The 52,774-nt window shown below is 41.8% G+C and overlaps 1 protein-coding gene across 2 annotated transcripts; it reads left to right on the top strand.

Annotated features, from left to right (window-relative positions):
- The first annotated feature begins 7,234 nt into the window (after positions 1-7,234).
- On the top strand, positions 7,235-42,647 carry efna4 (ephrin A4). 2 transcript variants are annotated; one of them, XM_080896715.1, is made up of 5 exons: positions 7,235-7,773; positions 27,613-27,911; positions 34,906-34,974; positions 40,143-40,169; positions 40,764-42,647. In XM_080896715.1, the coding sequence occupies exons 1-5, from the start codon at positions 7,649-7,651 to the stop codon at positions 40,844-40,846; spliced, it is 603 nt and encodes a 200-aa protein (XP_080752841.1). In that variant the 5' UTR covers positions 7,235-7,648; the 3' UTR covers positions 40,847-42,647. The 2 variants fall into 2 exon arrangements, with proteins under 2 accessions (XP_080752841.1, XP_080752842.1); XM_080896716.1 differs by lacking the exon at positions 40,143-40,169.
- The last annotated feature ends 10,127 nt before the right edge of the window (positions 42,648-52,774 follow it).

Here is a 52,774-nt window from a genome sequence, read left to right as displayed (position 1 = left end):
ATTTAAAGAGAAATGTCTTTTTGGCACTGAGGAGAATCGCTTGTTTCGCGATACCACAGCATCAACCGTGGGAGCTCCTAAAAGTGGAGTGCCTTGGCAGTAAATAGATCAAGACATAACCTTCACTCCATTTTTTGGCAGAGTATCAAACTGCATACACAAACAGCTATAGCCTCGTTCATCTCAAAGTTAATTTTGCTACAGAGAGTTCACTCAATCCATCTGAGATGAGCAGGAGGAGCGGGGAGGGAAAGAGTACAGTAGGGGACAGAAAGGGAGAGGATAAATTGTGGGGGTGTTGGGGGAAAGGATGACTGCTGGCACACAAAAAAGGGAGGAGAGGGAGGAAAAAAAGAACTGCAGCGAGTGAACTGGTGAACAGAGGGAACATAAGGACAGATGAATATGCAGAGCGACCCGTGTGTTTCCTCCTCGTGCTTCCATCTGACTTTACTAATCATCAGGGTTTGGTCAGATTACTCGTAAGTGTAATCAGTTACTGAATTACAATTAAATGATTTGGGGTTTTTTAGTTGTTATTAGCAATGAAAGACATCTTATGTGAATGCTTTAGGATCCAATCAAACATTTAAAAAGTTGCACCTCGTACTACAGAATAGATTTTTTCATGTTTTTTAAAGCTAATAAAATGTATTTTTGCAAATATAGCATTTACACTTGATCAAATCAAGTTATCCTTACAAAAACAATACTTGCACAAACTCTAGAAATGTTGAACTGTAGAAACATCTTTTTGTGACTCACGTTAAGCAAGAAGAGCACTTACTCAGAATGTTTATCTTCTACTTTATATGCAAAGAAAACTGTAAAAACTCCATTATCTATAAATCATATTTACATTAAAAAAAGAAGATTAGTCACCATCGCCTGTGGTGATTCTAAAGTCTGTTGGGGTCCTCGCTTTCCCAACTCTTACAGCAACCCTTCACAATTATATTATCAATAAATATTTTGACATTAACAAGAAAAATTATAAAATATAAACATGTTGAGATCTTAAAGTGCTGGTTGCGGACTGCGACTTGTACAAATGCTGTTATTATGTTCTCCGGGTCCAAGGATTAGCTGTCATTTGAATTGAGTGCAAAGAGAATCACGTGCTTGCAAAGTAAGAGTGCTGGGTGAAGTAGGGCCCCTTTAGAGAGATCATATATCTTCTACTGTTACCTCAAACACACATTGCTGCTGCTGCTGTAGCTTAAAGTTTGTCCGTCTGCCTCGTCTGGTGGCAGGCGGCACATCTGTCTCTTATGAAACCCGGCAAACTGACACTAGTGACTTACTTATTGAGTCATTGTGCAATAGCACAGATCAGATTTAAGACAGGAGCAAAAACGCAACATTTCGGGACCATTAAACTGCTTTGGTCTGTGGTTCCTGGTATTGTGCATACCGACTCGCTGTTAAGTGGTCACGACTAGCAGGAGCTCTTAAATGGAACAATACTGTAAATGCATTTGACACATCTAACTGTTTCTGTGTACACTGTATGCTGTGTGGACATCATCAGCGTAAATCATCTCTGTCAATGTGATTTTTTACATAAAGTATTTATTCAAACATTAGTCATGCTGCCTTGTATTGTTTTCTCTATTTGGACAGTACTGAAGAGAACCATACTGAAGCTTTATATCACTGTTGTCCTATGAAAAAAAACCATCAGTGCCTCCATTTCCTTAACCGCTTACACAATTCAGGGTTGCTGGAGAAGCACTGGACAACCCTAAACAGGTCGCCAGGCTATTGGAGGGCCAATTAAGATCGAAAAATCCACACTCATATTCACACCTGTGGTCAGTTTAGAACCACACATTAACCAAACAGGAGCTACTGTGAAAATTATACATCTCCAAAAAGCTTCTCATAAGTTCAGAAAACAGCCCTTTACAAGTTCACACCTTTTCCTGATCTTTTAACCACATTTCATGATCATGACAGAGGTTTGAAATGGCTTTTCTTTAGACCTGGCTGCCTACTCTTTGCAGACATCTGCAGTTTTGCATTCAGAACATAAGACCAGACTCTGAGTCTTTGAACAAAAAAAAGGGACAGAGAGACGGAGAGGAGAAGAAAAACCCGATAGGAAACAAAGAAACACAGATGGGACACTGTAAGGAGAAAGAAGAGGCACAATTGGATTGCTCAGAGCGTTGTATTCAGTGGGGGCCACTTATACAGTCAATAGTAATGGATAGCACATGCCATATCAGTACAATAAGAGACCTTGCCTCTTTATCTGCTTACATGTAGTACATGGCAACAACAATAGCCACAAGTGCTGCATTGAAAATCTATCTGACATACTCAGCTCTCATCTTTTCTTTACAAATAGCAACTATTTGTCACCAAAAAAGTTGAAGCAGCTCCCCAGGCAACAAAAGAGAAAAATGAAATCAAGGAATAGACACAGATGACTGTCAATACACAAGAGGGCAAGAAAAGAGTAAACGCAGAGAACGACAGGTGGAGTTGAAGAAAAAGAGGGGAGGCGATGGGGGCTTAAGGGGAAGTAAGAAAGTGTGGTAAAAAGCATTCAATAAACACGTCTCTATAGTAACCAAGATGTAATTTGCTTGGTGAGAGAAAGAGAACGATGGCGATTGAGGGAGAGTGATGGAGAGAGGGGAATAGAAAAGCATTTACCATCGCTGCTTGAGTCCAGAGCTGTAATTACGGAACTGAGACGCAGCGACAGACGGGGAGGAAAAGATTGGAGGTACACACAAGAAAAGAGCTGCGCACATAGTGCTTTTACAAAAGGATAAGGTGACAATGAAAGATACAAGTGATGACCCCATAAAATTGGCACTGTTGCAAATAAGTGTCGTAGGCGTGCAGAAGAAAGCCGGCGAAAAAAGCTGCTCTGGTAAGAACAAAACGACAAAGACAAATCAGAAGGAAAGTTGAGAAAATGATGTCTTTTGTAAGCACGTGTGGAGGGAGAGTGTTCCTATTCATTTGTTCACGGGTCACAATTATGCCTGGTCATTAAGCCAAAAAAACAAATTAGCCACTTGAATAATTAAGCAGAGATATAAAACTTGGTGCAGCCAACACAGAGAGAAATGCAGGGGTGGAAATGGGACAAAGAAGAAGATGTGGAGTAAAAGTGAGGAGAGGGAGGAGTGACAGGCAGAGACAAGCTATCTTATAGGGAAGAGCAGCCTTGAATGATGAGTGATAGACAGACCGAGATGTGCGTGAAACGTGCGGGCATATGGCTGATCAAAATAGTAAGAGACCAAAAATAGCAGCATTACAAAGTAGATGGAGAATGGGGCCAGTGTGTGTGTGTGTGTGTGTGTGTGTGTGTGTGTGTGTGTGTGTGTGTGTGTGTGTGTGTGTGAGTGAGACATAGAGAGACAGACAGTCTGTATGAGAGGAACATGGTCATACTGTGTGTGTGTGTGTGTCTGTGTGTGTGTGTCTGTGTCTGTGTGTCTGTGTGTGTGTGTCTGTGTGTATAGGGTAGTTGATTACAGCTCTGGTGAGCTTGGTGTCAGTCTGTATACGTAGAGATAACAGGATTAAGAGGCTACTGACACTACTGTACAAAAGCAATGGAGGGAGGAGAGGGAGTGATGCTAGGAGGGGAAGGGTTGCAAGAAAACTGGTGGGGGAAGAAATAAACGAAAAGGAACTTAAAGGGACGTTCCCATCAAATTCCTTTGCCATATGCCAATTGGAGAATTAGGGCTAGAGTTCAGTAGAATTTACAGTATATCCCGCTTCCAAGGAGTCTTGTAATTTTTTAAAAATGGTCTAAAGCAATACTTTTTCAGGCTTTCTGGAGGTCGTTCAAAGTTTTGGGCGGATTGTTTTGTTAAATCACTCAACACTGACGTACGAATGATTCTAGCATAAAAAAGTCACCTAACTCAAGGGATTAACCAGGGTTGTGTCGGCACATAAGAAACAACCTAGCAAAGAACCAATTTTAAACTGCATCTTAGGGGACTTTGTTATTGGCAGCCTGTCGTAAAAAGGTGTAATTTGTTCCAATTTCTTTTAGTTGAATCTATGAAAATTGTCAAATTAACACAATCTGACAGGCATAAATAGTGGCAAAAAGGTGGCATGCCTAAAAGGAAAAGAAAAACTATGAACAGAAAAGCCATATCTGAAAGTCATGTGCTTACAAAAATAGGGGGGGAAAACTGAAGTCTCAGTAATGGTCTCAGTGTAAGACGGGGTTTGTTAAGAAGCTTTTTATAAGGAAGGTAAACAGGAAGACAAGGCCAAACGACACAAGAACAGGACTGAAAATCAGTGGCAACAGGTCTGATGGAGTGATTAATCCATATTTGACGGTATAGGTTAAATCATCATCCATATGTACAGAGAAGGTCACCAGAGGTGATGGTTTGGGCCTCCATGTTCGGAAGATGATGGACTTCTGAACACAGAAAAGTACCATCAGCTTTTGACCCACCATGAATTACTATAGGGAAATAGTAATTGGTTGGTACTATTGGTACTAAAAGGAAACTTTTAGTACAGTACAATCATCTTTTTAAAAAAAAACCCTGACCCCCATCCCCCACACACACAATGGAGCACTATCAGTCATTGATTGGCCTCCTTAGAGCCCAGACCTCAAAATTATTGAAGCAGTTTGGGATCATTTTGCCAGAGAATAGAAATTAAATCAGCCAACATCCAAAGAAGAGCTTTGAATATCCTTAAATGAGCCTGGAAAACTTTTCCTGAAGACTACTTAAAGAAATTACGAGAAAACTTCCCTAAGTTTCAGGTTGTGCTGAGGTTTTCGAGTTTGTTTGTTTTTTTGCCTTATATGCTGTATTTGCATGCATGTTTGCACAAGCTTCAATAAATCACTCCTTTTCCTGTTATCCTAGCAAAATATCCAGAAATTTGTGGCTCCACACTTTTGCACAGTGCTATATAAAATTACAGACACGGGGGGCGAACAATCACAGATTTTTCCATATTAAGCACGTGTGGTCACTCAAGGGTTAATAAGAGTTATTAAAAGTCATGAAACATCAAACATGCTGTTTTTTTCCATCAAAACACCAAACAAATTAATATCCGTTGAAAGAGTAGTTTGTTTAAAAATAAACAGTGAATTCATTCTGGAAACTTGATTTGGCCTCAATAAGACTTTACCATCTTTCCCTTTGTTTTTCACCTAGTGTATCTATGAATGCATGTGAGGAAAAATGCTAATCACATCTAAATAAATTCTCCTAACACAAACAGCGCTGCAAACATGCACATAAACGATTAAAAATGACACTTACCCCAAACACTGGCAGAAATCTTTCACGCAAAAGGCCTTACTGAACTGGTTTTTAACAAACTTGAAACCTTCCTGCTGTACTGTATACAACTTTGTATAAACATACTGCAATATTATGATTTCCTGCTCAATGTTCAGTCAGTTTTGGTTATTTCCAGAGTTCCTTTAATGTTGTGTTGCTGGGATGTTCTTCCAGTTTTTAGCAGGGAGCGATAATTATACTCCAATCTGATCGGCACTGATTTGAGTGTAAATTGGGTTTAGGAATCTTAAGTAAATAAGAGTGTTATTTCAGCTACAGGGTTACCCGATATATGAAGAACTAGTGTATAACAGAGAATGTTTGCTGAAGTAAACTGTGCCAAGAGACAGGAAAAAATATATTTGGCCAGTAATGAGAAGATCAATGAAAGTGAAGATTGAGACAGATGATGGATAGAGACTGGGGTAAAAAGAAGTAAAGGATTTTGGTAAGAGTGCTGATAATGATGAATAGCAGACAGACAGAACATGAGACAAATATTAAATAGGAAAGAAGGGAGGAAGAAAAGCAAGATTTAAGGAAGACGAGGACACAAAGTTGTTGCCAGAAGTTCTTTTCCTGCCTGTTGAGTTACAAGAAGGATTAGTAGTAGCAGAATTAATCAGCTATGCAATCAACATGTCTCTTAAATTAGTGTATCATAACTCTCGATTTTAATTGGTGGTCCCATGAGGTAAATGAGACCATTTTTCTCTCCAGTCTAATCCAAGTAAAAGGAGGGAGTGGGCCAATTTATAGTGTGCAAAAGAAGAGTAAGCTGCAGGGCTCCTTAAACTCTTATGTTCAGAAGACATTCCCAAATTGAAAACTAGAAAGATTTTTTCAGAGAAAGAGTGGAAGAATAAAATGAATTTTCACAAAGTATTATTAACCTCTGGCACTATTGCAAAATTTGTGAGGAACTGTCTGGTCCTATAGATCAATCAAACAGAGAGAGAGAAAGAGAGAGAGAGACCCCCACAGAGTGAGTTACTCCTCTGTGGTCCACGTTTGCTGAGGGAGCGCTGGCTCACCAGGGACAAATTAGCCACACAGGAGCACTGAGGCATCATGGGAAATTAATGATCAGGACCTCCAGGAAGTGAGCTAATGAGTCCTAGTGCCACACACACACACACAGAGACAGACACACACATGGTAGAAGACACAGAAAGCAAGACAAGAAAAAAGGAACTAGCCAAATGTGCACACAGCTATCAATGTAACTTTGGATGAGTGATAGCACTGAACCAACAGCTGAGTTAGTGTGACCCACACACACACACACACACACACACATTTGGAAAATCAGATAATTAGAGAGGACCACCAGTGGCTTTCGCCCATGGAGGCGTTGTGATTACTGTCGCTACACCCTCCCCTGGGGTGTTTGACAACAACCAGAGAATTAATACTTATCACAGCATACACACACACACACACAAACACCATCCAGCCAAGAGTGGTTGAACTAAATGTAGCTCTTGCAGACACCAGTTACGGAGATGCTGTGGCTCCCTGCTGTTATCCTGTGTTGGGTACTTGAATGCACCACTTCACCATACAGTGTTGGCCTACTTGGGGCTGTACAATAAGGACTGAAAAGAAATTTCAGGAGAGGACAAAGGACGCTTTCTTTTTGTATCAGTCAGCTGCTTACCTTTGAGCAGACACCCAACAACAAAAGTGGTGTTTGCTGCTGAGTAATGAGACTGAATAAGTGAAACTATTCGGTCCACTAAGAAGAACCCAGGTTTTCCTGAAAAACTGGAACAGTGACAATCTGTCTCCCCACACCAGTGGGCGCACCTCCCAAGGATTTAACTTTGCGCTGCAGTACAATAACATGGCCACACCCTTGTTGAGTGATTGGCCTAAAGTTTCCCCGGCACCGCCCTCGGCCCAGCGCATCCGCCCTTCCAGCGTTCCGTAGCCTGTTGCTGCCAAACCATCTGACAGTTTAAATTTATATTCTGCCCTATTACTGTACTCGAATCCCCAAGCTTTAAAGTCAGTCTTTTTATTTTTAAGTCATTACAGTGACTAGAGCTCACTCTTAAACCACGATGCGCAGTGTGGAGACGCGCTCAGCAACGTTTCTCTGTGGTGGTGCACACCTTCTTTGCAGCCTGTAATTGTTAACTTTTTTTTGTGAGGGACATCACTTCACGTTGTTGCATCATGGGAAGCTGCAGCAGCAGTTGACGCTAAAGTGTGAGTTTGTTCATGAGTTGCTGAAGCTCCTGAAGAAAGTTGTTCGCGGAGCTCCTTTGCGTCGGGTCTCGTCACCTGATTTTGCGCACCACTCCCAGCCGGTGCAGAACCTTTCCGCAGCGGCCAGGATGGGCACCTTGCTGTGGACACTCGGAACTCCGCCTGCTTGGAAAGCTACGATTGTCTTCTTCAATATAATATCAGCTGTTGTGGCCAAAAGGCACACCGTGTTTTGGAACTCTACAAACACAAGGTGAGGAGGGGGAGTCTATGCGCGTAATGACGCTTCTCTTGGTACAAAACGAGAAGGCTGTTTTATTTTCATCACTAGTGACCAAATAAATGTTCACTGTTAAGGGGTCCAGATTTGGTTTAATCTACCAGTTTAGGTGAGAATAAACATAGCTGGTCTGAACTTGCACTTTCATGCCATTGCACAACATCTTTAATGATGCCTTGTGAATGACTCAGGCTTTAGTTGTTTAAAAGAATCTCAGCTATGTACCAGCTCACGTCAATGTTTACTTAAATGCAGTAGGGAGGGAAGCAGGTCAAACCTGCACCAAAAGCTATCAGGCTGTTTCCTTTAAATCAAGTAGTCTCAACTCTGTGAGTACAGTGGAACCCTCGGTCCACTTGAGAGAGACCTGAGTGATCTCACCTCCTTGCCGCAGCCAGTTATCTTTATCATATTGACCACACTCTAACCGTGGCTTTCACCTGTCTGCTGCTTCTTGGAGTTAGTGATTATGCTACTTATAGAAAGGCAGAAGTAAGGGTTTCTTCCTAAGTGTTTGTTCTGAATAGTGCCCTAGATAGCATTCTCAGGACACAGGTGTATATTAAAGTCTAAAGTGCTGCTGTGCATAAGCGAATATGTAGTCAGGTAAGGGGAAGCTGTGTGTGTGTAATGGGTTGATTGGGGCCATTAGCCAGGCAGAGTGTGGCTCACCTGCTGATCCAGGTGTTCCAGTGCTTGCTAATTGAAGGTTTGAGGTGGGAGACCTGCAGGGCCTGACGGGCTACTGCCCACCAGAACACATTCGCGACTCTCTTACACGTTTTTCTAGACTCTTGCTCTCTCAGAGGCCAGAGTCCCCAAACGCTCTTTCAGATGAACGACCTTTTTACTTAGCCGTTGGCCACAGAGATTGCTCTGTCAGTAACTGTTTTATCTTTATGATTTTACATTTGTAGATGCTCAAAATCTGACAGAAATGTGACTCCTGGGACTATTAATTTCCCCAAGAGCTCCTTTGTCTAGGGGGCAGGCTCTTGTAGTGGAGGTTATACCCGGTGTGTGCATGTGGGGGAAAACTCAGTCATGTAATTGGGATCTGACAGAAATGTGGTGGACAGAAACACTGAGGATTAGGAAGCACCTTCTTGTTCTCCAGAGATTCAGGGATGAATGGTCACAGCCTGTGGCATGGCCACACAGTCTGCTGCAACACCACGCAATCACAATGCCATCAGCATCACGGTGGAGAGTAACCCACTGTGGCAGAGAATCACTCTCATCAGCAACACCACCCAATCACAAAGCTATCAGTGGTGCCGTGATGCTGCACCAAGTCCAGAATCCCCTGGGTTTACCACAAGGATTTTCCTCTCCTCTCCTCTCCTCTCCTCTCCTCTCCTCTCCTCTCCTCTCCTCTCCTCTCCTCTCCTCTCTCTTCATTACCTCCCTTGTTACAGCCTTCTCCTTTCATCTTTTGTCTGCACTCCCTCACTCCTCCTTCTCCTCTTTATGTCTCACAACTCCCTCCAGCCCAGTGATGGATATTGGCTGTGTGATTAGTTGAGCTTCAGTCATTTTCCCATACCATATTTTCTATTAGCTGCCAGCCAACGAGCCAGCCAAGTTGTCCTGAGGCCTGTAAATGCAGCCAGGTGAGGGGAAGAGGAGCACAGGGACACGAGAGCCGTGATTTTGTTGGATCAACGTAGCAATAAGAGAGCCAAAGACTGCGTCTGACATTCTGAGCACAGACAGTCAGAAAATAACCACGATTGGCTTCCTGCTTTTTTTTTGTCCGCAGTGCTGCAACAGATTACAGTGTAACTGTTATTAATAACCGTGTAAAACCTCTTTTTTTTGACATTTTCAGCATAACTTTGTGTTATTTCATCCATTCCCATTCTACATTGCCTTGTTTAACATCTTTCAGCTCACTGTTGTGGCTGAGATTTAGTTTCAGTGCTTTGATTCTTGCTAAAATGGCTCTGGTAAGTCCATCATCTTTGGGCTACCTGGGCGACACAAAACCAGCAGCAGGTCAAAGATGGTGACCAGAGGTATACTAAGTAAGAGAAAAGCCTCGTTTTCTTTTGGAGTTGATGAAACGGGACTTAAAGAGAGTTAATCTTGGATCATCATTCTCCATGTTGCCAGACGCATGACTTGAGATACACACTAACATTCCTCTGTAAATGTTGTAAACATTATAGCTTTACAAGCTAAAAACAGTTCATAGTTTTGTGTAGAACTGGCTTTGCTTGATTTATTGGTAAAATATTGATAATAAATTTGACCCCATGCACCAACCTTCTTTGGAAATGTAAGAAATTGTATTTTGCACATTCATGAACTAACAATAAGTGATTGAGTGTATTCATGGCAACATTATTCCTGTCACATGTGAATCTGGGAAAGCATCTAAAGACTAGCTTAAAACAAATGCTTAAGCTGCTTATAACAACTGTAGCTGGTGGAAAAACGAACTCTTTTTAATATGAACGACAGGATCCCATCTCTGGCCTTCACCTTTCCCTACAACATCTAGATTTATAGTTTTAATGAAGCAAGGGCAGTGAAGTGGAGACTGTAGGGCTTCACTGCTCTGTTCTTTGCTGGCTAATATGCTTGTAACAAAGGCTCAATGAAACACTTTAACTGGCACACATTTAGCACCCCCTATATTGAAAAATGAAGCTCTGAAATGAAAGTGATAGACTGACTGCGGGGTCGGCGTTGAACATTGCAGAATCGGATACCCCTGCCTCTTTCTTTTGTGGGGCTCCAGTGGTTCGATCGCCCTCTTTTATGATTTTTTATGAACACGGTTTACGATCGCTCTCCATTTTATAACCGTGTCTCTCTCAGAGCAATAGTTCCTTATTAGAAGAGAAATTATTTTTTACTTCCTGGAGCAGTTAAAGGTTAGTATAATAATATAACCCCAGTGCTCAAAGCTTGAGTGTGTGTGTATTTGTGAGTGCTGACAGTTTACCTTAGCTCCCCCCTGAGCCACAAGCTCAGACTGGTTTATTGGTGTATTCAGCTTCTTCTTGTGTTCCACGGAGAGCTTTTAAACCTGTTGGGCCAAACACGTTGACCAGCCTATTTGCAGATACAGCTGTGTCTGCTTTTTGCGCTGCATGCATCCTCATAAATTCGCTCAGGAGCCGTCAGGAAGTTTACTCAAAGCATCAAAACTTTAGGGATTGAATTACACTTCTTGGGGGACAAGAAATGGCTTGAAAGATTGGGCTGCTCATACATCTGTAACGAGAATAAATGTCACCCATACCTGGAGCTTTAATCACCTACTCCATTTTCTGGTTCTTGGCACTCACTTGTACTATTGCTTTCCCTCCTATCTGCCCGGAGAGGATGAAAACTTGTTGCAACAGTTCCCCTGGATCACAGCTCAAGCTTCAGTCTCTGCGTGCCAGCTCCTTTGCTTTCTCCGCACCCCAATTTTTTTGTTTCCGAATTTGCGTAGAGGCAGACAAGCGTAGTTTTAATTGTAAATGACATTAACATTTAAAACCCGCGACAGAAACATCGTAACCAGTTTTCCTTACCTGCATCCTCACTTGCTCAGACTTGAACTCGCTCTGAAAGTTTGGACACAAACTTAATCTTTATAAAACATCAGACCAGACCCCTCTGAGCTCTCGCGCTCCCTCTCTTTTTTTTTCTTTCTTTCTTTCTCCCCCCGTCTCTCACCCGCTCACACAAAGACCTAGGGTGAGCTCTAAGCCAGTGAAGCATGTTTAAACGGGGCATGAGGTGATGAATATTTGTATTGGTTTTCTGTATCTTTATTGAAAGCTGCCCTCATAAGTCCTCCGTGTAATCTCTGCTCTGTTTATGCATCATTTCCGTCTGTGTGCACTTGTGAATGATCCAGTTTAAATACCAAAGTAAATCACATTCTGCATACCATAGCTGCACTCACGTACACACACACACGTAACTGATCTGTGGGATTGCACAAACAGACGCATGCAATATACAGTAAAATAAAAGCAGATAAGTTGTAATTGTGTCTTGTCAAGGATGATGATTGCACTTTTAGACTGATTTCTTTCTTCTCGTTATTTTATTCCTTCATCCAGCGATCTGTCTGCATCTATTACCCCTCTGTAGATTGGACATGCAAATGAATACGTTCCTCGGATTGCTTTCTCTTCTCTCTGTGTCTGTCTATGTACTAATCTCTATCTTCCCCTGGTAAATGATTAACATGGAGAACCTGGCTGAACTATAATCAACAAACCCACAGTGAGGTAATTACCACTTTATTCCCGGTCCTGCTAACAAAGCAGTCCCCCTCTCTCTCACTCACTCTCTCTCACACTCACACACACACACACACACACACACACACACACACACACACACACACACACACACACTCTCTCTTCCTCGTTCTCTGAATATCACTTCATGTCTCTTTCTCTTTCTCATCTGTCATAGCTGCATCAGTGTCTCTCTCCCTTCTCCGTGTCAGTGCCTATTGTCTGACTTCGCCGCTGCGCTGTGGTCTGTGCAGATATAGAACCGCCTTTGCGAGTGCAATTGTGTGCGTTATCTGTCTTTGTAAATGCGCTTTGTCTGTTTGTTTGTGGTATCGAGTCTATTATCTGGAGGTAAACTGTGGTTGAGTTAACTTCTGTGTACACTCGAGCTTCTTCATCTCTGTCAGAAAACAATGCAAGGCAGTGATTTTTAGTGATTTGAATGCCTGAGAATTGACGTTGGGTGTCGTCGTTGTTGTTGGTTGAAGTTCATTTCACTGGAACAATAGCTCTGTCAGAGGTGTGTGCGTGCCTGTGTGTGTGTCTGTGCGTGCAAGCTTGTGGCTCTTACTGGCTGGTTAGCGTAAAAGGGAAGTCTTTGTTTCCTTGAAGAGATGCAGTGTGATAAGTGTAAGTTCTGGAAAAACAAAACCCAGAAATGCACGAGGATACCCAGCCCCATTAAACCACTCAAGGCTTTGATTCATTTCTGATCTTGCACATAATTCATCTGGGTTGTTTTTCTTTTTTGGGGGGGGGTTGGAGGTGCTTTTGTCTCTTTTTTTTTTTTTTTTTTTTTTACTTTTCTCCAAACTTCCCTTCATCTCACAGCAAGTAGTGAAAATGGTTTAACAGGAAAAATCGTCTGTTCCGGTCAGCAGTATGTAGCTGTGGGAACATTTACCAACAGCCTCGCATCTAAATAGGTCATTGTTTTGTTTCCACTCGTTAGTTGATTTTAGGTGTGACTAAAGTGTTCGAGGAAAAAGGCGTAATATTGTCTGTGGATGCTTGGCTTTTTTTAAGGTGGGGCTTGCAAATAAGAGTATTGTGCAACTTTGAAATGCCACATGGCCTAACTATCTCCAGCAAGTCTTTCCAGAAATATTTAGAGGTATCTACCACACTGCTTCCCTCACCTTTCATGTGTACATCTGTGTGAAATCAGTAATCCTCTATTTCACTGTTTAGTGATATACCTTAGAATGAAACCAGCATAATCGTTGCACGACAAAACTAATCTTTGCATTTGAAGTGAACGCTGAGATACACATGCATAGGAAGACTCGAGCACACTGTGCTGAAAATGAGGTTTGGGGCCTAGCAGTGAGGATGTCTGTATTAAAATGGATCAGATAGTCACAGTGCAGCTTGGAGCAGTCGGAGCAGACATGGTGTACAAGCATGAAAGGACGGCCGCTCTCTCCTCCTGGTCAGGATATTTAGTCAATCGATACCAATTTAACACCCAGATATTATCGCCGGCTTCTTGCATTATCGCTAGACTGCATATGGACCCATCTCTTTCCCAATTTCTCTCCCCACGCTGCCCTGTTTCTCTGTGTACACACATACATCAATATTAGGTTGCATTAAGCTGTAATAAGTTGCATTGTGTGAATGTCTCCAAGTGGGGTGGAACAGCTGTGGAATGAAATGAGGTTCAGTGATGTCTGCAGCTCAGTTGGCACGGTGCAGCCCAGCTTTGGCACAAAATGGCTGCTGTGGCGCATGTGTGTGAAGAGGGTGGTTATGGTGGTAAAGGGCTGTTGGTGAGCACTGAGCAGGAGCGCATTCATTCATTCACGACACACAATGAGATGTCATTGTTGTAAGTGTCAGGCGAGCTGTGTAGTCCTTTGACGTACAAAACGCCAATTAAATTGGCACGCAAGAATTTGTAAACTGTGGGAAACGCCGTCACTCTGAGCTTGACCAAAACAAAGCAATCTGCTCGCTGTTTGGCCCATATGTGCATTTTCGAATATTTCATTCTCATTTTATTACGCGTGCAGGCAGAAACGCGTCCGCATGTACCTATAGCCTCTCGCTGTACTCTTTCTCTCGGCTCAGAGATCCTGCCAAGAGGCAACTTGGGAATTCCCGCTGACAGAAATTGAATTAGTATTGACCGAGGCAAAGCAAAAGGCTGTAGCTGGAATCAGGATTATTGTACCAGACAAGGTCCTCACTACCAGGAGGGCACTGAGACATGTTTGCCATCATATCTCTATATTCTTTAAGGATGCTTAAGTACATTCACTCCAGAAGTGTTTCTTGATAATTGCTTAGATGTTCACACAGAATCTCCAAGCCAGTTTCCTAGAAATTGCTCCTGCTTTTGTGTGTGAAAGCTGTGCTTTGTGCGTATTTCCGTGCAATGACTCACTTGTTTTGGTCACTAATTGAGAGTCACAGTCATCAGGTGCAGACAGGACAGCCATTTTTCTTGCAAAACTCTAACTTTTTGCCTTGTTAGCGGACAACTTTTGTGTTTTCATCATAAATCTGCGACTTCAGGAGTGCTTCTCTCATGTGTCACATAACCAGTAGAGGTCTATGGGCTTGATGTCTTTTTAAAAGTCTTAATATTCATGTGTTTGATTTTAACGCTGCAGTGTGTCACTGGATTAAAGTAAAGAGCCCCACAAATCTGTCTCAGGTTTAAATCCCCTCTTTCACGTGTCACAAAGTGTCTGCGAAGTGGTGCTTTTAAGCTACATTTATTACGATTTGGGGAAATATCATAAATGTGCTTGATGTAATAATAATAAGGCACTCTGGCGTTCTGTCGTGGGGGGTGTATAATGGAGGATTTAAAATAATTTTCTTTTATATAAAAATGAATTCTGTTACAGAATGTGTGAGGAAAATGCTTAAAAGCACAGAATAGCATAAATTCCCATATTCTGATTACGGGGAATGTTTTGTGCAAGCTGCTAACTCGCAGCTTTTTGATAAGTATTAGCAATTATGTATTCTGGTGGTGTGTATAAAGGATTTTTTTTTTTTTTTAAAGCTATAGGTGTGGCTGTGTACACTTTATCTACACACAACAAAGAAATCCTTAGATTTAAAAAGATATGTAAAGGGGTGTGAACATGTGTGTGTACTTATGGGGTGTATGTTTCATTTTTGCTCTCTTTTTATAGTTGTTACAGAAAAGTTTCGAGTAACACTTTCAGCTACACATACACAAGTATTCCTATTTCCTAAAGCCACTTTTTATCCCGTCCTTTGAGATTTCCAGATAGATCACATGACAAATGTTGTGCTGTGTTGATATTATGACTCTTCTGTATTATTTATTTATTTATTTTTAGGAGACTTTTCCATGGTGGAACAAAAACTAATATTATTTTGGTATTGCCTCCCAGAAGTGTGGTAGCACAGCATACTGTGCAGCGCTCCCCCCAGTGATGTAAAACACGTGCAGAAACATTTCGCTTCTGTTTCTCTTTGCGCTGCCACACACACCACAAATGAATATACACGCTGCCTTGCCTGCTTCATTTTTTTTTTTCGTCAGCCCCGAGAGATGGTAAAAACATTAGACCTGCAGTGGAGAAAAGTGAGGGATAGAGAGTGCGTTAAGGAGACGATGGTAGTGAAAGAGTCAACAGATTTCAACTCCCAAAACAGCTCAGGGAGGCCCCCAGGGATGGAGGGATGAGGAGAGAGGGAGAGAGGGAAGAAAGGATGTCAGCAGGTATTACTATCACTGTCACAAGAAGGCGTGAGGAGCAAACCCTCTCTCCACCCCTCCCTCCACACACACACACACACACACACACACACACACACACACACACACACACACACACACACACAGGGGCTTACTCACACACTCACCGTGACGCAGCCATGTATACAGGTGTCGTAGAGAGGCTCACACACGCTACCGTCACCCTGCCTGCATATACGCTCGCTCATGGATGCTCGGACTCTGGGGAGAAGCCACGTAGGGACCACGCTGCGTTTAGACCTGACGCTGCTTTCAGTTTGCGCTACAGTCTTTACCTGATTGCCACCGAGACATAATATAATAACACATGCTTATTAAAGAAATAAACACCAGCAATTCTTTGAGGACTTCACTAAGATGAAGATATGGTTTTTGTTCTGTTTTGTTTTGTTGTTTGTTTGTTTGTTTTTTGGGGGGGGGGGGGGCATGTGCGTGCATGCAGACAAGATTTGCTTTTGTTGTTGCAATAACCTGTACCACATGATTTTTTTTGGGGGGAGGGGGGGTGCAGTGATGCACAGCTTGATGCTTGTCTCCTGGTACTCTGACTGCTATTTTTCTCTCCCTTGTTCCTTTTTTCCACCTCTTTCCTCAACATTTTGTTCCAATGAGATCTTTTATTTATGAGTTCAAGGAAAAGTGGGCTTTATTTTTCAGAATTCCTTATTTGATCAACTCTGCTATGTAATTGTAGCTATATAATTGCCATCGGTTAACCCCCTACTGTGTTCACTTTTTAAATGTGCACAAGCACATATGTATCTCTTAATAATCTGTGTGTTATTAGTTTGGTATCTCGCCATGTTGTGTTACTGTGCATAGCGTGGGGGGGGAAATACTGTGAAAACCAGCTCAATTTTAGTTATGCTTTATCCGCCACTTAGTTTTTTAAGGGCTTAACTTGTGTTTTCTTTAATCCTTTAAGTAAACTTTTATTTTTTTGAATCGTTGATAGTCTAGGAGTATCGGGAATGGTGGTTGCGTTTTGTGCTGAATGGATGGAACTAGCTTTGTCCCAAATCTCCATAGTTGTGGCCTTGTAGCAGTAGAACTCATGAATCTCATTGCTCCCCTATTCAGCTGGAAATGGAGTTCTTGTGCACGGTGCGCTTCTCAAAACACTGTAGCAGATGCTGCGCGTTTATGATCGCAGAATTAATCTGTGCGTTCCCCTAAAATACACCCGGTGACAAATGCCTAGTCATAAAAGCCGCAAAATCACTCACTCGCTGCGTTTGTTTATTGCATTTATCGATGTGATGGATTTGCCTGCAGAATGGAAATTTGGTGAGGGCCTTGTTGTTCTTCATCAAAGGTTCATAATTAACACCTAAACAAGTGAGTTTTTGTAGTATTTGTCGCAGCGCGTGTCGCTTTGCTGTTAAGAAACAAAGAACACTCACCCACAGTCACACATACCATGCCTCCTGTGTGTTAATCTTGTAATTTTGGGTCATTCTGGTTCATTACTTAAAGTAGCGACCAGTCATCTTTAATCCCAAATTAATCAGTTAATCCCAGTCCAATGCCAGGCTGTTATTAGCACCACGTTAGCGTCTGCACCGCTTCTCTTGACCCTCACCATTTCCTTCCTTTCTGCTCCTAAATCCTCACCACCACCACCACCACCACCACCACCCCTCCTCTTATTGTGTCTGAACCTTTCATCAGTGTTGTGGAACACAACTGGCCCCTCTAAGAAATTCAGAGGCATCCGGCTTCAAGGCAGACTTTTAAATCAAGCTAAGTGTCAAGAGTATAAATTTTTATTTCACACTCTCGAGCTCATGTACTTGAGCTAAAAATGCTGTATATGCTCAATTTAATAAAACATATTCAACAGTCTTATCCAAACCCTAGCCGAAACCCCATGCAGACTTGGCAATAATGTAGTATTTTTGTTCTCGGCTCTTTTGATTGTATCGGGCTCTGTAAGTGTCCTACCCCTGGTGGGAATATGTGTTCATGAGTGTGAGGGGCAGGGTGGGGCAGGGTGGGTGGCTGTGCGTGACTAGAACAGGACAAAGCTGGCTGCCTTGAGGGGAAATAAAGGGGACCCTCCATACCCCCGACACACAGAGCGATATGAATCTTAACCGTTGTGACGGAAAAAGATGGAGAGGGAGAGAGAAGCGTGGATCGGCTGTGATGGTGGGAAGGGAGAGGGAAGGGGGCAGTTTAGACTCCTGGGATTCCAAAGCAGTGACCGTGAAAGTGCTTAGATAAACAGAGAGGGAGGGAGGGCAAAGTGGGTAAAACGAGGATGGAAGAAGCATTCGGAGGAAGAGGAATGGTGAAGAAGGTGTAGACACACTGACTGGTGAAGGAAATGAGACCTGCTTAAGATGGGGTGAAAGACAGAAGATGAGAGTGAAACCAAGAATAGAAGTTTCTAAATAAGTTCACCGGGAGACAGAGACTGAAAGGGACCAGCTCACTCTATTTACTCCTTAACTCGTATGCCTCTCCAATCCTTCTCTCTCCATCGTCTCCCTTCCTCTCCTTCCCTCTGTTTAAATTATTCAAGCCTGTTGGTTGTATTAGAGCAGGTTTCCTTGACATGTCTTAACTGTGTATGTATGTGTGTGTGTGCATGTGTGTGAGTGACAGACAGAAAGACAGCTCTAGGCCTCCAACTGGCCATTCCTAAGGTAACAACCACCAAATAATCAGACACTGGGAAAGTGAGAAGGAATGCACACCTGGGATAAATGGACTAGGCTGCCTATCCAGCATTGACCTTCTCATCATGGCGAGGGAGGGGAAAAAACAGAGTACACAAATGGGAAAGAGTGTCTACAGCATCAGAACTGTGACCTACTTAGTAAATGATGGATTCTTAAAGCCAAGTCTGATTTATTGGCTGAGTGTATGTGCTTTATGAGCGCCCTTTTCACTATATTGAGTGCATCTGAGCAAATGTGTGTCTATGGGGTGTCGCTTGCATGTCCTCCTTAACCCACTTACACAGGTGGGCTGAAAGACCCGGGGCTCATGTAAGTGTAGTTAAGTATAGTTAAATAATAGATGAGAGTGTAGAGGGTATACTACAAAGACTGAATGGAAGAGAAGAAGTCAGTAAAAAAAATTACAAAATATTGGTTTAACAATGTTCGTTTATGCAACATGAGAAATGGCACCAACAACAGACATCATCACAAAAAAAACCACATTCACTCCAAATACTGCTACAAAAATGGGTCACATTTGATTGAATGCCAATTTAGAGCATTTGAGTTTCATAAAAGTGGCACAGAAACAGAACCTTTCTATAAAATTTCAAAGCAGCCTTCACCTTCAGAGTTGTCAAATCCTCGTTTTATCATTCAAAGGACAGACAGAAACTCAGAATGTATGACAGCCTATGGATGCGGACAGTGACGATCCAACTATGGAGTCATTCTGACTATTGTTTCCATTTTAAACACATGTGTATAAAGCAGACTAACAGATACTTTTTCTTGTTTTTTTTTTAACTGTTAAGAAGCTTGCCAATGTGCCCTTTTACAATGCACCGTACAGTCTATTGGCATGGCAACACTGGCAACTCTGTATAACAAACCTTTTTATAGTCCATTTACTCAACTTTAGCATGACGGTTTCTGAATATAGATGGATCTGTCTGCTCTGGAACTGTGCAAATCCAAAGGGCCCAGCCAGCAATACATAAATATTAGACACATGATGTTGACACAGCAGATGAGCCCAGCTGCCACTTTGTAGCAATACGCTTTGATAGATATTATAAATAGTTTGAATCATTGGTCTTGGTGTCCACCCATCATAGTTGTCATTGTTCCCCACCTCTCGTCATATGTCATTCCTGTCAGCGTCTTGGCGGTGAGGTACTGTAGCTAGTTTATGTGTCTGAGCCTGGCACCTTTACAAATCAGCCCTGTATTTATTCTGCAGCTCCATTTAGACTGCAGAAACATGGAGAGCACTCATTACTCTGAGGTTTAGGCTGTCCGACCGAGAGATGCAGGAAAAGGACGGCTAGAACGACGGATGGATGGGTGGGGCGTTGGCTTGGAACCAGTCCCAGCTCCAGATTGGTGGTTGTCCTAGCAACGGCACGACTGACCTTATTTACCCCCCTTTGTACACCCCCTTTTCGTCCATGCACTCTGCTCTCGTCCCGTGCACATTTTTTTTTTTTTTTTAGCCGTGCGCGCGCACACTTTCACCATCACTCTTCTCTTCACGAGAGCTCAAACTCTTCGCCTTCTGCCTCTTTTCTCCCTTACACTAATCTTAAAAGTGTGGCCGCTACCGCTCAGGGAAGGTGAGAGAGTGGAGCCAGACTTTTAGCTGCTGCAGCGCTGGTGGGTATAGTGAGGCAACATTTCGCCATACACTGTTTCTGGCCAATTGGTGAAAATTAAAAAGAAAAAGGACCCATAGACTGCCAGACTGCACTCTTGGCCATTTATGCTGTAGACCGTAATTTCATACCTCAAAGGAAAAAAATCACTGGAAAGCTTATTTTTGGATCAGACTGGACCACACATGGCGAGTTGTGCCCGTGTATGAGAGAGGTCTGTCACAGAAGGGGATGATGGTTTCTGCAGACATCCTGCCATATCAAAATGGCTCCGATGAATTGGTTTCCATACTGATGGGTCCTCTGGGCCTGAATTGGGCAATTTTCTTCAGCTCTGCTGGCCATAGCTATGCATCCTGTTGTGCTGCTGAGTCTCATAGAACAGACACATATACACAAACTGAAGAGAACCTTTGCCGTAACAGGCAGAAAATAGACTCTGTCTTTACCTAAGGCTGAGAGTCCTTTAGGCCTGAAGCAGCAAGGCTGTGTGTTTGTGTATCTGTGTATTTTATCAGTGTCTGGGAATTGATAGCGAATGTGGTTCCATGAGGCAACCTGCTGATTCACACAGTTTGAATGAGAAGTGAAGAGGTATGAATACCCTGTGCCTTCTGGTCATTTAATAGAGCCTGGAGGGCAGGAAAGGTGCAACCAATCACTTCATCTAGTTTACTCACATATGCACACCCACAGCCATCATTATAAGCGCTTACATACTCATATTAAAGCACAATGCAGTGTATTTGAACATGTGGACACACATATCCTTTTGAGGACGGAGGTTTTTTGCCTGGGTGATGACACAGGAATTTCCTGGGAAATGTTGAGCAGTGGTGGAAAGCCACCTAGATCCTAATGCATATTAATGCAAAAGTGCTCAGAACTTGCATATGAAGATAAAACAGACAGAGACAGGAGGGGGAAAATGTAGCAGGAAAGTTCGCGCAGCACTCACATTTGGAGATTGGGAGTTTGTAGAAAAGCAAAAGGTCTGGTGGAGAGGAGAGCAACACTTCCTGCTGACCTTGAACAAAGCAGAGACACACAAATGCATACACACTTGTGTAGAGGCATACCAGACAGGAAAGGGTAGATAAGCACGGCAGCTTATTTCCCTTAAGTCTCTCTTTCCTCTCTGTGAGGAGTGGTTGATCAGTGTTTGGCCACAGTTTGATGACACTGAGAATCTAAAGAGGTGGGGTTTGCAGAGTGTTGAGGATGTGGGGTGGTAGGAGGGTTGTTTAAGGATTTCTGAGCCAGCTGGGCAGGCGGGGTCGTGGGGGGGGGGGGCCCAGATGGTCAGAGGTGGGGGGTGACATCCTTGTTTGTGTGCGTTGAGGGGAGTAAGCACCAGGTTAGACACAACATTGGTGTTTGGGCTCTGGACACAGTAAGGCTTTGTGTGAGCATGGAGGGGGGCACGGCTTTGGGAACGGGGGGTGGAGGGGCCCTCATTCTGTTTTCTTTTACGTTTATGTAAAGAGTAATCGACTGGGAGAAAGGGACATGGTGAACAGCAAGGTTAGAACCAAATTCTAACAAAAAGTATTGAGTATCAAAGTACTGCTCAATCTGCTTGAGTTTCTTCAAGAAGTTTCACCTCTCAGGCTTCTTCAGTTGTTACTGACTGGGAAGGACTCCCAGGCATCCTCCAAACCAGTTAGATAGAACTGAAGAAGTTCATTTTAGATATAACCTACCATGACCCAGCTGACTGAGAATCTCCACAATTTCCTTTTGAAAATAGGATAGCCTGTAGAGTAGGAGTTAACTGAAGCTTTGCAGACCTCAAGGAAAGACTCTTCAGTTATCTGGCTCATTCCCTTTTCTCTACTGTACTGTCTTTGGGCTCTCTTTGTCATGAAATCTCCCATACTTTCCATCAGTTGAGCTGCATTGCAGCTCGTCCTATAAAAGTCTTCCCAAAACAGACATATTAACTTGAAAAATGTATTGGTATTAGTTGTGCTCACTTTCAGTCATCTTTCATGTCTTCTGTAATCAAATCTGTCTCTAGTAGCAGTTAATTGTGATTCAGTGCCTGGTTGTTATCATTTGGTACCAAAACATATTGAAAAAAATCAGTTTGTAGAATGACATTTAGCAGCAATAACTTGAAGCAATAATTTTGGGCATGACTTTATCAGTCTCTCACATCATTGAGAAGGAATTTTGGTGTTTAGTTCTTCGAGGTTTTTGGGCATTTGTTCATACACAGATCTCTTAATGTCCCATCAAAGATTTTCAGTCAGGTTGAAGTCTTTAACTGGCTTTAATTAGGCCATTGCAGCACTTTTCTTTTCTTCTTCAGTCATTTTATTGTAGATTTGTTGCTGTGCTTCGGATTATCATCCTGTTACATGACCCAATTTCAGCCAAGATTTGGCTGTCAGACAGATGTGCTCACATTTGACTCTGGAACACTTCGGTATACATGATCATGAGTTCATGATTGACTCAAGAACAGTGAAGTGCCCTGGCCCTGTGCCTCAAAACAAGTCGAAATCACCCCTCCACCACCATGCTTCATAGTTGGTATGAGGTTGATGGTATGATGTGTTTGGGTTTCTGAGAGTTTTGGCTGAACATCTCTGCTTTGGTGTTGTCTCTCCAAAGCCTTCACATAAAGACCTAAGCTGTGTTGCCATGTGACATGTAGCTCTTTGCTTTTTGGGTTTTTCCTACAGTTTCTGTGGGCATTGCATGGGCTGACCTTGGGCTGATGGGACAACCACTCCTGACTAATGCTCAGTAAATCAGGATTAGCAGCACCTGGCTGCTACTTACTTTAATTCCGGTGGGGGCAAAATACAGGACTACATGCAGCAATGCAAAAATCATTTTTACATGACTGTATGTCTTTGTGAAGCCGATAGAAATTAGAAGTAGACTGTATGTAAAAGATGCATTTTCAAATTCCCGTTTTAACCCTTTAAAGTCTAAAACAATTGCCGGGAAACGTTATAAAAATGGAGTGCTTAGTGAACGTGTTGATGGAAAAAAAAAAACTAAATATATATATATATATTTTTTTTTTTTTTTGCAAAATAAAAATATACATAAATTTTAAAAAAAATCCATAAGTAGCCACACCCTAAATATTAGCTCAATTCATTGTTTTTGTTTGTTAGTTTGTTTTGTTTTTGACTGTTTTTGGTGACTTTGGTGGTTTAAGAAACACTGGAATTATTTTTCAGACTCAGAGGTTCAGTCCATCTTTTACATACAGTCTGTGGGTTGATTACATATTGGGTAGAGCTAATTGCAGAGCTGCTGTGGCTGGTGGGGCATTGGTAATATTTTTCCGTATTTCAGGTTTATGGGTGAGCATCTGACCACATGCTGTATGGCATGGCCATAAAGCAGCGGCTCGGGTTTGAGTCCGACCAATCCTTTGCCGCGTGTCTTCCCCTCTCTCTTTCCCCACTTTCCAGTCCACCTCCACTGCCACTATCCAATTAAGGCAAAAGCCCAAACAAATTTCAGTATATTTCAGCCTCTGCATCCTGCTAAGCAAGCTTGTCAGATAGCTCATTCGCTAATGAGTAAGTTTGCCTGAGAAACTTTGTATCATCGACTCCAGTGTCAAAACTGACTGCAAATTCTGTACTTAATGGAACAGTTTATGCTACAGCAGAGTACAGTTGCATTAAATTTTATGGTGCAATAAAGCCAATATGACTCCATGGGTTTCCATTCCCTTCAAGGTTATGAGTCGCAAGACAGTTTGTAGCTGGTCAAGAGTACAGTGTTTGTGTTAATGTTCATTAACAGTAACAATAATTAAAAACTATGACAGTCATTATGGTTGTATGTGAATATTGAAGTTGCGTTATTCATTTTGAGTAATGACTCACCTTGCACCCACTCATCTTTCATCATCAAGGTGATTTCCCACCCATCGTGCAATGCACAAAGAAAAGAAAAAGGAACAACACTTTAAAAGCGTATCTTTCTTGAAAGCACCAAAGATCTGTGTTACTACAGTATCCAACATGAAGACTGAAACTGTGTCACGCTATGCCTAGCCAAGGTAGGGTGACCATGGCGTGCTGTGCCTAGTCAGCGTAGTGCCCAGAGTTAACAGTCATCCTGCTGTGATTGGCCAAAGAAGGAGTGAAGCTAGACCAAGCCTTCTGGCCTCCTATTGTCACCTGAAGGAACCAATAAGCTTTTACTAAGGGCTTTGTTTATTTAACCTACTGTACTCTGACTGTATATATACATTTCCTGCATTCATTCGGCATGCACAGTACAGTGTAAGTATGTTATTAGCATTTTCATTATAGCAGAATATTTGTATCCCCGGTGTTTATGTGAAGTACTTTCGTTAAGTGCTCTAGTATATTCGAGATGCATAGCATGCAGCTGCTGTGCGTGATCAAGTATCCTTTCTGTATTCCTGAAGCTGTGTTGCAAGATTGTTGCTCCTTTAATTATTCTCTCATATTAAAGGATCAAAGGTCTCTGCCACAGTGAACTCCCTGCATTTCATTATTATCGCACACGCACACTTTTGCCTTTGTCTGCACACATTTACATGGACACATCCGCAGCATGTCAGCTATGTTCAGTCTTTCAATTCCGCATTTGATTTCCTGTGATTATAAAGGGATAAATGTTGGTCTTTTCAAGTTCTTCACTGAAGAACCCAGCATGTTATTTTTGATTCTGCTCCTCTGTGAGATTTTTCTTTATCAACCACAAGCTTGCACCAGTCCTGAGAAGGGTGTCATTGATAGCCCTGTGGCATGAGGGACAGAGCATGTTTTATTCTCCTGAAGTACTTTCATGTCCTGGTGCTTGTGAACATGTGTTTGTGTGTATTCCCGCCAACGTGTGCCAAAATGCAGTGAGTGTGTGTTCTGTGCCTTTTCCCTCTCCCTCTGGACCCAGCCAATCCTCTTTGTTGCTTCCATAGGTTTCTCCCACCGATAGGCTGCTTCAGCGCTCTGTTCTATGACACCCACAGCTCCACAGTGCTCCCATGATGCCCCTGTGCTGTCACCAGTCTGCTGCATGGCAGCTGGCAGGAGGGGAGGATGCTGAGTGTAATTAGGGCGTACCCAAGCCTACTAGGACCAGAGAGGGGGGGTGGAAGAGGCAAGAAAGAGGGCTGACAGTTTGACATCAGTACAGCACACCAACTCTGTAATTGCTGGCATACATATGGTGCAACCCAAGGTTGCAAGGTTGTGTGGGGTAGCGAGTGGGGTAATATGGGATAGAGAGAAGTCAAAAATAGGAGGGAGAATGCAGGCTGAAGAAATAGATGGAGGATGGGTTCACGTCATCCAGAGCGGAGAACAACAAGGGAGGAGATGGAGTAGAAGCAGGGAGTAAGGAAAAATGCGTAGTGGGCTTTTGGGTGGGGAAAACAGGACCTAAGGAATGCAGAAGAAGCTGGAGCTGAATGACATGTATAGCAGGGGGTGCAGCATGTTGACACAGCACACGTCTATTATTACATGCACATACACGCACACACCTGCACACACACTTCCACAGCTGGCGCACCTAAGCAAACATTTCTCTGCCCCAGAGGGGCTTTAAAAATCACCACGGGTAGTATGAAAAGTAAATGTAGTGTTGTGCTTGTGTGTATGTGCTTTTTTTGCGTTAGCGTTCTCTTAATTAGAAATTCAAGTGCTTTTCTATGGCTGTAATTAGAGCGCACAGGTAATAGAGCTGTCGCACATAACTGCGCACACAAACACACGTGCACAGAGGGGATATTGATCAGGGGAGAGTGTGTGTGCGCGTGTGTGTCCTGAGCGAGGGATCCTGATCGATGGTGTCCTGTCCTGTGGATAGATTGCCAATTCTGCACGGTCGCTATTGAGCAGGAAGCAGCTTTGGTGAGATTTGCCTCCAGGGTCTCACCTGCATCCCCAAGACACACACACACACACACACACACACACACACACAGTCACACATGCCTTTCTGCTTTTGTGGTCTCACACAGAAATACACACCTGCTGCACACGTGCTCAGCTTCAGAGTTAACACAACGCTCATTTCTATTCTACTTTTTGAGCTTTGGCCTCCTTCTCGCCGACACTCTTGTCATTTCTCCTCTCATTGCTCCATCCATCTTTGATACTCTCTGCAGATTTGTTGGACCGTCTCAGTCTCTTGCTTCCTGTCATTTCTATCCGTTTCATTTTGGCTTGCATCACTTCTGTCTCATCCTCCTCCTTCTCCACACTGATTTCTTCCTCTTATTTATTCTTTTGGTCTACTCTCTGTCCGCCTACTTAACTTCAGAGTACTCTGCCGTGCACCACCACCGCCATCCCCTCCCCATTCCACGCTCCTTTTCCCTCCCATGTTCCCCTTGACTGACTCCCAGCACTCCTTCCTCTCTCCTCCGCTCTGTCACCCCTCTATAAAGACTCCCACTGACGGACCTGAACCTTCTGCCCAAGCCACATTCTGCCCCTCATTCTTTGCTCCTGCACTCCATGCGAAGAGGAAACCAATTAAAGTCCGTCTCCTCTCTTCTTCCACTCCGTTGTTCTTCTCTCTGTGTGTCTGCACTCAGGCTCTCTGGGGTCACTAATTAAAACACTTTACTTTTCTCTTTACTCCACTTTTTGCACCTGTATGTCCAACTTCTTCCTTTGGCTTCTTTTTAAACATATTTTTGTTCCAGCTTTTCTTCATCCTGTCTCCAAAACTTTCTTTTCACCAACCTCCTGTCTGCCTGTGGGACTCGTCTCATGTCTCTTCATCACTCACAGGCCTTTCCTCCATTTGTCACACGTTTCCCTTCCTATTTCTTGTCTCCCTCTTTGTTCTTTCATGAAGTCTTATGATATCTTTATGTTAAGTTAACCTCTCTTGCTTTGTCTTACATCTTCTTCCCTTCTGACTTTATTCTCATTCTTTCATTCACATATTAGCTTGTACATGGGAAACTCTTTATACTGCGGGCTGACAGGAAGTCAGAATCCTCGCTCTGAAAGATCGCACATTATGCAGCTGCTCTGTCCTAATGATGCTGTCTTGTCCAGAGTTGTTGTTATGCCAAACTCCAGTCAGCCTTGACTGACATGGTTGTACATGCACATGCACATCCGCTTACGTTTGTACACACATCTATCTGTCTATCTGTGCTGTGCAGTGGGAGAGTGGAAAGGAGAGGGAGTCGAGTTTATTTTACGCTGAACTCCCCTCAGTGGTCTTAATTAGCATGTGAGGAATTTTTGCTCTCTCTAGCTGACACTCAGCATCGTCACTGGTCCAGAAGTGTAGCTGTAGCATTTGAATCCCACCAAATTCTTGTATTAAAAAAGATCAAAATGTTGTTTTATTGCCTGTCACAAGTGTTGGATGTGGATTTGGAAAATTGTGGAATTCCTGTCCTTTCTTTCGCTCTTTCTCTACGTGTCTGCAGTCTATCACTGCCTCCCCCCTCCTTCAGTCATGTATCAGTCTCTAATTGCTACATGCAGTATTAATGCCGTTGTCGTTCTTCCTTCCAGGTTAACAGCAGGTGATCTGTCTGTCCAGCTGAATTTCAACGATTACCTGGACATCCACTGCCCCCACTACCCCAACGAGGAGGCCGTGGGTCACGGGCAGCCGGAGACCCTTGCCCTCTACCTGGTGGGAGAAGAGTCGTTCCAAGGCTGTGTAGAGACCAGGGGGGCCATCAAGAGGTGGGAGTGTAACACCCCTTTTGCTCCATATGGACCAGTGCGCTTCTCAGAAAAGATCCAAAGGTTCACGCCCTTCTCACTGGGGTTTGAGTTTCTGCCAGGGAGACACTACTACTACAGCTGTGAGTAGATGATGTGTATGTTTTTGTGTGTTGGGAGAGGGTAAACCGATTTAGAGAGTCAAACATATCACAGCTTGAGCTCAGTGTTATATGAAATTTTCTGACATGCCTGATGTTTGATGATCAGTCATGTGACAGATATAACAAATAGATACACCGTTAGTTATTTAGCAGCCATACAAAAAATTCCTAACTTAATTGTCTGATTTTTAGAGATATCAAAAGTCAAACATGTCTTAATATGCAACAATTTTGAAGCTTATATGCAGACAAATCGGTCTGCAAGTTGTTGTTGTTATTTGTTGCTTTGATTCTTGTCAGTTTCCAGAAATATGAATAAATGGATACAAATTTTTCCATTATATCAGTGCCCTGAGATTTTTTGTCCAGCCAACAAACACCATCTGATTTTTAGTTTAGCATAAGAAGAATGTTGCTTTGAATCTGAAGTATTTAATATTAAATAAATGTTAAGTATTAATATGAGTTAAGCATCTAAAATCATTAGTATTAATCATTATTTTGTTTCTATCTAACTCCTAATGGCACATTTCGGGGCATTTCAGCACTACAGTTGGCATTTCAGAAGCATCGATATGGTATTGATATTAATTCCCAGCCTTTGTCACGTGATTATTTAAATAAGATCAATAGTATACGTTTTTGCTGCGCATAATCTGTCATCATTTTTATGATCGTGTTTAAGTGAAACAATGAATATTCGCTCCAGCTCCTTACACCCTAATAAAACAGCCCCAAAAGAAAAAGAAATCTAAATATTTAATGTTTCAGTTCATCAGTCTGTGCAAAGACACCTGTGCAGGAGATGATGTGGCGGCCAGAAAGCCTTATTTAAAGGATAAAAAGGTTTCACTGTTGCTTAAGCCAACGTGTTTTTTATGAGTGTCGGCAAACTGCAGCTTTCTGAATGCCATTAATGTTATCCATAAATTCATGCTGAATGACATTAATATGATGTTTTCATAAACCTGTAGGCTGTTGTACAATTTAAGTGATGGTTTCTCCGTGACATCCTCCTGCAATCCTCTCCCCTCACTCATTTATTTCAAACCACTGGAGGGAAAAAAAGGGAGGGAAAGATACAGAAGATGGCTTAGTGGCTGTAAAATCAGTTGCCTTTTTTTTTTTGCTTGCTTTTTTACAACTTCTGGTATAAGTCCAAGAGGAGGGAGGGCATGAAACGAAAGCAGAAAATGAAAGAGTCAAGCGAATGCATAGTACGGAAGGGTGACAACAAAGAGACAAAAAAGTGTAGGTGGAAGAAATCGAGATCAATACACGGTGACAGCGAGGGAGGAAAAAAAGGCAGGCAGAGAAGCAGACGGAGGTAGAGAAGCGTGGAAGAGTGACACGGGGAGAAAAAGAGCAAAAGATGGACACAGTCTCACAGTACGGGAAGGGTGGGGGGAGAAAGGGATGGGAGGATGGATGAGTGGAACCCAAATGGGAGAGAGAAAAGTGGGGAACAACAAAAGTGATGGATGGAAATGAAGGAAAAGAAAGAATCTTTACATAAATTACTGCTGCGGTCTGAGGGACAATGGAGCATTGTGAGGGTATGAGACACGCTCACGCACACTAACACACACACACAAACGTATGTATGTACGCACATGCACACTGGGCTATTGTGGTAGTTCATGCCAGTTCACAGAAAAGCAACAATAGGTCTTACCCCCTGGTTTGGGTCACATCGGGCTTTGGGCGATTGTGTGTGTTTTGTCCACATCAAAGATAAGGCGTAAAGTTGGTCCAAATGTCTGGCTCTGGGGTGTGTGCACTGAATGGGCCCGCAGCACCGGAGACTGCATAATGGCATTAGCCCGGGAGAACAGTACAATGGTATTAGAAACACTAATGGCATTAGTTGGCTGAGTCTGAGCCGGGCCCAGCTCATCTCTCCCACAGACTATGACAGTGACAACCCACTGCCTCCTGGTCTCTGCCCTACTGCTCACCCTGCTGACCAAGACCCATTGGGTCTCCATATCTAGATCCCCAAAAACAGGAAACACCTTTACATCCTCTGATAGTCAGCTCTTCCCAACAGTGGCCAGAGTAATGGTGACAAAGAGAGCTTAGAACAACAGATCTCACTGCTTTGACAACAATCACAAGAAATTTGAAAAATGCGGCAGATAAAGGAAAGCCGAGGAAACGAACAAAGGACTTGACATTTGGAGAGTCACCAGTAAATTATTACAAATAGGAAAACGCAGAAACAGTTAACAAAAGCTTTGAGTTGAAACATTATGAACTGATGGACATAATTCAGAGCCCAGTGTCATAAAATTGCAATGCATTTTTTTTCACCATTTAACAAAAAGACTGGAGCGTGTCACTTTTTCCACTATACAGGGCCCTCAAAAACCACAATGGAATCAAAACAGCGTTGCTAATAACAAGCACACTCATTCCTTTTACAGTTTTTACTGCTCTTTACTGGTGGCTCCCTTAATTCTTCGTGGCACATTTTCTTTTTTTTCTTTTTTTTTTTTTTTACTATTTAGATAATTTATTAATATAAGTCTTCCAAATATGTTTCAGCATGTAACTGCTGAGTTACAGGATTTGCTTCAAGAAGGAAATGTCACTTAGAGTGATGGAGAGTGACGCTTTTTTTCACCCAGTTTTCACCATCATACCAGCTTTATACTGGTCAGACACCAGAGAACAGTCATAGTGGTCATGTAATATCTGCTTTTATACTGTAGGTCAGGGGTGTCAAACACAAGACCTGGGGGCCAGAATTGGCCCAGCAAAGACCCTAATCGAGCCCACTGGACAGTTTTGGAAAATGTGAAAGATGGCATAGATTTGGATTTTTCATAGGTCTTTTTTTTTTTTTTTTTTTTTTTTTTTTTTTTTGGAAGTGACATCAGAAACAGCAGCATGTGACATCACGTGATGGCGGAGCTTCAGTTCATCCTTTGTCATCCTTTTTTTTTTTGTTTTTTTTTAATAGGACAGGGGGAAAGAATGAAAGAAAGAGGGGGAGAGGAAGAAAGAAAACCAAAGGGGAGAAGAGACGGTGAGAAGGGGGGGAAGAAAGAAAAAAAAAAAAAAAAAAAAAAAAAAACTCCTGGGTCACCTGTATGGAGAGAAAGAAAACAAAAAAAACAGGGGAGACAGCAAACAACAAAGAGCAACATAATAATAAAAAAAAAAAAAAGCACCATCACAATAAACTAGCTAGCAGTAGATATCAGTAGATACTAAATAATAAACGATATTGTGCAGCACGCAAGATAGACAGCGCACAGTGTGCTTTGAGGCAGCAGCCAAGAAAGCTGTAGTCCGCATCTGTGAATACCCATGTGTACACCTGTGTGCATACCTGTGTGGATCAGCATGCTTGCATTCCAAAGGTTTCTCCATGTAATGATCTGCTAGAGAGTGTGGGGAGCCACAGCCCTGTCCTCTATGGTATCAAGCAGGTATGGAGGAGATCAAAACTCCAGACATCCAGAGGCACCCAGAACACAAGAGACCAAGGAAGACCAACAGAGGGGCAGCCGCGCCACTGTCCCAGTAAGAGCTAAGGAGAGTCCCAGATGAGAGCTCATTCAGCAGCCGCGGAGCAGAAGCCAGGGGGAGTTGCAGTGACGCGCCCGTGAGCTCCGCCGGCAGCCAGCTGTGCCTGAGTGACCGAGCCCCAGGCCGAGAGGCCGGGGGCACCCCACCTCCAAAGTGGCCCGAGCGAGCCCCAATAAGCGGCCGCCAAGGAGTGAGCCGGTGTGTACCCGGACACCCACCCCCAGATACAAAGAACCACCAACGCACCGATACCTGAGGGAGTCCGCCACCGGCAGGGGAAGTGGTGGTGGGTGGAGATAGGCCTCCAAACCTTGGAGGGCCCGAGATGTCCCCAGAGAGGTGGCGTCTGATACCCAACCTGACATATAGACACAGACATACAGGCACACACAGACACAAACATCCATTCCCACCCTCATGCTCTCATATGTACTTCACACTCAACCGACGTGGAGACAGACATAAAGGGACGCTGTATACACGATCACACTCCCCAAGCGTACTCTACTAACCGGGTCTAGGTACCCTTGCCCCTGGAGGGGGGAACTGCACCCAGACCCAGGTGGTGTTACCCTTTTCCCTGCGGTGGGGAGAGGCAGGGCACATTTTCAACGAAGTGCTAGGAACGTTTTGGTTCATATTGACGTGATAGCGTCACACATGCTGCAGAGTTCTTGTCTCTGTGATGTGAATCTATCGTTCCACCACATCCGATGTTGCATTCAGATCTAGTGACCGTGGAGTTCATTTAAGTACACCAAACAGATTTTCATGTTCAAGAAACCAGGTTAAGATGATTTGTGCCTTATCCTGCTGTAGTCATAAAGGGATAGACATGGCCAGCAACAATGCTCAGGTAAGCTGTGGTGTTTTAAACAATGTTTGTACTTCCAAAAAAAATAAATAAATAAATAAATAAACAATGTTTGTAGTAAGGTGTCCAAAGTGTGCAAAGAAAATATCCCTCACCATTACACCACCGCTAGCTTGAACTGTTAATACAAGCAGGATGCTTTTATTTTTACACCACATTCTGACTCTAACATCTGAATGTTGCTGCAGAAAGTCCAGGCAACATTTTTCCAAGCTTCTGTTGTCCAGTTTTGGTGAACCCGAGTGAACTCACTTTCCTATTCTTAGCTGACAGGGCTGGCGCCCGCTGTGGTCTTCAGCTGTTGTAGCGCAGGTGCTTTAAGATTTTACATGGTTGTGCATTGCATAGCTTTCTTGTAACAAGTGAGTTAAGTTACTATTGACCTCTGACATCGCCTAGAGAACTGTTGCTCACTGGATGTTTTCAGTTTTTCTCTGTAAAAGTTAGAGATGGTTGTGTAGGAAAATCCAAGTAAAGCATCAGTTCCTGAAATACTCACACCAACCGGTCTAGCACCAACAACAACCATCCCATATGGAAAAGAAAAAGTAAAAACTTATAAAAGACTTGCATAAGATGTGGCCTACTTCATATAGTGAATCATATCAGGCTTACATGATTTACTCATGAAAGTGGCCACTTTCTCATTACTTTCATATATTGTCTTAGTAAGTATCCAAAACTTACAAGTTTCATTTATATAATTTTTCAAGGGATCTTATATCTGTTTTCACTCTTGTATGCTTTTCATACAAGTTTCACACAAAACAGATACAAACTTTATAAGATTTATATATATCGTTTCCATATGGGATGCTACGTTCAAAGTCACTTTAATCGCCTTCCACGTTCTGGGGGTCAGTAGAAGCAGGTTGTCTCAAGCATGTCTACGTGCTTAAATGTGTTGCACTGCTGTCATTTGATCAACACAAATAGCTGATTAGATATTTGCATTAACAACGAGTTGACCTTCTGTGCCTAACAAAGTGGCCAGTGGGTGTAGATGGTTGTCACTCCATTTATTCCTATGAAAGTTGCTAAAGTAGAAATTCCCACCAGCTTTCTGACTTTGTGAAATTCGTTTTATCTGGGAAAAAATGTACCAGTGTGTGACGAGTAGATGCTGCAATTTATTCATTCAGTTTGACCGTTTACATGTCTGAATGTAGATCTAGAGGGTCTGTTAATAAACTCTGGATCCTGCCAGCTAAAAGTAGAACTTTAGAAAACACATTTGATGAAAAAACTGAATTAACATTTTGTGTTGAATAATGATCATAGTGAATTGTTTTGAGACTGGGCTATGGAGTAATTAACAAACTAGATGATCTTTTTTAACCATTAACTTAACATTAAGTTGCTCAGTTCATTTGAACCTGTGTTGTGGCAGTGTAGCTATATTTAATCTCCCGATGTGCTAACATTGGTTAGTAGAAACGTTTTAATCTATTGTCATTTCTGAGTGCCCCTTAAGTAATAATGTTTTTGGGAAAGTGCCTTTTGTCTTAGACTTACAAGTGCATGTAAGACAGATTTTTTTAACCGACTTAGCTTTAAAGCATATTTGGGTAAACAGAGCTCTGGTTCTTTGGCGTAGCAGTGGTAGCACACCAGCTGCTATGACACGTTGAAGTGGCTACTCTGTGAAAAAGGCCCATTATGCTAGCACAATGGAGCATCATATTTTGTAAACCTTGTTTCATTTTCAGTATTATTTGTTTTTCTATGAACACAATAAAAAAAAAAGCTTTGAAAAGCTGGATAACTTGACATGTTTTAGAGAGGTGAAAGATGGGCGAACGAAGAGCGTGTTACATTTCTGTTAAAACCGCAAGGTTTGAACAAATTTTGGATTACTGCGCTTTCAAATTGCCCTTCTAGTTCCTGTTTGTGATGGAGCTGCTTCAGTCGTCATAAGCATAACCCAGTTCTGCAGCTCCACTGTCACTCTGTGCTGTACCACAGACTTCTCGGAGGACTTGCTGTGTCTTATCAGTCGAAAGTGTCGGTACAAAGTGAGACAAACTGTTGGTAATCGTACACTCGACTTGTGTGTTGGGCCTTGAATTTGTTGCGTTTTTATTCAAAGATAAAAAGCCTTTAACTGCAGTTTCCAGACACATTTGTTTTGCAAAAGCAGCGTTAGAGTGGCAGGTAATACCGCTGATGTTTGCCTGTGTTCCCATGTGAGCCATAATCTGAGTGGATCGAAAGTGTTGCGTTCTGTAATGGTTGCACTCTCGATTGTGTCGCATTGTTTTTTATTTAGTTGTGTAGATGAGTGTGATGAGTACACACAGGGAGTGTTTTTTGGGGGGGAGATGTCATGAGTTATTGATATGGTTAAAACAGAAAACCTAAATAAATAACCTTGCTGTTCCTTAAGCTTATAATATGAATTCACCAGCAGGAGCACAGGACTTCTCAAAGAGTACATTTCTGTTTTGGAAGAGTTTCATTCAGCAAGTGTTAATTACATTTTTTTTAATATTGGCTAACCGATTGTTGGATTTATTAAGTGTGAAGCTTAGTTACATTTTTTCTTTTCCTTGTTCTTTCCAGCTCTACCCACAGATGAAGGCCCTCCTCTGCCATGTATGAAGTTGCGCGTCACAGTGTGCTGTGCGCCCAGTGAGTACACTCCTCTTTTCATCTGTTGTTTCTTTCATGCTCACCCCCGCCCAAGTTTGTACACCAAGACACTCTTTTCTCTGCCTCTCACATCTCTGCTACATGGGCTGTATAGCATCATGTTTAGACTTCTGCTTATCCCCTCTAAAGTACCTTCTGCTTTCTTCTCTTTTCTCTTTTTTAAAAATTTGTGCCGTAATCATTGAAACCTAACGCATCTGTATGCTTCAAAATATTTATCTTTACCATATAAATGAGACAACATCTTCTAAAACACATTTTACCCCTCCCCTACTCTCTCCCTCGCTCTCTTTTTTTTAAAACTACCTTCCTCATTCTCTCTCAATCACTCTGTCCCCATCTGAAATTCCCAGAGTTGATCTAATCCAGAGCCCGCCTGGAGTAATGTTAGTCTTCCAGTCCAGTGAGCTGCCCATTCCGGTTGGGAATGTTGCCCAGTCACAGTGGGAATCCCTGTATAGTTGTCAGTGTGTGCGTGGGAGCCTTTCTATGTGTACTACCAAGTGCGCTTTTTTTTTGTTTTGGTGGGTTTCTGCATCTATGGGCCTTTGCGTGCATTCTTCTGGAGTTCAATTTGTACAAGTGTAAGTGTGTGTGTGTGTGTATACGCCCACATGCGTGTCTCAGACGCCCGTCCCAGTTCCCATCCCAGTGTTATCTGCAGGGGGTTTGTTGCGCTAACACGCACTTGTACTAAAGAAACTGGTGTCGTGGTTGTCTAATCAATCAGCACTGACTAAATTCATCAGTTTGGGAAAAAAAAGAGAAGACAATTAAAGTGGAATAAAAGGAGCTCCGGCCGTCTCCGAATGGTTCTCACCGTCCTGGTGATACGGGGAGTAATTTGCTGCGTTATTACCAGAATGAAGGCTGATGACTTTTTTTATATGCTAATTATCCTGCTGTCATTAATTAGAAATACCACAGATAGTTGTTCAGTGAGAAAATGCTAATGCAGTCTTGACCTTCTGACAGCTTTTCCCTGATCAGCCCGTCTGAGCCAAAAATAATCAAAATATTTGCAATCACCTGGATCGTGCATGCAGGGAGACATGAGTTTGACTTTACTGTAAGAATCTATTTACTTCATAGCAGAAAGACTTCCCCTTCAAAGATACACATATGTCAATGTACTGTTCCTTGTCTCATTTTTTCCCCTCTCAGCCTCTCATCCTATTTCTTAACCAAAACTAATCCCGACTAAATTTCAGGATCTCCGTCTCCTTGTCTTTGACTCCCCCCACTACTCCAACCTCCTGCTTTTTCTTTCTTCAGTCTTCTGTCATTCCTGAAGTGGCACTAATCCCCCCCTTCTCTCTGTCTCTTCAGCTCTCTCCTCCCTTCCTCATTTTTTATGATCTTTCGCTACTGGAGCAAAACTAATCTAGGCACCATCCATAGCAGTGTCTTACACGTCCTCCCCCCGACTCTCCCACCCCACCCCACCCCCCCAGACCCCGCCCCACTCCACCTCCCCTATCTTTCCCGTGTTCTCTCTATCTCTTTGTTGTATCTCCATATCTACAGTTATTCACCGACTCCCCGTCTTCCCGTTTCTCTTCTTCGCTCCATCTCTGTCACGCACACGCTGTGCGGCGAGTGCGTTGGGATGAGCATGCATGAGGCCGGCGAGATGGGAGCAAATTAGATGGATGAGAGAGGAGATGAAGGAGAGTTGTAGGATTTCTCTTTCTCTCTTTGGCTGTCCATTAGTGGCGGTTTACCACAGCTGTTGTTGTGTTGTTCCCTGTGGTAACACCTCGCATACTCCCTAGTTCCTTCCTGCTCAGGTTCCCTTTTATCTGACAGGTAGCATGGCAGCAGGGCACACAGTGCCTTTATACTCGCTGAGTGTGTGTGTGTGTGTGTGTGGCCGCTGGTGATGGCAGGTCCTGTCCTTCAGCTACATCTCTTATCTAAACTTCAAAACACGCACCTCCCTCCCTCCTCCTCCTCTTTTTACAGAAAGAAGCCCATATAATTAAAAGTTCAATACGGGGATGCCCCTGTTATGGGTGTTTGAATTTATTATAGGAGTGCACACACACACACAAAATGACCCACTGCCTCACAACACGACTGAAGGACAGAGTGGTGACAGTGAGCGAGTCCATCAGGTACGCTGTCATTGCTCCAAGGTCAGCTACCACTCTCCGGTCCCTCGATCTCCTCTCCAGTGTGTGAATGTGTGTTTATCGCCTTAATTTAACCGAAGAACACAACAAAGTAGGCAGGGCAGACTCGTTGACACGGGAGGCTCCTAATGATGTTGTGCACACATGGCTCTCCGCGACGTTGTTTCCCTAACTTGTTTTTTGTCGTGTTGTAAAGCATGTTTCGGCTCTTTAGGCTTCGGTTCTGAATTTTAGCACAGCGATGTGTGTGATGATGTGATGTTTAATTGAGCAAAACTGTCAGGAATCACACAAGAGAAAGGACTTTGCTGAAAGCCTGTGTTGCATCAGAAAACAGGGCTTTGAATCGGCATCAGCAGACTGCTGTCGTGTGAAATCTGTGGCGCCCTGCAGCCCTCAATTGCATCTTTCATTGGCTCGCTTTGCCTCTTACTCTACGCTCACCTTTTTTTTTTTGTTGTTGTTGTTGTTACGCTGCAACTTTTTCCCTAAAACTCATCCTGTTTTGTTTATCTCTCTTGTTCTTCTTGTCACTCTGTCTCGCTGCCTTTCTGTTTTTCAGCCGTCCTACTGTGAGAAACCATTACAGACCAACTCTCCTCTCTCTCTAATTGATTCCCTTTCTCTCTCTGTCTCTCTTCCCTTTTTTTCTGCCGTTCTCCTGCTGTGAGCAGTCCGTTACATTCATTTCAGTTTACAGAGCTTCACCATTTTCCCCACTTTCTTTCTCCCTTTTTTCCATCCATTTTTTTTTTCTAATTTCTTACTCCAGTGCCCTCCTTAACCCCCTCCCGCCCAAATACCTTTGTACCCTCTGAACTCATTATACTCAGGGACAAGACTCGAACAGCGACGTGCACAAACCGCTCGCCCAGCCGAGCTCGCTCGGATCCCGAACTTCGGACTCAAAATGGACTTTCCCCGTCTTCATCGATTTGCGCGTTTCGTTATTCGTTCGCGATTTTATTTTTGTTTTTCAGTTAAGCGATTAAAAATCAGATTTGGTTAACGTTACCTCCTGCTCGTGTAAAATGGCGGCATGAGAGGAGAGGTGGGATGGTGGAACATTGTCTGTCTCTGCAGTGGGGCGTTATGCTGACTGAAGAACACACACACACACACATTTCCACCGCCATACACACACATTCACTTAACCATGGTTGTGCATGTACAGTTACACATGCGGCTTGTTTCTGACTGCAGTGCAGAGAGGGCACTCTTCTTGCAGTCACGCCACCATGGGCACCATTTTGTCGCGGGGGGCTCGCCATGACCATAATTGTGATGTTGACACAAACGAATGTCCGAACATTCGGCTTCTGCGCAAATGATGTGATTAAAGTCGGATCAAAACACACATATCAAACACACCCGGGCAAACACAAGGCATTTATGAGCAAATTTTATTTTCCACCTGCGCATTATGTGCGAGTTACACGTAACGCTAACTGTTAGTGTACCGTTGAGAAGTTTTACTCTTAAAATACAGGTTTTATTTTTTTAAAAACTAACATGAATAAGCTTTCCCATCCAAATGTCCACCTATATAAAGATATTAATATATTTTCATTGTACAATTTCAAGTTGAGAAGCAATTTTGTGGTCCTTGAAATGCGTTTAAATATTTTTATTGTACATATTTTAAATAAACAATTTTGAGAACATTTTCATGGAGCGCAGAAAGGCCGTTTAGATAGGAACTCTCTGCTACTTTTGTCTGTTTGCTTTTGGGGGGGGGGGGTTCCCGCTGTTTCTCACACACTTACACACACATACTCACACAAGCTCTGCACAAGGCCCAGACCTCTAATCCTTTGTTAACCCTTAGATGGTCACTGTTCGCACAGAAATAATGTAGTGACTTGTGTCAGCACAACAGTCACACAGGAAGAAACTGTGGGATATAGCGTTAGTTATCCTGGCATCATCGATACACATTCTGCGTGTGTGTGTGTGTGTGTGTGTGTGTGTGTGTGTGTGTGTGTGTGTGTGTGTGTGTGTGTGGTGCGGTGCAGGTATTATTAATGTTGTGGGGTCTGAAATCTGCAGTCACGTTATGGGGACGCGTCTTCCTTATGGGTGCACACAAGCAGTTAAGTTACGGTTACATCTCCAGGAAATAAATGCAGTTTGTGTCTTGTGAGCGTTCAGGGTTGCAGTTCTCCGAGGTTGGTTCAAGGCCATAGATTCATTTAATAACACCTGCAATTGTGCAAGCTCATCCTCGTTCCCTGACCCTCTGTACGCTCTCACTGGTATTGTATGGCGCTTCTCTATCAGGAGGGATTTTTAACCGTTTTCAGCCCCACTACCTGTATTTTTTTTTGTCCTTTCTTTAAGCCCTCCCTGTTCCTGCATCATAGCATCCTCCATTCTTCCCTCCATTATTTCCTTTTAGTCCCCCTCCTGCTGAGAAAGTGACGCCCAGACACAAACAGCCTCTTATCCCGTCTCTTTCTCTCCCTCCCTTTTCTCTCTGTCTGACCTTGTTTCAATCTTTCCAACCTTCTTTTTTTTTTTTTTTTGTGCCGTACTTTCTCACTCGAGTCTCCACTGCTCTCCCTTTCATCTTCTGTCCACTTCTTGGTTTCGCTCTGTCATTTTGAATTTTCTTTTATTTTTCCCTCCCTCTTTTTCATTTCCTGTATCCCCTCTGTATAATTTTGATCATTCTTACTCTTTCTAATTTACATAACACTATCTTTTCCTGTTGCCATGCTTCTCAAGCTCTTTTTTTTTATCCGACCTTTAGAAGAATTTGCATAGGGGACATATTTAGGGTTGCACAGCCAGTCAGTACTCATTTTTCATGGCGTTAGTCTTTGAGTAATGGTAAATACCTTCCCCTGGTCATTTGTCTGTTTCTTGCTCCTCTTGTTCCACAAAGCAGCAGCTTTATTGAGAAAGTTAAGCATGGAAAAAATGACTAATCAGCAACTTGTTTCTTTGCCTCAACTTTATCTAAATCTTTTCTCTCCCACCCCCACCCCCCATCCCACTTGCTTATTCCAGCATCAGAAGGTTCAAAACAAAAACAAGGTGAGATGCAACGTCTTAAACTGGAGTTACTTACAATCTTTCCGCCATATGTGCATGCTTACACGATTAACAGACAGGTCGCACCTCTGTGTCTTCTCTCATTTACTGCAATGTTCAAACACGCTTTAAACGTAAGATAAACAAGTCAAAAGAAGTGGAACAAAAGCGATTGCTGAATTAATGGACATTGATGTGTCGCTTTACCAGCCTCCACTGGCCTGGGAAGTTTCCACAAAGAGATTTTAACCAATTCGACCACAAGGGCATTAGTGATTTGTGGCGCTGATGTTAGTTGACAAGATGTAAAACACAATCAGTGCTCCAGTTTGACCTAAAAGTGTTTAATGGGGTTGGGGTCAGGGCTTTGTTTAAGCCAGTCAGTTCATCTAGTGCTACTCAGAAAACCCAGAGGCTTTGCAAAACTGTTGCTATTAATTTGAAGACGAGTTGGTATCTGAATTAACATCATATCCTGTCACTGTTTAGATCTCTCTTGAAAAGCAAGGACAAGCCCAAATCTTAGAAAACAGATTTGAGCAAATTTGTGTATATGTCGTGTATGAGTTGAAGATTTTTCATACATCTCTGTTTCAGAAACCGTACCTCTAAGTAGTGGATCCTCACTCAGGACAGCGTCACCGCCGCTCCTCCTCATCGTGCTCCTGTTGACTACCTGAACTGTCCGTCCTCATCGCTGACCTCCCACCAGTTCTCCGTGGGAATGTGGCGTACAAGTACGCCTCTGCACTACTTGTGAATTACACAATGCCATATTTGCTAAGCTATTGCAAAATGACACTTATTGCCTCGTGGCTGTTTACGTGTGAAAATCTGGAAAGAATCGGACATCTTCTCCAAAACGGGGCCACGGTGAGACAGGAACTGACATTATGAATCACAATGATTCATTTCTGATTATTTTGTTTTCCTACCTGTTGTGTAAGTAATACCACTTAATATCAATTCTACAGCTAAGCCTGACTGTAAGACTCATATCCCAGTCTGATTTCAGAGGAATAATGAGTCAGTCTGGACCCGTACCAAGTTTTTCTTTGTTTCTTGTTTTGTTTCTCATTTTCAACCTGGTGAAAAGTGGCCAAATAAACACATACTACTGTACTTAGCGGCTCAGGTTAGAGGTCACTAGTTAGCTGGTGACTTCTTTACTTTGTTCTGACATGCTGTACTTTGCTATGCGCAAATACCTGAATGATCCTTCATTGCCTCATTTCTGACGTGATCGAGACACATGTGTTCTACTTTTTTAACTAATTAGATTTTGAAACAAAAGGCATTTTCGGAGGAACTGGGGAATATTCTCGAAGAGGGAGGCTGGGCTCCTGCGCCCCCTGCTGGGATTAAACTGGTTGTACTGGAGTTGAACTGGGTTTACCGTAAACCCAGAAACTGGACACTAGAATCTGGTGCTGTATGTTAATAATGGGACCTGGGACAGCGTTTGTCCTCTCTGATTTGCCACTCCACTGTTCTGCATCTGCACCCTTAATAAGCAGAACGGAGAGGTTTATGGGTAGCTGGACAGCATCAGCTCATCTCACTCCACTGAACACACTGTGGAACTGATTGGGTTGATTCTCCTGTTGGTCCAGCAGTTGTGCAGATAAGGATACAAACTATTTGCTCCTTTAGTTGTTCTTTGTTTTGTTTTGTTTTTCACATGTTTTCCTTTAGCTTTTGCTGTATAGTTAATATAATCTGCCAGAAAAAAAAGATGTATTGACTATGCAACACATTTTAGTGAGAACTTACCTTTTTTATTTAACAACAAAAATTTGACTAAAAACAATGATTTTTTTTTTTTCATATGTGTGCATTTACTGGTATATTTTTCAGTACGCTCTGCTGTGATGTAGTTTCTCAAGCTAAGTGATTTAAATGTTGTTTATTTCTTGTTTTTGCTTTTTTGTGCTTTTAAAGAAAGTCCTTCCAAATTATAGACACTCGTTTAAAAAATCCTAACAAATTAAAATTCATTTATTTTTCAAATTAGATATTTTTAAATTAGAGAAGACGTACATGTGTATTTTTCATTGAAATTAAATTAAGGTAATATATTTATTACATCACAAAATTATCTACCCAAAATATTTGAGTGACTTGTGTTAGAAAAATCTGTAGGTTAATTGTACACGTTATCCTAGCTTTACATATATATAATATTTGAGTGTCAACTTGAGTGTCAAAATGCTGTAAATCGCACCAATCATGTCAATGTTTTTTTTTTATATATATCATTTTATTCTTAAATGGGTGACAAATGTTTGAAGATTTTTTTTTAAATATCCTGGTCAGTGATGTAGTTCTTCCCCCAACATCATGTAGTCTACTACTAGGCGGTTTATGTGTGTTCTGCTTTCACATTTTAGTGAAGAATGTAGCTTCTTCTGTGAAGAGCCAACTGCAATCTGAGCCTTTTTTATGTGGCTAAACAACAAAATAAATATGATTGCATTTAAATGGTTTGAGTACATGATTATTTATCTTTTAAACATATTGAGTTGTTTATGTAACCACCGTCTCAGTGACGACACACACACACACGTTTTTATTGGTGGGACACACACACATTCATTCAGTGCAATACACCAGAGTATAGAGATAAGGAGACTTCTGGGACTTGAAATGACCTTGTGGTGTAAGAGGCCGTTGTAATGTGAGTAACCTAGTGGAATATCGAGCAGAGTTTTTATCTGTGGGGCCAAAGCCTGATAAGATTCAGATACCCAATAGACTTCAAGTATTAATAGACTTTGTAGCATCATAGCCCATACATTGACCTTAAGGTAGTTATTTTCGGTCAGGTCGAAGGCTGGTTTTAGCCCTAAAGGAGATGTTTCTGTTTTATGTTTTTTTTAAAACATAGAGGTGTTCATCCAAATAAGCTGTAAATGCATTTCCATTTATATAGGCTGTAATATAGAATGTGAAGATTGTGAAGCTAGGGAGGCAATTTCCTGGATAATGGGACTAATGCTTCTATTTCATGGTTTATGATCTCTTCTGATGACATGTTTGGTACTGTTGAGGCATGTTGTTGTGAAGTGGCTTTGATTTTTAACCTTCACATTCCAGAGCTCATGCTTGGATTTTTATTTATTTATTTTTTTACCATTGAGAATGATAAAGTAAGCATACTCAAATCAGCAGAAAGAGAATTATGCTTTTAGAGTGGTGTAAAAGGACTTTATAAGCAGTAGCACCTCTCTGTGTGTTGCGTGTTAAACTGCATGGATGTTTACTCCTGCAAAAGCATGCACACACCAAAAGCTTTCGTGTAATAGTTCTAGCTTTGATTTAAAACCTGAAACACTGGAGCAATCATATCAAATATTACAATTCTGATATTTTATTCCTCACTTTATGGATGTTGACTCTTGTTATGTGTTGATATGCAAATGCTGGAATTGAAGTAAACGTCCAAAACGAAGTTTATAATTGTAGACAGATGTTGCCGTATAATATAAATTTAGAAGATCGTAAAAATCCCACCAAGTTTCCGCCGAGGTTTTCCGGGATGACTGCATTCATAAACAGTTTATGCAAGGCCAAATTTACTTTTTAACTATGTCTGACAAAAAAAATAATTCTTACAAGATGAAGCAGAGCTCCGCAAATAACCCTGTAATTACAGTGTATGGAATTTCGGGACTGCAGACTCTGTTGTCACATGTTGACCCACATTTGATTGCAGCTCGGCTGAATAATAAGGCTTGCATTGTTGGTGTTGATTACATATTTTGAAATATAAGATGTTAGATATTAATAGAGACAAAGAATATTTATCTGCGTTAAAATTTCAATTAATTTTATGTGTTTTACATTTGTGTGGTTATAGTTTAGTCACTCAATTCAGGGCTTTTTCATTGTTTGTTTTAAGGGTGCAGTCTTGGTTTTTTGGTGTATAGATTATATACTTTTTTTTTTTCAAGAGTCCCCTGAATTTGCTGTAGTAAAATTATGTCTGGGATAGAAGACGCTGTAATGTTTTCCTACTTGGAGAATGCTTTTCAGAGCCTCTCAGCATGTAATCAGCACCTCGATCGTGTATATTTCACATTTTTCAGAACCAAAGTGAAGTCAGATGAGAGAAAGCATGCCCTCCTGAATACATTAGGTTCCTAATAAAATGTGTTTCAAGATCTGAAATGTGCTGCTTAGCTTTTATTTCAGTCAAAAACTAATATCATCACCTCTGGGGAAGCTGCGTTCCCTTTCTTTGGTCATTCTGTCGCTGGAAGCCTTCATCTGGCACCAAACCTTCAATGTGTTATTTCAAACGATGTTCATGTATTATGTATGTTTTTGTCAACATTTCTTGTAGGGATATTTTTTTCAGCCTTCACTATTCAGCATGATTTATGTATATAATGTATATATTTATGCAAGTTTCACAACAGTCTGTAAGTATCAAATTCTTCTGAAAGTGGAAGCTTTCACTGGACTCACCTGTAAGCAGAAGTTGTACCTACGAGTAAGATTCGAGAAATGGTGGCTTTCTAAGCCAGTCTACACGAGCGTGATATGAAAACTGAAGCTCGGATTGCACAAACACTAAGAACGATTCTTTAGTGATAATCGTGGAAGCATCCAATAATTCAACTTTTTAAAGAAAAGGAGTGTATTTGTTACTTTTTTGTACATGTTAGTTTAGCGATTTATATCAGTAATTTAACTGTTTTATGAGAAAAAGAAACCTATCAGACAAATTGTTATTTTAAAATGTGTTTTCAGACACATGGAAGGGATTTTTAATCTCATTAACTCATTTTGATGAAGTCATTAAAGTGATATTTCCCAACTTTATTAAAGTAGAGTTCTTAAAGGTTCCACTGAGATGACTTTATACGTTTTATTGATGGCTTGAGCCAGTTAAACATGTCATGGGTGCCAAAATAAAGCTCCACTGATCTTTCCAGCTCACCAATCTGTGGTAATCTTTAGTTGTCATCTTTGTGCACATCTGCCCGCTTCCAAACAGAACAGCATTTTGCATCAGGAAACGGGACTAAATCGCAGTTTGAAATCTCCTTACCTTTCAATCTCGCAGCTCAGGACTTCCAGCTTTTCTAACATGAGGAAACAGAAGCTGCGTGAAGGGGGAAAGTCTTTTTCTGTCGGGTTCAGATGTCTCTAAGCAGCATTCGGTGTTATTTACTCCTGAAGGCACTGCCTCAGCTGTGTGTGCAGTATTTTAGCCCTGTAAAATAGCTCTTACTAATATTTGGATAAAGGACTACGTTAAAGTCGAGTGCAATCAGAAAAATGTCACTTGACATCTCTTGCACATATTGCGTTTCCTTTTTCAATACTTTATAATCCAATACAGTATATATTTCCGAGGGTGAAAAATTTGCCCCTTTATGCAGTGGAGAGTAAAAGACTTAAGATGCTAAATCTGTGAAGAGGGTTATAACAAGCAGAGTTTTTACTTAGAGTTCTCAAAATTCAATTCGAGGATATCCTCCCTTTTTTCTCTGACGTTTCATTTCGCTTGATTTGCCAGAGATGCATTAAGAGTATTTTCAATAGCTCTCAAAGTCTATAGTTAAACCACACTCTTCCTTATATATAGTTGGATGTAAAAGTTTGGGCTCCCCTGTTTTCCACAGATTTCTACATATTTTATTGAAGTGAAAAGACATAAAGGCGCTACAGCGAAGAGAAATGAAAATGAGCCAGAAACTGAATCCTCATCTGACTCTGGGAAAGTCAACAAGCAAGCTTACTGTACATTTTGTTAAATCCTGGCATTATACACTTGAGTCTTTGAATTACCGGCATTGTGGGAAATGTACATGACTCCTTTTGTAAAAGGACTAACAATAAACACACCAGGAAATATTTGATACAACTTTGATCCTCGTTAACTGCCCATTATGACAACACTGTACCAGTTTAAAGCGGACTCTCTGGAGCACTGTTCATTTGAAACACTAGGTTGATTTGGGCTCTGTAATGCTTTTGATTATGTTAATGCACAACTTGAAATCAGGGATAAAATAACATGAAATAATGTTGCAAGTTTTAGCAGCCGTCTACTTGCAAAGCTTCAGAACTTCTTTTAATTGTTAGACCTTAATCGACTCACTTATAAGGCAGGTCAAGCAAGAACTGTGATTAGGAAGTGTCAGCCAACAACTTTTCAAACCTTGTGGTAATACTCAGCAACCATAGGCTGAGAAACTGACTGAGGTTCAGAAAAATTCAACTAATTGATGCCTACAAAGCAGGGGAAGGCTATAAAAAGATATCAAAGTGCTTCCAGCTTGCAATTTCCACTGTCTGAAATGTCATTAAGAAATGGCACATAAGGGGAACTCTGGAGGTCAGGACAAGATCTGGAAACCCAGAAAACTTTCTGATAAAACTGCAAGACTGCCATGCAAAGAAGCAAAGGAAAAAAAACATAGGGTTTAGTTGACGCATACGTGACGGTGACTGTGCAGCACTGATGTACAAACAGGGGTTTATTTTAAAGGAAATGTAACCTCTGATCTCATTATAAAAATTCACATCTAAGGTTTGCTAAGCACCTTGTTGAGCGGCTTTGAAAACAAGTGCAATGGACAGATGAAGTTAATCTTTCAATGACGAGAAAAGGAGCAGCATTTGATTAAACCAACACTTTGGCACCAAATAGGTAAAAATGGTTTGTTTCGGGACACTGAAAACGCTGCGCAGATACAGAAAAAAGTAGATTCTAGAAGGAAATTTGTATATTAATCTTCTTCAGTCGGCCAAAAAAATGAAACTGAAATCAGGTCAGCTACAACCGGACAATGAAGCACAAACATAAAAATCAACTACTTCAAAAAGCACCACCAGAGACTTTTGAATGTCTTTTACTGTCTGGCACGATCCCTTGACTTGAAAATCATTCAAAATCCATGAGTAGATCAAACATTTGTTGTGCAAGAAAGGCTCAGCAAACAGCAAAGGAAGAGTAAGCTCCTAAATCAAGAAGAGAAAGATTCTTGGTTGGCTACAAAACGCACTTGCAAGCTTTGATGTATAGTGTGGCGTGTATTGCCTTATAATAACCATAATAATGGCAGCTGCTAATTTGAATTACTGATACTAAATGGTAAATGGCCTGCATTTGTATAGCGCTTTTCTAGTCCATAGGACCCCAAAGCGCTTTACACTACATTCAGTCATCCACCCATTCACACACTGGCGATAGCAAGCTACATTGTAGCCACAGCTGCCCTGGGGCGCACTGACAGAGGCGAGGCTGCCGGACACAGGCGCCACCGGGCCCTCTGACCACCACCAGTAGGCAAACACGGGGTTAGTATCTTGCCCAAGGATATTTAGCATGCAGCCAGGATGCAGCCTGGGATCGAACCACCGACCTTCTGATTAGTGGCTGACCTGCTCTGCCACCTGAGCTACAGCCACCCAATAATTTATCATGTTACAAACTCAAAATGTCAAAAAAAAAACACAGACAACCAAACAATCTGAAATGAATGAGTCTATTGAAATAACACATTTGCATTTATGCACTCATTAGACTACTGAAGATGCTGCATCGCAGCACAACCAGCTGTGGAGAGCTGCGCCTCTCTAAACGCTTTTTGATTTTTTAGTTAATTTGATTTACTGCGTCATTTATGATAATAACTGTGTCTGAAGCATTAAAAGACAAGCACGGTTGTATGTCTTTATCTGTGTGGGGGCTTATTTTGTTTGTTTGTTTGGTTTTTTTTATTTTTGAATTAAGTATTTTCCAGCTTTGATTAATCTGTTTGGCATTTCAATTTCCAGTTTATGAGTAATTATTTTCGCCGTGGGTGAAAGCAAGTAGTTTATTCTAAACGAAGCGTGCTTATGTGCACTGGGTGTGCTTATGACATACTCTTTTTCACATCCATTTCACATGTCAGGTAGCCAATATGAGAGTAATTATTTCTGCTCAATGCTCACAAAGGAGGTACTTACAGTGTGTCAAACAAATAGTGATAAATGTGGAAAGGTTCAGATGATGACAAAGAAGGAAAAATAAAATAGCTGTTTTGGTGTTTTGGTAGATTAAGCCAGATCATTTGTCAACACACAGACATGTGAAAAAATGTACAATGTAAGTGTGTATTTGGACAAATCAGCTTTCAGTTACACGTAAAACAGTGTCCGTTGCTAAACTCGACATACCTGAACAACACCACAAGGAAAAACATGTTTAATGATGTGAAATACGTCTCACAAACCATTTAAATGTTTTCAAAAGTTGTTCTCATGCAGCTCAGGACCTCTAAACAACATGTACGGAAGAACACGTTGTAGTTATGCTTTGTTTGTCAAATAATTTCATATCAAATCATTCAAATCGTGGCGTGATGCCTGTAACAGAACTAGTTCATTTTAAAAAGATTGTTTGTTTTTTAACTGTCATTACTAAAGGTACCTTTCAGGTCATTGAACATTTCTAATGCATTAAAACGTGTCTGATATTATAGTTAGACTTTTCTGACCCCATTTATTCATTGACTTATTTGTCACATCAGGGTTTTAGCAACAAAATAGCTAAATGGACACTTGTTTTTGGTCTATATCTTTTGATTTACTTGAGCTACCCTAATAAGTCCAAAAGAGGACGTCCTGGCCTTTCCAATGAAATCTCATGCGTTTGTGTGGCCTGTTTGAGCTCCAAATAAGCAGGACATCACAAAAAAAGTTAAACTGAAAGATGCTTGTTTCCTCTGTTCTCGGGAGGATATGGCGTCTCTGTCGGAATAAGAAAAAACTGTATTGATCTGCTCAATTAATTTAGCTGTTTATCTTTTTTTTTTTTAACTTGTAGTTTTATCATTCAATTTAAATCATAAAAAATGTCAAATCCATTCAATAATTATAAAAAATTTGTTATGCAACAATCCTTGCATATTACAGCTAAATACACTACACCTTTAGCTGAGACATTTTTGTTTATTTTAGGTACCTTGTATCAATTATCCATCCTATTTCAATGTCATTTATTTATTTATTTGTTAATTTTATATATAGATTTTCATACTATTGAATCAAATATGAACCATGTATACCAAAACATGAAAAACAGAAATCTTGGGGAAATAAATCTTACCCCTGGATGTGCATTCAAAAGAGTTTTTCACAATTTCAGATCATCTTGATACTCCCCTGGAGTGTCACAGCAGACATGCTCAGTTTACAGAAGGAACAGACAAATTTATACAAAAATCTGAAAGTCACATTAACAGCGATCACTCTCTCGCTTCACATGGGTCTGTGCCAAATGCCAGTAAATTGATAATACTGGGAAAAGGAAACAAGGTGTCCCATTGAGACAGACAATCACAGTCAGATCCTACTATCATCACTGACAACACAAAGCTGAGGATAAAGTTCCCTACATAAGACTCAGGTTTGTACTGCTACAGCAGCAGCACTGCCATCATAAAGCAGTCTCAATTATTTTTTGTTTTGTGCATTTTGTTGACAAAAGAAATGTGAAAAAAACACCACAATTTGTTTAGAGGTCTGAAATGTGTTCAGGGTGAACCTTCTGTTCTCTATTTCTGAGTTCTTATGGGTTCATTTTTGTATTATTTTTTAATCTTTTAATTTCTTTTAATAGAAAAAGCAAGCACATCCTTGCAGGCTTGAAGGCCCCACAGTAAGTGGGCTTGCTGAAATCTTTGACCATCTTTATTTTTGCGTGTAGTGCCCTGTTCCAAAACCTTTACAACACTGTGTCATTAAAAACTCCACTTTCACAATAGTGAGAACATAACATCAGATTTCTTCTTTGTAAGACATTTCTGGGTGTGTTTTCTAATTGTGTACAAGTTTGAAACATCTACTTGTGGTTCAAACAGCCCCCAGGAACTTTCTTGATATGATGCAGAAATCCTAGTTGAGCCAATGTTTAGCCCATTAAAATGTTTATTCATTCAATTTTTCAGTTCAGTTAAACGTTTTTATTTAGTATGACGCCAAATCACAACAACAGTTGCCTCCTGGCTCCTTATACTCTAAGATAAAGTCCTACAATAATACAGAGAAAGCGCCAACAATCAGAGGACCCCCTCCCCCGTGAGCAAGCACTTTGGCGACAATGGAAAAGAAAAACTCCCTTTTAACAGGAATAAACCTCAGACAGAACCAGGCTCGGTGACCAGTTGGGGTTAAGGGAAGGAAGATAGAGCAAAGACACGCATCCACCAGTTTATCCATCCATCCATCTTCCTCCACTTATTGTCCCCCCACCACGACTCTGAGTAGGGCTGCCATAGAGCAAGAGCTGTTTTACACTCTGGACAGTTCACCAGCCTGTCGCAGGGCTATGAGTCAGATAACCATTCACACCTATGCACAATTCAGAATCACCTGTTAATCTAACGCAGGGGTCCCCAATCCCAGTCCACGAGGGCCGGTGTCCCTGCACGTTTTAGATCTCACCCTGGGTCAACACACCTGAATCACATGATTAGTTCATTACCAGACCTCTGGAGAACTTAAAGGCGGTTATTTATCCATTTAAATCAGCTGTGATGGATCAAGGACACATCTAAAACCTGCAGGGACACGGGCCCTCGTGGACTGAGTTTGGGGAACTGATCTAACGCAATCGACTGCATGTCTTTGGGCTGTAGAAGGGGTTAGGGTTACTGGAATACACAGAGATAACCCATGCAGACATGAGGAGAACATTCCAGCCACATAGAAAGACCCCAGGCCTTCTTGTTGTGAGGCAACAGCAACTGCACTAACCACCGCACCTGTTTCTGTTTATATTTTGGGGGGTTGGGGTCATAAACCTGTGGCTGATAATACCAACAGTGGCATGAGTTGGCTGCAGATCATTCTGGGGTTCTCTGAGACTGTTTCAAATTCTGTTCAGAATTTGATAAGGTGGCCAGTTCTGGACAAACTGGCAGTGATTTAATATCTACACCACTTGAGACACAAATTTTTGTTACAGGTAGAATGATTTTATTCAGATCATTTGGAGATATTTCCCAGTGCCTTGCAGGATTTTTTGACATCCATAGATATTAGAGAGCTCTTTATATCTGGAGCAAATAACACCGTCCATACCTTGGGTCAGAGACAGGTTAAATATGACAGAATCTACCTGTTACTATGATTGCACATGACATGTAATTTGTTTCTGTGTGTAGCATTTTTATCTATGAGGAAAGAGGAACAGGTGCTTGCTTGCTCAAATATGTTGAAAAAATCTGTTTCAGTTGGAGGTACTTATCTCGCCACATGACTGTAAATCAGAGTATGCCTATTATCATTCTCCTCCATTAATTTGCACATAATTTGCACACATTTCAGTTTTTGATACTAGAAGCTGAAGAAGATATCAGCTGAATGAGGTAAACACGGCTGAATTTTGTTTTGCTGCCTGATTAGGGATATGAAATGATACATTAAATTGGGCTTAGAAAACACATAAAATGTTTTCATAATCTTTCAAATCCAGTTCAAAAGCAGGAATCGTCTGACATCGGCTCGGACTTTCTAGTGCTAAACATCTCTCATCTTTCTACCGGCCCACATCGTGTTTAAGTTATTGCTGTTGAGTGCAAATGAGCTCCAGTCGGCTTGAGCTGAGCAGAATCTTTCTCATCAGTTTTCAGTGTGCTGGCTGAAGCTTCACAGACCCTGATTCTTTACATTAAAGCGAGTCCGCCTTATGAAAAGCATTTCTGAATGCATCCCGTGTGTGTGTGTGTGTGTGTGTGTGTGGATATGAGCAGGGGGTCTTGGTTCTGTGTACTGGCCTGGAAGCTGTGACAAACTTAGGATTATGAAACTGCCTTTTATTTGAACATACCAAAACCAAGCACAAATGAGCTAAGTCAGTCACACTTCACATGGCAGCAAGCAAAGCCGCCTCCCTCCTCTTTCTCGCTCCCAGTCCCTCCCTTCCTTTCTTTCTCACTTACTTTCATCCACTTTTAATGTGTGACACTTTGATACTGAACATCCTATTTCCCGTGTTCTGGTCGGTTGGTTTTACATGCAGATGGGCTGGTAATTTGCATAGACTCAAAGGTCTCCCTTCTCTCCTGATGCTTTCTGACAACGGTCTGTCTATTCATCCTCTGTGTTAAGCATCCCTCCTAGGACATCGCCTGAATTGCTGTCTCATGGTGCTTCAAGTCTCGTTTTACACTGCAGGAGCTGCTGAGGAATTGGATTAAGAACATATTCCTTTAGAGAAAAGCATCACAGTCACCTGAGCATCAGATGGATAGTTCACTCCGATATCAAAGCTTGCCACATGTTTTGTACAAAGTCACATTAAGTGTCATTTTAAGTCATGCTGAGTCCATATCACACACACTGTTAGCTGTGTGGATCCTCTTATAAGTCAGTCCCACCTGGGGGATATGGAGAGAAACACTGGAGTGTACTGAGCGAGCAGCAAGATTAGCTTCTTATCCTCGCATCACCTTAAGCGGCTGCTCTGATCATACTTCTACCCCACCCACCCTAAAACCTGTCTTTGGAGGACCAATTAAGTTTAAATGTGCACAGGGGAGAGGGTGGGAAGAAAACCACTTTATATTCCTACTTGTTCCCCTTTGTCTCAAATGGCAGAAAAG

This window comes from Rhamphochromis sp. 'chilingali' (genome assembly GCF_963969265.1).
Source record: "Rhamphochromis sp. 'chilingali' genome assembly, chromosome: 11".
Classification (NCBI taxonomy): Eukaryota; Metazoa; Chordata; class Actinopteri; order Cichliformes; family Cichlidae; genus Rhamphochromis; species Rhamphochromis sp. 'chilingali'.
This window is presented reverse-complemented; position numbering and strand designations above follow the sequence as displayed.

Excerpts from the sequence above, each read along its gene's own strand:
- efna4 (XM_080896715.1), top strand. The coding sequence starts at position 7,649 with ATGGGCACCTTGCTGTGGACACTCGGAACTCCGCCTGCTTGGAAAGCT. Across the intron at positions 7,774-27,612 it reads TGGAACTCTACAAACACAAG|GTTAACAGCAGGTGATCTGT; the intron begins GTGAGGAGGGGG and ends TCTTCCTTCCAG. Across the intron at positions 34,975-40,142 it reads CACAGTGTGCTGTGCGCCCA|CATCAGAAGGTTCAAAACAA; the intron begins GTGAGTACACTC and ends TGCTTATTCCAG.